Genomic DNA, 72,089 nt, shown 5'->3' with positions numbered 1-72,089 from the left:
AGAAGGAATCCACCCCACGGAGAGCAAAGTGCGAGCCATCAGGAAGGCTCCGGCTCCCAAAAATAAGGCTGAGTTACAGGCATTTTTGGGGCTTGTGAATTTTTACGCGGTCTTCTTGCGAAATAAGGCAACAGTAGCAGAGCCGCTGCACAAGCTATTAGCAAAAAAGACTGTTTGGTCGTGGGGCAAGGCTGAGGCTAGGGCATTCGAGGGTGTTAAGAACCTATTGTCCAGTGATAGCCTGCTAATCCAATACAATGGGACATTGCCACTAGTGCTAGTCTGCGACGCGTCACCCTACGGGGTAGGGGCTGTCCTCAGCCATAGGTTACCGAACGGATCGGAAGCCCCCGTTGCATATTTTTCCCGTACAATGTCAGCAGCAGAAAGAAACTACAGTCAGTTAGTTAGAGAGGCCCTAGCCATAGTTTCGGGAGTTAAAAAATTCCATGAATACTTATTTGGGCGACAATTCAAAATAGTGACAGACCACAGACCACTATTGGGACTTGTGGCAGGGGACCGTCCAACTCCGGTTGCATTATCACCCAGAATGACACGTTGGACTATCTTCCTGGCAGCGTACTCATACAAATTGTCCCATCGTCCAGGAAAGGACTTAGAACACGCAGACGCTTTGAGTAGATGCCCCTTGCCAGAGACGATCGAAGACCCGACCCCAGGGATGCCCGTCTTACTAATTGACTCTCTAGATTCTGGCCCGGTCACATCTACAGAAGTGACTAGGGCATCTTACAGAGACGTTGTCATAAGGACTGTAATCGGTTGGGTGCAGAGGGCATGGCCAAATACACCGGAGATCGCTTCAAGGACTTTACAAAAACGTTCGGAACTGTCGGTTCAAAGGGGTTGTCTGTTATGGGGGGATAGAGTGGTCATTCCAGAGAAACTGCGAAAAATGTGTTGGAACTGTTACATGAGGGGCACCCGGGAATTGTCAGGATGAAAAGCCTGGCAAGGAGTTATGTGTGGTGGCCACAAATGGATAAAGATATTAGCGATAGGGTAGGAAAATGCCAGGCCTGCCAAGAGTCAAGACCACTACCCCCAACAGCCCCCATAAGAGAGTGGGAGAAACCCCAGGGTCCTTGGTCCAGGATCCATATAGATTTTGCCAGGCCATTCCATGGGCAAACCTTTTTAATCGTGGTAGACGCATTTTCAAAGTGGTTAGAAATTATGCTCATGAAATCCACAACAGCCGAAGCTGTAATTACAACGTTGCGGCACCTTTTTGTAACACACGGGTTGCCGGACACTCTGGTGTCCGACAACGGCCCGCAATTCACGGCTACCCAATTCGAAGGGTACTTAGCAGAAGAGGGCATCCGACATGTCCTCTCGGCGCCTTTCCACCCGGCGACGAACGGACTTGCAGAAAGATTCGTTCGGAGTGCCAAGGAAGCGCTATCTAGAATCACCCCCGGTGATTGGCAAGCCAAAATCGACACCTTTCTAGCGGTACAACACAGGACCCCCTGTGTAGCCACAGGGCGCAGCCCATCCGAACTATTAATGGGTCGGAAACTAAGGTGTCCCTTAGATCGATTGAACCCTACATATTCCCCTGACAAGTACCAAGGCATCCACGAAAAAACCAGGGAAATGACAATGGGTGATTTGGTGTGGGCACATAACTATAGTGAAGGCCCAGCATGGCTTAAAGGAACAATCACTGGAGTAACAGGCCCAAAATCATATATAGTGGACCTGGGGGATGGCAGAGTATGGAGGCGCCACATAGATCAATTACGTAGAAGGGTACAAAACAAACCAGAAACCGCAACCAGACTCTGACTACCCAATATTTGAACCAACAGCTAACTTAAACCCGCGGCGATCGGAGGACTTATCTGAATTTGAAGAAGTCCAGCGACGCCAACCGGCTCCTCCTGAAGACTGCAGGGACGACTCTGCAAGTAATCCGGGGCCGGAGGGCCCAGAGGAGGAGCTGGGAGGAACAAACAGTCCCTCCGACCAGCTCGACTCACTCCCAGGGAATGAATTGCGCAGGTCAGAAAGAGTTAGGAGACGCCCTGTCTACCTGCGTGACTACGTGGAAAAATAACATGCAAATTCCATGCAAAGAAGTGGCTCAATGCATTCTGGGAGGGGAAGAGTGTTATGTATATAAACTTTAGGAGGGAAGTTTGGAACAAGACGTTGCTGATTGGCTGATGCCTCAGCCAAAATAGTATTTAAAGAGGGGTTTTCGCTGTTGGTCTTTTGCTGGGTCACAATAAACTAAAGAGCTGTTGTCACTTGTGTGGTCTCCTGCCTCGTTATTGCCCAAACTTAACACTTACTATGTAGTCCTTTCCATCCCCTGTCTCAGCTCTGTACAACTACAGCTTTGCAGTTCAGTCCCTGCCTAGGAGCACATGTAGATTTGGGCAAGTTTGCCTAGGAAGTATCTTAAGAGGCCATCATATGTATTTTGTGTGAATGTTTTTAGGGAAAGTAAAGCTAAAACCTAATCAATACAGGTTTGCTGAGATGGGAACTGTCGAACCTGCTTATGGTTAAGCCAGCACAGCCATGCGAAAAATCCAACTTGAGCTCTCAAAGTAGCAATATCTTTCTGGATGCCAATAAAGCTGCACACAACCATGGAAACAGATTACAGAATCTTGTACAATTGTTATTTCATTGTCTTGCATATAATGTTTTACAATTATCTGATAATAAAGCAGAAAATAAATACCTCACCCCAGCATTTATTGCAATAGTGCAAAAAATATCTGCTGCATATTTGCTCTTGAGGCAGGTCAAGGCCTGGGATGCCCCATTTTCTGCCACTTGGAAAATCCTTTGAAGTCCCAATCCAGTGAGCATCCCCAATCAAACAACAACTGGCAAGGAGAGCAAGTGGGAAAGAGTAGCCCCCTCCTCTTACCTTGGAGTTAATTGGGGCTGTTGCACTTAATCAACACAACACAGGTCTAAATCCAGGGCCGGAGGGCCCAGGGGAGGAGCTGGGAGGAACAAACAGTCCCTCCGACCAGCTCGACTTACTCCCAGGGAATGAATTGCGCAGGTCAGAAAGAGTTAGGAGACGCCCTGTCTACCTGCGTGACTACGTGGAAAAATAACATGCAAATTCCATGCAAAGAAGTGGCTCAATGCGTTCTGGGAGGGGAAGAGTGTTATGTATTTAAACTTTAGGAGGGAAGTTTGGGCGGGAACAAGCACGTTGCTGATTGGCTGATGCCTCAGCCAAAATAGTATTTAAAGAGGGGTTTTCGCTGTTGGTCTTTTGCTGGGTCACAATAAACTAAAGAGCTGTTGTCACTTGTGTGGTCTCCTGCCTCGTTATTGCCCAAACTTAACACTTACTATGTAGTCCTTTCCATCTCCTGTCTCAGCTCTGTACAACTACAGCTTTGCAGTTCAGTCCCTGCCTAGGAGCACATGTAGATTTGGGCAAGTTTGCCTAGGAAATATCTTAAGAGGCCATCATATGTATTTTGTGTGAATGTTTTTAGGGAAAGTGAAGCTAAAACCTAATCAATACAGGTTTGCTGAGACGGGAACTGTCGAACCTGCTTATGGTTAAGCCAGCACAGCCATGCGAAAAATCCAACTTGAGCTCTCAAAGTAGCAATATCTTTCTGGATGCCAATAAAGCTGCACACAACCATGGAAACAGATTACAGAATCTTGTACAATTGTTATTTCATTGTCTTGCATATAATGTTTTACAATCATCTGATAATAAAGCAGAAAATAAATACCTCACCCCAGCATTTATTGCAATAGTGCAAAAAATATCTGCTGCATATTTGCTCTTGAGGCAGGTCAAGGCCTGGGATGCCCCATTTTCTGCCACTTGGAAAATCCTTTGAAGTCCCAATCCAGTGAGCATCCCCAATCAAACAACAACTGGCAAGGAGGGCAAGTGGGAAAGAGTAGCCCCCTCCTCTTACCTTGGAGTTAATTGGGGCTGTTGCACTTTAATCAACACAACACAGGTCTAAATCCAGGGGCCAAACTGAGAGAGAAACTGAACGAATTCCTCTATGCATGAATCGATGTATGTAACATGCAAGAATTAATTACTCCAATTTTATTTAATATGAGCCACATATGAGCCACATTTTATAGAATGCGCAAAGACACGTTCTGAACAAACTAAGGGTTGGGTCCAGAGGTGGGTTTCAACAGGTTCTGACCAGTTCAGGAGAAACAGTAGCGGAAATTTTGAGTAGTTCGGAGAACCGGCAGTAAAAATTCTGACTGGCCCCACCCCCATCTATTCTCTGCATCCCAAATCTGAGCTGATCGGGAGGAAATGGGGATTTTACAGTAACCTTCCCCCAGTGTGGGGTAGGAATGGAGATTTTACAGTATCTTTCCTCTGCCACGCCCACCTAGCCACGCCCACCAAGCCATGCCCACAGAACTGGTAGTAAAAAAATTTGAAACCCACCACTGGTCGGGTCCATCATGAACCAGGCAATTTGGAGGGCAATTTCTATCCAGTTTGCACAGATTCCCTCCAGACCTCTATCTATGCCAACGCTTTCTTGCAGTAAGAACATAGTGGAGAGAATAAAACATATACAAAACTGAGTCATGGTGCCTGGATTTAGTTTTATATTTAGTGTCTGGATTTAGTTCATTTTTAAAACATTATTTAAGAGTGAAATTAGGCCATTTTTAATTTTTGATTTTAATTAATTTTCATATTGTTTTGCTATACTGTGTTTTGCTAGGACTAGAGAAAAGTTGTCAAACTCGCAACATTACATTTTTGTCATGTGATGTATCACCTTTCCCCTTTCGCGAAAATCTCGGCTGTGGGCCGAGAGTTTGACACCCCTGGGCTAGAGGGATCACTTGTAAATAGGTCCTGCATCTCTTTCAGACCCTGTGTGACCACTTAAGCTTACAGGAACTAGGAGAAGATTGTGCTGATATGTGTAGTGTACTTTAGTTTAAAAATTATATAAATGGCACTCTATAACAGCAATCCAATATGCCCTCGCTTGTTGGCTCTCTTATTTCAAAAATTATGATATAAGAAGTCTACCTCCGCATTTAAATTGTGGAACTATAGAAACTACTGTAATTTCTATGAACTAATTTCTATTTGACTTGGTTGTAGTCTTTCTTACTTTTATTTAGAAACTGTTTTGATCAGATTTACTGATTTCTGCTTTCTTGTGTTGTTTTGTGTTGTTAAATCATTCCTAATTAGGTAGAGGGGGGAAAAAGAGTAAGCAGAAAAAGTTAGCAGAGATTCAAAGATATTGTCTGCCTCTTTCATCCCAATGTAGATCACAACATTAATTATTTAGAAGAAACCAGTAGTCTTTTGCCCAGTAACAAATGTAATGTATTAACAAAATCAATACTGTGTATCTCTAATCAGTCTGGTATTCTTGAGGCAATAGGATACAAACAATATTAACCTTGCATTTGTATGGATTCTTCTTTCAAAAACTGCTGGAAAAGAAAAAATACAAAAAGAATGAGCAATTTGTGTACTTCTGGGGAGAGAAATAAAGGTTTGGTATTCTTTTCAGTATTTTTCTGCATCAACAAAATACTCTTATACTGTAGAACACAGCAAAAATGGTAGCCAAGTCAAATGCTCATACTATAAAAATTATACTTTTCTTTGAGAATTTGACAAAACACTGTTAATCCTTATTTGAAACTGGTATACACCCATATAATGAATTTTGTCTTACAGCATCTAAGATTTTTGTCAAATGCGATAGTAGCATTTACTCACTTCCTTCTTATTCATCCATAATTATGCAAGGATATATGGTGCTAGGGATGGTAAATTCCAAGTCTAATCTGGACCTGGACAATTTTCTTGGGGTATATCTGGAAACTCAAACAAAAATGAGAAAACTCTCAGCTCATTACAAACCAGCTATTATATGATCTGGACATTGGAGAAGTGGCCCTGAAGTAGGTCAGCTTTTTCCGCAAGGGGCAATTCAAGCTGGTGATGTTGAGGAAGAGACTTTGGTTTGATGGCCACTAAGATATGGAGTGCCACTGGGTTCAATTCTTTTCCCTCTGTTGTTCAATATTTCCATGAAGCTGCTGAGGGAAATCATCTGTTGATTTGGATACAATATAACCAATACTATATGCTGATGACATCTAAATGTACATCATCTCCTTAGCTGGTCCAGTGAGGCTGTCAAAATCTTGTCTTAGTAACTGCAAGCTGTGAGAGTCTGGATGGGACAAAACCAGTTCTAGCAAGACACAATTACAGCTATTTTTGGCCTGCCTGAAGTCATCTTTTGAGTGGGAGGTCCAGAGATTAGATTAGATTAGATTAGATTAGATTAGATTAGATTAGATTAGATTAGATTAGATTAGATTAGATTAGAGTAGATTAGATTAGATTAGATTAGATTTCTTTATTGGCCAAATAAAGGACACACAAGGAATTTGTCTTTGGTGTATATGCTCTCAGTGTACATAAAAAGAAAAGATACATTCGTTAAGAATCATAAAGTACAACACTTAATGATAGTCATAGGGTACAAATAAGCAATCAAATCATACTACGAAACAATCAATATAAATCATAAGGATACAGCAACAAGTTACAGTCATACAGTCATTAAGTGGGAGGAGATGGGTGATAGAAATGATAAGATTAATAATAATAGTAATAATAATAATAGATGTTCTTCTGGATTCACACCTACTGCTCAATGGGCAGGTAGAGGTTGCAACCAGAAAGGAATTCATATAGATGTTCTTGAGACACAACTTGTGGTCCTACCTTAGGCATGAGGAACAACTGTGCACTGTATTTTGGGCTGTTTTTGAAGATTATGCAACAGTACAGTTAGTTCAGAATTCAGGCAGTGTTAGCTACAGAAACAGATTTCTGGGTGCCATTGAAAACGCTGCTTTTGACCCTCTTAACACCTAGGTTCTTAGAGAAGTTTCTGGAATTGACATATCTAATATGCTGCTAACTTATTTCTGCAAAATGAAGAAAGCCAAGGCCAGGAGGTATTATTTCTCTGTTGTGTCCTTGGGCTTGTGGAACAGCTTACCCTCAGAAATCTTTCCTTCATGGTATTCCCAAAAATGGCTATGATGCAACTTATCCAGAAGGCATTTAATGAATAACCATCATTATTCTTTGATTTTGATTATTTATTTAAATTATTATTTTTATTAAGATGGCATTGGATTAGTGTATTTTAAACACAAACTGTTGAATTAAAGCTGATATTTATTTTTCTTAAATAAAGAATTTTTTAAAACTATTGTAAGCCATTGGGAGTCCATGATGGGTTATAAATGTGATGATAAATGATAGCATGACCAGGTAATATCACCTAATGATTTTAGCTAACCCAGAGCCATCTATCCACTTTTGGCACTTGAAGCCAACAATGAGTGAATGGCCAGATTAAAACATGCACAATGTAATTAATACCACCAAGCATTCTCTTTTCTTTCTCTTTTCTTTCCATTCCTTCTCTCTTCCTGCCTCCTTCCCCTCCCTTACTCCGTCCCACCCTTCTCTATCCAAGAATTCAGACACCAATTTGAATAGCATTCTTTCAAGGTTTTTTTTTTTTAATCCAGGAAAATCTCTCTTGAGTAGATTATCCTGAAAGAGAATCACCAGCCCCTAAAATCACCTTGGTAGTTCCATGCTGAGGGTACATTTGAACCTGGGCTCTCCACAATTCTATCCCATTTACTAAACAGCTATACAATTCATGAAATTTAACCAAATCTACAAACAATCCTAGCATTTGTTTAAGAATTCATATAGTAGGTCCTGTTTTTGTCTTCAAAATTATCCAGTCATTGGTCAGCATTACCCTTATTTTCTATTTCAAATCCAAGATGAGTACAAAAGTGGACTAATACCAACTTTTTCTACTTCAGGCAGCAGGATGTGGATCACTACTGGCTCCAGGGCTTAATGACAACACTCCTAGTGGGATATGGGTCTCACTCTGAGATGGTGTCATGATTAACGTACTAGTGCCATTAGAGATGGTAATAATATTTCTAAGCAAATACAGGCAAACAACAGACCTCCTTTCCCATATACAGGTTTTTTTAATTTATGTGATCTTGTCTTTATTTTAGTCATTAAAGACAATGGAATCATTCTTGACTAAAAAACTTCCATATTTAAAAAAATAATTGTAGGAAATATTCAGATAATAATATCAACCACATTAAAAACCACTTCTGGCTTTTGGATATTCTACTGATGATAGGAAGACATTAGGATGAGTTTTACTTAAATTTAAATAAGAGAGCAATGAAGCCAAATTGTCATCTCACACCACATTTCTATCTCAAGGCGGAGTCCACTGCAGTAATGGGGACACCAAATTCTGAAGCAAATTGCACGTAAACATTGTGTGCCTTTTGAGGAACTCACAAGGGATGCAACACATTCTGGCAGAATGCCATTCCATCAGATTAGAAGGAACAATGTTTTCCTGGTTGTACAGACTTTTACCCCCGCCTTCCCCAAATACCTGAAAGCTTTTATAGAGGAAAACCACCTCATTGACACTTTCAGACAAGCCAAGCTTATTCTGCCAGTTGTTCTGGACAAAAAGAATAAAATAGCTCTACTCCTGCAATTGGAATTCCAGGCTGGAAAAGACAGGAAGTGCATCTATACATGCCTCTTTGCAGTCAGGGATTATGATTCCTAAGCCACAATTCATTGCTGATTGCTTTGTCTAGCTTGTGTGAGTTAGTGTAGTTCACAAACCAAGACAACTCTTATCTTGGGGGGGGGGGTTTAGTTTTATCTGCTAACCTAAAATGTCAACTTCTTCTAATTATTCAAAGTTGTATGTCTTGCCATCCAAGATCTATGACTAGATTTTTACCAAGAATTAAACAATTTTCAACCACTGAAGCTAGGAATACCACTGAAAGTAGGAACAAAACTGAAGGTACAACACACACCCAGTGTGATCTTCATCTGTAAAAGAGACCAGTTGCTTGCTATTATTGGTGGCTTTAGGAAGTTGGAATCTCCCCATTTAACAAATTCATTCCTTTTGTAGAAGATTAATTTATCAGCTACCATCCTAACAGTCTCATAATTTGCTGAGGGAGGATTCGTTGTAGAAGATTAAAAAATCCATTCCAGAGGTGGTATTCAGCAGGTCCTGACCAGTTCTGGAGAACCGGTAGCAGAAATTTTGAGCAGTTCGGAGAACCGGCAAATACCACCTCTGACTGGCCCCACCCCCATCTATTCTCTGCCTCCCAAGTCCCAGCTGATCAGGAGGAAATGGGGATTTTTCAGTAACCTTCTCCTGGAGTCAACTTGTGCCAATTTTTTGGAGATATCTATAACAATTTTTGGAAAAATACATTTATTCACATACTTATCAGCTCTCACCTCATGTAAATTAGGGAGTGACCCTAACGGTTTGAGATCATGTATTTTCATAACAGGGATGTTATTATTCACGATTAATGTCAGTATTATTTTTAATTTATTATATGTCCTGGTTGATGACCGTAATAAAGATTCGATTCGATTCGATTCGATTTTATTCTTCCCCTGGAGTGGGGAGGGAATGGAGATTTTACAGTATCCTTCCCCTGCCACGCCCACCAAGCCACGCCCACAGAACCAGTAGTAAAAAAAATTGAATCCCACCACTGCATAACTAGAATGCTATTTTTGAGAGGAGACTGCTGTATGCCCCATTTCACAATCAGCCAATGGGAACACCAGAGCCAAACCAACTGAGATTGTAACCGCAGCTTAACAATGATGTCCCTTGCTCTTTCCATTCTTTAAGTGAGAAGACATTAAGACTCAGTGAATGCTCAAAGCTAAAGTTTTGTGTTTCAGTAAAAGAGTTAAGGGAGAAAAAAATTCTGAGGTGCCGTCCCCTTCCCTTGGTGATGCTTACTTGGATTTAATGGCTCACCAGGGATGGGGGAGAGAGAACCATCTTATTTTTCACCTCAGGCATAATTTGGCCTAGACCTTTCAAAAGCTTGATGGGAGCAGGGTAGGGAATGGCGGCATCCCTGCATTCTTATCAAAGGGAGAAGGAAATCTCTGCCAAGGAGAAGCCAATGGGACACTGATGAGAAGGGAAACAGTCAAAGGGAAGAAAATAAATATGGAAATACCAAAACATTCCAGGAATAGAACCAAAAAACACCAGTTTTTGAACAAGCTGGTTGGAAACTAAACCCTTTGTTAACAACTGGACAATTGAGATGGGTGGACAGGTCTTGAATGGCCTTGGTTTCTTTTTTTGTTTTCCAAAGTAGACCAACAATGGGTTGATGATGTAAATAACCACAGAGTTGATGAGGTTCAGAGGCAGTTAATAGGCATAAAAGCCAAGTATAGAGGAAATAACAGGCTCTATTCCACAGTGTTAGGTAGTAAAGTACTTCTGATTTTTGCAATGTTTCCTCAGTTACATAAATGCTCCACTTCAGCATATGATTTAGCATCCCTCTGGAATAAAGTGGTTGCTCTGCAGTGTGTGTTTCCAATTGCCCGCTGAGCTGCTTTATTTTTTTCATTCGAAGAAATGGCTGCAATAGAGAACCTGAACTGGTTTGTCCCAAACCTCCTTCAAATAAATAAAGACAAAGTACTGGCCATATTAGTGATATGTCTACTTTGAATCATTGGCCCGTCCCACGTGATCCTCCCAAACCTTAAGAGACTCTCTGTGCTAATATCTATTCACTGAGTTCATGGGGCTTATTCCCAATTTTGTCCTGCTTTCAGGGTCAGTATTCCTGTGGCTTTAAAAATTACTTTAGGTGGTTTGTGTCTAGTCCTAATGATTCAAACTGGATAATAGTATCTAATATCTGGAGTTCCTTCTGACCTACTAAGGTTACCCCCCACCTAACCTCTAATTTTAATGGTGTCAGAGCACAAAACTACTTCATTGAAAACTTAGCCGGGTGCCCAAACTGAACTTTATAGAATTCTGAAAATGTGTGTGGGGGAGGGGGTTGAAATTCCAATCAAAGTCTTGTAGGAGCAGCTCAGCAATTTGCGGCAGATCCTAACAAGCCTGGGTGCAGAGGGGATGCTTAATTGCATCATGGCTCCAGCAGCCGCCGGACACTAACTCAACACAAAGCGCAACTGCTCTGTGTCCTTTTGAGAGCAGTGTCCCTTATCTGGCCATCACAGAAAGCAAACTGCTTGTTTTGCATTTTTTTTTTCATAACTTAAAAGCCTGAGAAGTAGAACCAAGCTGAAATCAGGAAAGCTGCTGCAAACCCTTCCCTTTGTTCCTATTTGTGAGAATAAAGAGGCAACGGAAAGCAAACAACTCAGGGGATTTTCTGTTTCTCTAGTCAAACATAGTATGAGCGGTTCAAAAAAGGCTAATTAAATTCCAAAATCCCTGAGCAAATTCATTAATAGCGATTTTCGAATAAGCAGCTACCTAAAGAAGCTTTCAAGGTGGGGAGTGATTGATATGGGGAAAAAAGAGTGTGGGGAAAGTGGGCATAAGGGAAGGAAATGGTTCCTTAATATGTGGGACAAGCTATTGTTATAAGACACCACAATGTAGGCCAAATTGTAGCTACGGTGTTTCTGGGTCCATTTTTAAGACCATTTTTAAGAACACACCATTAGCTCATCTATTTCCAAGCTTTTACAGTGCATGTTGAAACAAATTTGGGGTCCCTCTGAATTCTCTTCATCTTTTTTTAGATCTAGGCCAGTGATGGTGAACCTTTTCGGCACCAAGTGCCCAAACCAGAATGTGTGTGCGCTCGTGCACCAGAGCCCCAGAAGCTCGAAGACCAGCTGACCAGTGTATGTATGCGCAACTGGTTTCCAGCACCAGCTGGTCTTGGCACCCGCCGTAGCCCTGGAAACCAGCTGGCAAGTGTGCATGCACGCGCTGGTCTTCCATTCCCCTAATCTTCGAGTTTCCGGGGCTCTGGCACGTGCGAAGATCAGCTGGCTGGCACACATGCACGCGCTGGAAACCTGAAGGGCAGCTGGTAACACACACATAGAGGGCTCTGCATGCCATCATGCAGAGGGTTCGCCATCCCGGATCTAGGCTGATAGTCACAAGACTATGATCATGGGTAAGAGAATTTTTTTCCAAGATTGCAGAAATATCAACCAAAGTATCTGCCTCGGTTTGTATCATATATTAATTAATTAGGAAAATGATATAAATATAAAACAAACAGATGTTATATTCATCTAAATATATGTGTCTATTGATTTTCCCTTTCTGATAGATTGTAATATGATGGGTGAGCAGTGATCGAAAATTGATCCAGCAATTTTTGACATAAACCCATGTATAAAATTTCTAAACATTGTAGTTCCATAATTATAGCGAAGTGGGCACCAAGTGAACCAGTTGTTACATCGGTTGAATCCCACCGCTGTTCATATTTATGATGGTTGAGTGTTCTGGGGTCATGTGACAAGTCAATGGGGAAGCCACATTCATTTAACAACTCTGTTGCTAATTTAACAATTGCAGTGATTCACTTAACAAAAATGGCAAGAAAAGTCATAAAATGGGACAAAACTCACTTAACAAATTTCTCACTTAGCAACATAAATTCTGGATTCAGTTGTGGTTGTAAGTCGAGGACTACCTGGATAGCAATATAGCAATACACTGGTCTGCATGCAGATACCCATTTGAGTAGCTGCAATTATGGCTGTATGATAGCATGGTGACAAATCTGAATTCATAAACTCTTTGAGATGGCTGCAAATTGGGGCCTATTAGATCTGGACTACAAATATTTACATAACCACTAGGGGGGCAACAAATATATTTTTCCTTGTGATAGTGGCGAATATCTGTAACCTGAGTGTAGGATGAGAGTGGAGGTTTGTTCTCCGAGCTTGTGAGTTGGTTTCTGAATGGTTCATTACCAAGCTAGGTAAATTCCGTAATTTACGGAATGTCAGTGTTGGTTCCGTTTATGTGGTGAGGCTTGGTGTGGTCAGTAGGTCTTGTGATAGGAGGGTCACATCAGATGAAGATTTTGTGATGGGTTTAGTGATGGACATTATGATGGGTCAGGTGTAAGTCCCATCAGATGAGAGTCTCATGATGGGTCTTGTGAAGGATCAAGTGTGTTCAGAAAATTAATCCAAATTTTGTGTACTCTGACTGGCAACAGCTCTTAAGGAAAGGTTATATCTATCTATCTATCTGTCTGTCTGTCTGTCTGTCTGTCTGTCTATCTACCCCTCTATCTATCATCTATCTATCTATCTGTCTGTCTGTCTGTCTGTCTGTCTGTCTATCTATCATCTATATCTATCATCTGTCTATATTACATTTATATGGCTGTCCATATCGCAAGAAGTGACTCTAGGTGGCATATAACAATCAGTTGTCCAGAAACCACACTATTGGAGATTGCTATCCTCCCTGCCACCTCTTTTCCTACAGGATCTGTTACCACCCTAGTTAATGTCCATCTTTGTCTGAGCAATCATTGGGTTTCAGCCAGCCTTGACTTTTATTTTCCGAGAGTACTTATATGGGATCCAAAAGCATTTTCATAAATGATGATGCTGGTAGGGTCTGGTGTTCATTATGTAACATACCAGCTTCCCTTTTCTCTTTTCTTAATTTGTGAAAAAATATATATTTTAAAAAGCAGTTAGGCAAACCAGTGAAATCCATGGAGATGTCTATACTGTCATTGGCCTTTGAGGGCTACACATTGCCAGTCCACCCAATGGAACTTGTAAGCAGAAAGAATAGAACCTTGTCTATAGTTGAGCTTTAGCATGATACTGCCGCAGTTCTGTTTTAAAAGGCAGAAGTGATATATCCCTGCTCCTTACACGCAATGACAGAAGATAATAATTTGTCCTGGATGCATATACATTTACAATGAATCTTGGATGCACAATGCTAAACAAGAACAATCGGAGTCCAGGTTTCCTTATAAAATATTTTCAGAGCTTGATTTTTCATCCCTAACAAGACATTAAATTTTAGGATTGAGAAGTTAAATATCTAGCAAGAGAAGGTGGGGAAAGGGGTCATGATTGGGTATGACTAGTTGCAATTAAAAATGTAATTTATTACTCTAGACTACGTGTATAATTTGAATGCAGAGAATTAAGGTTTTCTTTTGAGATGGAAATAAAGATTAATTTTTAATTTCCTTTCTCGATGCACATTTAAGAGCAACAGACTGCGCAGAAAACTATAGGTCAGAATAGCTTTATGGAAGGATGACAATGTTCACTTTGCAGATAATTTAATGCTTCTGCTGTCTTGGTAATATTGGACTGCAGCTCCCTCATGTGAGACAAAAGCAGCGGATGATGTGGGTACAAAATGGTTTGTACAACCTGGCTTGGATCTGAGAGAAAAATAGGACAGTCTCTCATGGTAGAATATTTTTTTTTAATATATATTTATATCCCGCCCTTCTCCGAAGACTCAGGGCGGCTTACAGTGTATAAGGCAATAGTCTCATTCTATTTGTATATTTACAAAGTCAACTTATTGCCCCCCCAACAATTTGGGTCCTCATTTTACCTACCTTATAAAGGATGGAAGGCTGAGTCAACCTTGGGCCGGGCTTGAACCTGCAGTAATTGCAGGCTACTGTATTCTAATAACAGGCTCCTTACAGCCTGAGCTATTCCGGCCCATGTATTTCCCATGTAAGAGAGCCCAGTGCAAGGAAGTTAGCCACTCAGTGCCCGGATTCTTCCTCAGCAATATTTACTTTTCCGGATAGCTCACTGGTTTTATGTGCAGGTAGTCCTTGACTTATGACCACAACTGACCCCAGAATTTCTGTTGTTAAGCAAGACAGCTGTTAGGTGAGCTTTGCCCCATTTTATATCTTTCCTTGCACAGTTCTTAAATGAATCACTGCAATTCTTAAGTTAGTAACACAGTTGTTAAGTGAATCTGGCTTCCCCATTGACTTTGCTTGTCAGAAAGGTGATCACATGACCCTGGTATACTACAATCATCATAAATATGAGCCAGTTGCCAAGCATCTGAATTTTGATCATGTGACCATGGGGAAGCTGCAAGGGTCATAAGCAGTGGTGGAATTCAATTTTTTTTACTGATGGTTCTGTGGGCGTGGCTTAGTGGGCATGGCAAGGGAAGGATGCTTCAAAATCCCCATTCCCTCCCCACTCCTGGGGGAAGGATATTGCAAAATCTCCATCCCACCCTCCACTCCGGGACCAGCCAGAGATGGTATTTGCCGGTTCTCTGAACTACTCAAAATTTCTTCTACCAGTTTCCCAGAACCTGTCAGAACCTGCTGAATAGCACCGCTGATCATAAGTGTGACCGTATTTTTCAGAGTATAAGATGCACCTCTTTCCCCCAAAAAAGAGGGTGAAAATCTTATACTCTGAATCTAGCCCTGCCCAGCTTCTCAAATGGAGGTTTCAGAGGCTGAAAAAAGCATCAGAAACTAAGCTTCAGAAAAGAAGCTCCCAACACAGCTTCAGAAAAAAAGCCCCAAACAGAGCTTCAGAGGCCTTTTTTCTGAAGCTGTTTCGGAGGCTTTCAGAGGCAGAAAAATGTTTTTTTCTGAAATGAAGTTTCAGAAATTTCAGAGACAGAAAAAAAAGCAAGGCACAGAGCTCACAACCAAGGAACCTGTTGCTAAAATTCACCTCTGGGAATAGCTGAGTGAGGGTATTCCGGGAGGCCAGTCCACCTGCCAATCAGCTTTTTTATTATTTTCCTCCCCAAAAACTAAGGTGCGTCTTATACTCCAGTGTGTCTTAAAGTCTGAAAAAATATGGTACTTCTTATGAGCTGCTTGTGAAGACTTTTTTATCATCCATTATTGCCCAATGCAGATGTAATGTCTGATCCATTTCAAAAACAGAGAAGAAAAAATGGATGTGGATATGGAAACTCTGCATCACAATCCATATGAGCTTATGAGTGTAATTATACTAATGCCCCACATCTGCTATTTAGTCTCAGCAGTTGCTCTGACAATTAAGACAATTTATTTTGGGGGGGGGTTGTCTTTATTATTTCAATTTATATGGCCACCCACCTCAAAACTCATGATACTGTCCACTCCAATTCTTGGCTAGGAAAAATTGCTACATTACCTGCCCTACCTGAGGTTAAGTTTGAAAGATTATTTAATTGGCTTGCGGCAAAACAATGCACCAATCCTTGGCCTTATCTTTATATGCAAGAATTCCTCTGGAACCAATACAGGCCCCATAGGCATTATGAGTAAAAACTAAATATCAGTGAATTAAGTTAATAATGAGCATTTGCAGTGTGAGAATAAACAATCCACATTTAATTATTGAAACAGATGAAAATTAAATAAGGGGTTGAAGGGATTTCTGGAAGAGTTAACAGGAAGTGGAGATTATATGTTTGTTAATATTTATTGAAGAGAAAGTCAGAAATCATTATGTTTCTTAACTTTAGGGGCTTTTTCCTCACTTTTTCTTGCAACTCTTTCTTCTTTTTTCTTTCTTTTCTTTTTTCTTTAGATTTATCTTTTACTTTATGTATAGAATCCTCAATAAATATAAATAAAAAACAAAAATAATCAGCCCATGGATAGCAGCCATTTTGTGATAGCATTAAGTCACAAAATTTCACCAACACTTAACTGTTGCCCAAACCTACTTTTGCCATCACAGTGACTTATACAATTCAGTTTCATTTGATACAGTACTAAGCTATTCGTGATATTGAACTTTTTCTGTTCATCAGATGGTGAAGTAATTGGGTGCAGGAGCTATTAGAATGTGTTCTTCAGAATGGAAAGAAATGGAATGTAACATCTTTAAGGAATAAATTCTGTTTTGGGTCCCCAGGATATGCCCATTAGACTTTAATAGACGAAGTAGAAAGATTCCTGGGCCTTGGAAATTATTGATTGGATTGCATTGAATACTTTATTTGACCAAATGTGATTAGACACATAAGGAATTTATCTCAGGCGCTGAAGCTCTTAGTCTACATGCAAAGCAACAGAAGAATAATCATAATAATAATACCAATAAACGGAGGGATAAAGAAGATAATAAGAATAATAAGAATAAATAAGAATACTACAGCCATAATAGATGAGTAAATACATACAGACATTAGAAGCACTGTGAGAATTATGTACTCAGCAGAGTGATGACATGAGGGGAAAAACTGTCCCTGTGTCCACTTGTTTTGGTCTGCAATGTCCTATAGCAGAGGTCTTCAAACTTGGCAGCTTTGACTTGTGGACTTCAACTCCCAGAATTCTCCAGCCAGCATAGCTGGTTGGAGAATTCTGGGAGTTGAAGTCCACAAATCTTAAAGCTGCCAAGTTTGAAGACCTCTGCCCTATAGCATCACCCGAGGGGAAGAGTTGAAACAGTTTATGCCCAGGATGTGTGGGGTCTGTAGCTATTTTCTCAGCCCTCCTTCTGACCTCTGCAATATACTTTTTAAGATTAGGTCCTGGAAAAACATTGTACATCCCTAGATGTTCCAATCATCAGGGTGTAGGAAAAACTGATACATGATTTGGGGACAGGAAATATAATGAACACAATTTAGCTGGCAGTATTTGCTTCTAATCCTCCTATTCCCAAATCAGGATTTCTGGAACAAAGCAATATAGTGTCCTGAATTCAAAAAAGGTTGCTGTGCAGTCATTTTTGATAGTTTTTAAGATCAGTGACTTTAGCTTCCGGTAATCAACTGCGAGACTCTAGCAGCATCAGAGCTCAACGGGTGGACTGGATCTCCGGAAATGGCATTTAGATGTTTGTCTTATCTAAACGAGCTCCAAGCTGAGTAAACTGTTCCAAAGAGAGAGAGAATAACCCTGACAACCCTCCTCCCTAAAGTTTTATAACAGCCTCCAAAAGAACTGAATTGAATCAAGCATCGGAGACTTATCTTCTAGATGATGTTCAAAAACTCCAGCTAAGCCTGTCATACTGATTAGCTCTCAAATCATTATTTCCAAGACACACACACACACATCTTGCTTCTGAGTGCATAGTAGAGGCCAGCCACTTCCTGAGCACTTTAGTGCAACATTATTTTGTCTATAGTATCATTTGATTCCCCAAAATCTCTGGCTATTAACATTAGTTGCAACAATTGTAATGAAACGGTTATTCTGGAACATTTACACCATGACTGCCTTAGTCTAATTATAGCAATAGAGCAATACACTAGCCTGCATGCAGATGCCCACAATTATGGCTGTATGATGGCATGGTGACAAATCTGAATTCATACAGTCTTTCAGATGACTACAAATTGGAGCTATTAAATTTGGACCTGCAAACATTTACATAACCACTAGGGGGCAACAAATAGATTTTTCTTTATCCATTTGCCATCACCTAGTGGTCACCTGAGGTTTTGCAGTTTAGTTTTGATAGCCCTGCTGCAAACTTTGGGAGTGCAGAAACAGAAATTGTAAATAATGCATGCTCAAATGCCAGGGCATTATCTATGGAGATTACCAGGGCATTGGAAATGCTAGCAACCAAATGCTAAGCCCTAACAGAATGGGTGGGAGAAGACCGATTTCAGATGCTGTATCTGCCTTGGTTTATACTGTAATGAAATCAGATGGTTATTCATTATGGGCTTTTTCTGTGCCAGTGACCCATTCTGGAACATTTACACCAAACTTACCTTAGTCTATTCTGGTGATGGAGATTGCAGATGCCATCCGATTCATCACCTGCTCTTCTTTCTAAATCGCTTTTGCCCACATGCAATATACTCGGATGCACTGCAAATCACCTTGAGGTATATACATTTCAAACATTTCACACATGAGGCCTCTCCCCTCTCATTTATGTTAGTATTATTTAACTGGACAGATGCAAGAGAAGAGGACAGTCATTTGTAATATAAACAATCAGCATTCTGCAACATAGTCATTGCAAAGCTAAGGTTCAATATGCTAAGCTGTTAATTATAATTAGACAACCTTGTGGCCCATTGGGTCAACCTGTGAGAAAAAGGTAACTGAGTCTGATGTGACCAGAATGAGCATTAAGTTTTAGGTTAGCTGTATATTTTTAGCCCGATGCTGGCCAGTCCTGTAATCAAGAACAGTATATATCATAAATTGAATAATAATTCTAAAGGCAAAAATACTTCAATCATAGATCAATATTTACTCACCTAAACAGATAAACAAAATGACTATTTGTGGGCAAAAAAAGCACTAGGCGCAGAAGTGACTTGCAAATTCCTGCAGGCTTCCCCATTGATTTTGCTTGTGAGAAACTGGCAGGGAGTATTAGAAATCACCATCACGTGATTATGGGGACACTGCAATAGTCACAACTTTGCTAATAAAACTGGTCTGAAAATTGTGGAAAATTCAATTCCACAGGAGAACGAGTCCTGGATTTTTATGCATTCTTTAAATTAATAATAATAATAACCTTTATTGTCACTGCACAACATATGTACAATGAGATTGGTGATGGATTTTAGATACCGTGATTCAAAAAAGGTTGCAGTATGATGCACCATTTGGCTAATCAGGATACAGAGAGATAAATATAATGAGAGTTTTAGTACATAAATTCCAAACCAGATGGGCTACATTCACACAAATATAATATGCAAAAGTCAGACAAACCAAGTATTGGTTTTATATAGTTTTTATCTATTTAATATTGTAAGCTCTCCAGAATTACCTGTGGTAATGAGCTGCCAATAAATTTTAAAAATAAATAAAATAAATAAACCATATGATGGTTCATCACATTATATGAACCAAGTATAAATTTGATATTTGACTATACCCTTTGGTATGTTGAGAAACTTCAGAACTTGGCTTTTGATTTTATGAAGATGCGGTTCAACATCCTTCAAGCAATTCCAGGACTGAAGATCAATACTCAAAGAAATATGTTTATTGTATCTCCCAAACCTTAGCATTCTCTTAACCTGCACTTAAAGAACACTGAAAAGAACTCCAGACCAAAAATCCACGTAATATCCACTCATTTGTCTCTCTCTTTAGCAGTCACCCAAATTAATAATTATGATCACACTCTGTGGAGGTAAATTACTTAAATTAATTTGGATGGGAAAAGACATACATTCTTGTTTGTTCCCTTCTGTTTCATTTCATGGCAGGAACCTAAACAAAAAACTAACTTTTTTATCATGAAGACTGGATAAACCTAGCTAAACTCTCCAAAATAAAATTAATAGATAAGGCTAGTCAAGCTTCAGGAAGATTCAGAAGAAATTCTCCAGACTATACATGAATCTGAGCCTGTCTATTGTTCAAAAAAGCACATATGTCTTTTGTCAGATCTCTGTGAATGCATGTAAAAATATGCAGCTGCTTTAATAGCTCAGATCATTAAAACAGTATATCTTTAAGGGGGTCTTAAAGCAGAAACACTGTTTTCACTCTCAAGCCTGAAAGATAGATACATGTTTAATTAATAGCAGAGAAGTTCTGGGTTTGCACTCAGGTGAGGTCTGAGATACATCTTCCAAATAATTTTCAAAGCATGCCTGGCCTGCAGATTGCTGTAGCCTCAGCAGAATTGGCACTTGCCTCATTTCATTTGGATTAAGAGGATAAATGCTTTTCCTAATTATGGGGTACCAAAGTTATGCATAAGCCATTGAATAGAAATAAGTTCTCTCGTATCCTGGAGAATTCGCAGTCCAAAAAATCTGACATATCTTGAAAACAGATATTAAAAGAATGGCAGAAGATGAAAATAGCCACGTGCACCCACATCCAATTCTTCATATTTCCAATATCTCAAAGGGACTTAATTTGTCATTGTTAGGAATTTTACTCCTAGGGACCTAACCCTGAAGGAATGACAGCTCGAGTCTAATCACCCATAGAATCAAATGGGTGATTTGTAATTTTTTACTACGCCTGAGCTGCTTGTGGCAGTTGCTTTCACCTTTGACTTGCAACTGCTGATCTCTCTGTCCTTACAGTATCTATCATTGGAGGAGAAACCACTCCTTCTTTAAACCCCATATCACAGTAGGGTGATTTATAGCATTTCCCATTGGTATATCACATTCTTGCTCAGCCCATTTTTGGGAAACCTAAGAGGGGGATTTGCTCCCAGTGTTAAATTAAATGTCATTTGACAAGGTTATAACATCCAAGTAGTTTAATTTAACAAGATAAAGAGAAGGCATTTCAATCAATGGTGAGGTAAATGTCCCAACAATAACCTTTTCACCACTACATCAATAATTTTTAGAACTTAAATGCTCACTCATTTCTTTTAGGCCACCAAGGGCTAATAATGCTCCTATTGATATAATTTTCCAAGATATTCTTCAAATTCTGATTCACATCAATAACCAATTCACATAGCCCTAAGGAAGCAACCTTGAGAAGAAGCATATTTGAATATATAAATACACCTGTTTTTTAAAAATAAAAGTAGACAGAGTTAAATGCGGTGCCTGTTTTTCACCTGAAAATGTTGGCAGCCCTTAGAGTTTGGTTAGAATCACAAATTGTTATGAGTTTTTCCTAATAATATAGGTTTACAAAAGCCTTAAGGACACGTTACCGGCCTTCCTGATACCAGCCTGAAGCGACTATATTCAAATCTGGATGATATCTAGATGACAACAAACAGATACAGAACGTTTACACTTTTTGATCATCTACTGATTGGAAACATGGCATAGGAATCATGTATTAGCAAGGCGCCTTTGAACCCTGTCAGAAGAATGCCTTTCAACTCTGCTACATTACTTTTTGTTGCCCATCATTGTGCTATTGTGCCTTACGTTTCCCTCATCATTTCAGTCTCTTTCCAACCTCACAGATGCAGAGATGTTCTAGAGAAAAAGTCAATAAATAGAAATAAATTTGTTTTAGGTCTGGAACATGGAAGCAGGTATTTTGTTTTAGATCTGAGGCATAAGATCACCTGTATTTCCATCACCAGATTGCAGTGGGTGCCATAGGAGGACAGTTAACATGATGGTTTTTTTCTGTGTGTGATGGTTGAATACATTCTACCATGGGTGGGGGGTGTCTCATAAGTGCAGTTCTCCCATCAGAAGGGATTTAGATAAATAGCAAAATTGGGATGCAGATGATGGGTTTTGAATAGAAAACAAAAAATGCTGCTATGAGAACAAGGGCCTGCATGGAATGAAGCTCGCATAGGGTGAAAGGACAAGGTGGATGACCCTTGTGTTCGCCCTTCTCTGAAAAACAGCCCATATGCATCACATAAGCCATTGTCCAGTTCAGTATTTTTTGCATCTCGGTCTTTGGGCTAGTAACATGTATACATTTCATGCCAAAATGCATTGAGCCAACTGTTGCACTAAGGGAGGGCTGCTACTAACCCTGCCATGTGTTGGAAGGGACCTTGGAGGTCTTCTATTCCAACCCCCTGCCTAGGCAGGAAACCTTACACCACTTCAGACAAATGGTTATCCAACATCTTCTTAAAAACTTCCAGTGCTGGAGCATTCGCAACTTCTGGAGGCAAGTTGTTCCACTGATCGATTGTTCTTTCAGGAAATTTCTCCTTGGTTCTAGGTTGCTTCTCTCCTTGAGTAGTTTCCAGCCATATATCCCATCGCCGATAACCCTATCCCTGAGGACAAGAAGTATGTGTGCTTGTAAATATTTTTCAAGTAAAGAAAAAATGTGAGAAACCCCAATTCAGATATAAAAGATTTTCTCAAGAACAACAACAGACACCCTTGATGGGGAAATAAAACTGAAATCTGATTAAAGCTAATGAATCAGCAGTGCCGACACTATCTCTAAACCCAACACCCTTTCCTTTCCCCGACTGCACCCTGTTCTTTTTTTTTTCTTTTTCTTTTTTTTTTTGCAAAACCCTTTTCCCGCAGCCTCTCCCCATTCTCATGCCCAAGCTGAGGTTAAGGCTGATAAGAGGAATGCTCATATTTGAGTTTGCAGGATCATTCCCTTGTTCATTTGATTAGAAAACAATTGCTTCATCACTTCCTGCAAGAGCATCTCAAGCTCCCCCTTTCCGGCCTTGGGTTTCCTCACTTGTGCAGTTCTGGGGATGTTCTTCATGCATGTGTTTCTGAGGATTTCTCGGTCCTTCTGGTAAAAAACAACAACTAAATTCCATCACTAGTAAAAGGGACTGTTGAAGTTTTTTCATGACCACGGGGAAGAAAAGATTTTTTTTTAATAGGCCAGGTTAAATTAACTACTGAGTCTCTAGAATATTTATTTAAATTTCATATTACTAAACTGCCTATCTCCCTTAGAGAGGGGCACTTTATTTTTCCACTGGCTTTCCACCTCCGATAGTTGCCTCCACTCAGTTGAACTGAAAGTTTATTCTTCCTATATTAAAACTTATCTTATCTAAGCTACCCACTTAGGGGCATTTAAACAATGAATTAGTTGAATCTAGGAACATCAGAAATCAATACAAATATTGCAATCTCAGAAAATAATGCACATTTTATTTCCAATTAAGCCCCCCCCCCCTCATATTTCAGCCAAACTAAAGTGAATTCAGCCAGTCAATACTGCTGGCTTTAAAAAAGCAGACAGATATGACAAAACAATCTGTTCAACTACACATTAAAACAGTGATTTGAAATGCATCAACCCCTATAGCAACAAACATTCTTAAAAATAAAACATTAATTTGCTGTATTTGGAAAAACTGAACAATTCAACTTCTGCATTGTACTTGTAATAATCCCTGTATAAAGGGATTCTCCCTAAATGAGAATGATTGAATACACTTTCCTCTATAAAAATTATGGGATTTTCTCTTCATTTTGGGAAACACTGTAAATTACAACAATTAGAGGAGGGGCTATACAGAAAAAATATTTCCTAAGGTTGTCTCTGACATTTTCAATGTACCCTGAATGCCATCTGAATCTTCCAACTTCATAATTGCCAGAACAATTGCTTCCTTTTCAGGTTCCATTTATGTATTTCAAAGATGCTAATGAAAATTTTAATCATACATTTTCCCCTTGAACTCTGTAGTGTATATTTTATTAATATTACAGTTTTATCCTACTGTAGCACATCCTACCGGGCTTTTCATCATTCTTGAATTGTCCTTACCTGTATTAACTCATTCTGTTCTTCCTGGCAATGTAAAAGAATATGTCATTGAAAGTCTCATATCACATCTTGTAGGGAGTAAGACAGTGACCATTAAAATCAAATAGTCTGCTAGCAATCATCTTTCTTCATCAATTTGCAAATAATGGGGTGTACTTCTGAAAATTTTATCTAAGCAATACTAGTTTTAAAAGGACTTATCCTGGAGGAGTTTGCGTTTTAAATTCCTGCCTCTGTGAAAAGATGCAGGATAATTTGCATTGAAAATTATGTACAAAATATAACTTTCATTAATATCTTCGTATATTAGAGGGAGTTGTATACAGGTTCTCTGTATTAAGAGATTCTGCAAACATAAACAATTATGAATGTTTCTACAGATTTAACAATTCCCTTTAAAATACGGGATCTGAATATTCAGTTGTAAATGTGAATGAAGAAGCTGAGTAGATTTTTACTGATCCACACATTTGTATTTTTTGTACTTTTTAATCTCTAATTATCTTCTGCATGTACAGACTTGTTTTTATCTGTCTTCTGATCTATTGTTTAGATTTTGATCAAAGAAGATTCACATTTCATTTCTTGCATTTTCTTCTTATGGCTACTTTTATCTCTCTTTTTCAATCCTGTGAGTAATTGATAACACTGAAGTATTTCAGAATAGGGTATATTACCCTATTCATTTCTCATCTGTTCATAATATATCAACAAAACTATTTTTAACAAATGAAAATAATCTTTTACTTTTAAAGTGTATTCCTTCATTTTCACCATTGGCTCTCCACTCACCCATTTCGCTGTAAGAGCCAATCATGTTCATTCCAATGTTTCACATAGTCTGAAAACACTGGGGACAACAAAAGACTCCTGAGAAGTAGTTCATGAATGGTAAAAATCTAGGAAAGTATTGCAGGAGGAAATAAATGCCCTGATTATACAGAAAACGTTGCCTCTGCTTCAATTCAGTACAATTAAGACAACTTTCCTGCTTTCGTTTTTCTTGGCCTTAACATAAAAATATTCTGTGCATATAAAGGACTTGGATGGGATGTTAAACTAAAAGCTGGTCAAAAGGGGACATACACAAATCTCTGGAAAATAACTTGGACGATCTCAAAATTGCCTGCCAAGTCTAACTTGAGCCGCATGCTTGAAGCTTAAGGCCTTCTTTCTACTGGCTTCAGGCCATCCCAAAGTAACTTTATAATATGCACATTATCTAGTCCAGATGTTGGTATTTGTCTATACTTTGGGCAGGCAGTATTTGTGAACCAGTTCATTTGCACAACAGAATCACAACAGTAGAGAAGTTTCATGTTAAGATTTTGATAGAAGAATTTTGAAAGGAGGAGAAGGAGGAATATGAGCTTAATTCAAATAAAACCAAATAGAAATATAAAGTTTGGATAAGAATAAAAAATGGAGCCAGTTTAGAGTGTTGATTAGGACGAGGTTACAAAACCAGGAGACCATGACTTCTAGTCCTGCCTTAAGATGAAGCAATCTGGGTAACTTTGGGTCAGTCATTCTCGTTCAGCCTAGGAAGAAAGCAATAGCAAACCACTTCTGAAATTTGCCCAGAAAACTGCAGGGAATAATCGAAGCCAAGCAGTCAGAGAAATCAACATTGACACAAACAGAAACAAACAAATAAATGGAGCAAAACTCCCATTGTGAAAGTTTATTATAGGCTACCTGGTGAGACCGAAGATACCGATGAATTTTTTCTCCATCAAATGATCAGTAACAATTATAATGTGGGATTTCAATTATCTTGGCATCTACTGAGAATCTAATTCTGCCATAGTCATAGGCCCAACAGTTTCTTTCCCTTTCTTGATGATAACTTTATTTGTTAAAAGATAAAAGAAAGGAAGAGAGTCAATTTGGTGTGGCGGTTAAGACATCAGGCTAGAAACCATAAGATTGTGAGTTGTGTTCTAATCCCACTGGGGATTAGAACTAGGCACAAAGCCAGCTGGGTGATCTTGATGTAGTCACTTTCTCTCAGCCCTAGAAAGGAGCCAAAGGCAAACCACTTTTGAAAAAACTTATCAAAAAAATCTGCAGACATAGATCCAGACAGTTTCCAAGAATCAGAAGAAGAAAAAGAAAGAAGAAAGGTTCTGATATCCTGAACCTATCCTAAACAAAGATTAACCAATTAACAAAGTTGGAAGGACCTTGTAGGTCATCTAGTCCTGCTCAAGCAGGAGATCCTATACCATTTCTGACAAATAGCTATCCAGGCTCTTCTTGAAAGTTTCCATTGATGAAGATCCCACAACTTCTGAAGGCAAGCTGTTCCATTGGCTGATTGCTCTCACTGTCAGAAAGTTCCTCCTTATTTCTAGGTTGAATCTCTCCTTGATCAGTTTCCATCATTTCTTGTCTGGCCATTGGGTGCTTTGGAAACTAGGTTACACCCCCCTCCCCCGTGGCAATCCGTCAAATATTAGAACACTGGTATCATGTCTCTCCTGGTCCTTCTCTTCACGAAACTAGCCATACTTGCCAAGAATCATTTGAAGAAGTGAAGGTGATTGACAGCTTTGGAGAAAGTAGTCATTTACTCTCAATTCAGACATCCATACTGGACTTCTGAAGAATGAATATTGGTCACTCTAAGGAAAACTAGTTCTGATCCAATTTAATTGAAATCCTGAAAGGAAGAATGGGAAATTTTTACAAAAAGAGATATTGCAAGCAAAACCTCTAGCAATCCCCACATAAAGCAATACATGGGAGATATCTCAGAGTGTCCATAGTGGTGGAGCTGAAGAGAACAAAAATGGAAATGTAGGAGGGGAATATAACCAAAAGAAGAATACAAGCTAATGTCTAGAAACTGTAAGAATCATGTCAGTTTAGATGAAAATTTAGAATGAATTGAGGATTGTGAGAAATATCAAAAGCACCAAGAAGGATCCTTGGATATGTTAGAAATTAAGAGCCTAAAAGAATATAGGCCCGTTGCATGATGAAGGTGATGAAGTAGTAATGAGTGATGCTTCTTTATGTCACTGGAAGAAAGAAGAGAATTACTGCTTAGGACATGGAAAGGATAAGAGAAAACTCAACTAATTTAAATTAATTACTCTTCTGGGTAAGATGAATTACATCCCAGCATATTGAAGAACTAGCTGAGGTGCTTGTAGAATCACTCAGAAATTCTTGAGAACTTCTAGAGCAGTGTTTTTTCCAATCTCAGCAACTTTGAGTTGTGTGGACTTTAACTCCCAGAATTTTGGAGTTGGAATCCACACATCTTAAAGTTGCCAAGATTGCCTTAGGGAACTTGTGAGATCCAGAAGACATGGAGAGGGAAATTATTCAAAAAAAGTGGGGGAAGAAGGAGGATCAAAAAACTACAGACTCATCAGGTTGTCATTTATACTTGGCAAAGTTCTTGAATAGATTGTCAAGCACCATGTTTATGTAAAAAATGACAGTGATGCAAGGGTTACTGCTTAAACAAGGATTAAACAAGCCATTTCATAAAAACTTCATAAGAACTCTGACCCAACAGGTAAAATGCCAATTAGTCCAGAATTCTGTATCATGCAGTAATTAACCAGATAGATTTGCAAACTTTACAATGAAAGAAAAAGCTTTAACTATAAGAACTTCTAAAATCCATCTGGTTTTTTTTTAAAGCAAAATCAAGGTCATAACACTTTCATTAACTTTCAGCCGGTTTAATAAAAACCTTGCTTTTTTATCAAAACGGTTAAACACTTAAATATGCATTTTGGAAGAAACAGAATTTTTCAAAATATTTAAAAATTTATTTAGATTGTATGGGTTGAATCTAGTCAAAGCTGAATCAAGTTAGTTCTGATGCTGAAATCTATATCTCTAGTTATAACAGGACCTGAATTTTCATTTATTTCAAAAGAAACCAGATTCACTTAATTAAACGGAATATTTTCTGTATTTACATTCACTAGGACAATGATCCTGAAACAAAATATAAGAGAGAAAACTAAGGAGAATGCTATAGGAAAAACATCTGTAGACTTTCTTTCTCCTAGGACCGTGATGGCAAACCTACGGCACGTGTGCCTACGGAGCCGTATCTGTGGGCCCGTGAGCATTGCCCTAGCTAAATTCCAGCGCACATGCATGCACTGGCCAGCTGATTTTCGGGCCTTCTGGGCACACTGGAAGTCAGGAAACGGGCTGTTTCCTACCTCCGGAGGGCTTCTGGGGGGATGGGGAAGGCCGTTTCCACCCTCCCCAGGCTCCTAGAAAGCCTCTGGAGCCTGGGGAGAGCAAAAAACGGGCCTATTGGGCCCACCGTGCCATCACATGCCAAAAGCGGGGGGAGCACAGGGGGCCGTGCGCATATGCATGGGGGGAGGTGGGGCACATTTAATTATGGGTGTGGGCACATGAGCGTGACCCCCCTGCACTCCCCCCCCTTTTGGCACGCGATGGCAGAAAGGTTAGTCATCACTGTCCTAGGACTTTTCCAGAAAGTGCACAATCGCTTCCAAGAAGATGGGCATCAACAGAGAGGCGAGGAATCTTCTCAACAAATTTCCCTCTCCCTTGCCAGCTCCTCTGCTATCCATGTTTGTCCTGGGAGGCTGGTCGCATGGGAGAGAGAAAATCATCTCTTTAATGACTTTTCTCAACAAAAGCATATTTGAATGAAGTCAAATGGATATATTCCAATTATCTATAGTCTGGCACAGGACAGCTCCAGTTTTCTAATCCAGGTGCCCTTTAAAACAATTTCTAATTTGCCTATTAGGCAGATATCGGAATTATCTTTTAAAAAAGGAGTGATCTGAAGAGATTTGTCAGATTTTTCCATTTCTAGCCTTCAGGCAGACCCTTAAGTAGGAAAGAAACCAGTCACATACGTTTGATCCAGCAATCAAGTCTAATATCCATAACCTGATGCCCTCAGGGTGTGTTGGATTACAAATCTTACCATCTCCCTATAAATCAGTAATCAATTTGTCTGTCTGTATTTACTTACTTACTTACTTGTTAAATTTATTAGCTGTCCATTTTACCACAGGGTAGTATGTTTATGACCAAAGAAAAGGATGGTCAGGAGCAAAACAGTCAGGTCAAACCTCCAACTTCTCTTTGAATTTTAAACAGAATTCCTTTTCCTGTAGTCCTGTAATCAAAAGATCTTTTTAAACTGCAGAACTGAAACTAGGACTTATCTTTATAGATTATTTTTAATGTAGTCATGCTTCATCTTTTTTTTAAGATGCTCAAATGAATTAATAGCATCAAATTGCCCAATACACTTACAATGAAAACAGAACGATTCAGATACAATTCATAGGGATCATATCATAAATCATAGTAATCCAATGTTAACATCTATGTTTAAGTTTACCCCCTTTGGTGCCACTTTTCATGCATTTTTACAGAAAAGTTGAAGATGAAGGTATCTTTTCTTTTACGTAAACTGAGAGCATATGCACCAAGACAAATTCCTTGTGTGTCCAATCACACTTGGCCAATAAAAAAATTCTATTCTATTCTATTCTATTCTATTCTATTCTATTCTATTCTATTCTATTCTATTCTATTCTATTCCATTCCATTCCATTCTTTGTTTGGGAAGATGGCATGAGCAGAGGATCGTGAGTGGAAAGATAGGGTGAAGGAGAATCACGTTCAGAGTTGGCTATTCTCACACTGACATTCCCGTGGCAGTCATCTTGTAACTGCACATGTGACCCACTGTCAAAAATCCACACTTTTTGTGCTACCCACAAGCACAAAATGGCTTCTTATATTTAGCATAAAGTCCCCATTCCGCTTAATAACGTTTTCATTCATTTAAGAAGATATAGTCCCATATTTCAGCTTAGTAGCAGATTGTATTACTGCAACAGTTCTTCCATGCGTACAATATTAAGAAATATTTGTCAATTAATTCTTTTTTATAAAGTAAGTCCTGGGCTGCCAGGTTAAGTGAGCCAGCATTTCTATGCTACTGCTGTCCCTTGTTTGCCTCTCTATTTTGCCACCATTGTGAGACCTGCTGAAAGGAGCTGTTGAGTTTGCAAAGGACTCTCTAGTTCCTAATCCATTTTGAAACCTACCAGAAATCCATTTATATATATAAAAAACAATGTGGCAGAAATCACACTGTATTTAAAAGAAATGCAGGGAAACAGTTTTTGTATCAGAGAGTGCCTCCAGCAAGTGTTACACCCCACGTCTATTAAAAGAAGTTTAAAAGAAAGTTATTCTTCAGTTTCAAACACATATCCACTGACTGACTAGGAGGAAAATGGTAAAAATTCTTAGAGCAGATTCATGGACACCCATCAGGTTTGTGCACCTGCTTAGTGGTGAATAACTTTGCCAGACATTTCTGTGGTGGAAAAAGAAACCTGAGGTTTTTTACCTGACAGCTTCACACAATTCAGCCAGTGTTAGGAAGGCTGCAGCCTTCCACTGTTTCCAACACACATATATCCACACACACACACACCACACACACCATACACACTCCTTGGTTCTTAGATCCTGGCAATATGTGCCAGAAACCTGTCAACTTGTTAAAAGTACATTAATGCAAATACCAAAGCTTTCAGTTATGTTTATGCTAATAGAGCGCCTTTCGCTCTATGACAGGTCTGAGTGAACATTCAGTAACAGGAAAATTAATTCCAGCTGTTGAAACTGATTTTTTTTTTTTAAAAAAGAACATAGGGTAATAAATAAATATGTGTCACCCATATACACAACACACAGGCAAATAGCTCCCAAAATAAAAATTAGAAATGGTAAAATACAGGAAAAGAATAAAAGAAAAACATAAGTGTAGAAAAACTGAATAACTTTCCCTTTGGGGGAAAAAAACCACTCTTCATAATTTTGAAATATAGTTTATTTTATTTATTAAATTTATATGCCACCCTAGAACTTCACAAGTCTGGGAAGCAAATAGTACAAGACAAGTTCAAACAATACATTTTCAAACAATACCAAAACAAATGTCTGGGGGAAAAAATAACACACTAATTGACAAACTGATTTTTTTCTCCATGGGGTCTGGGCCTATGCTAGCTCAAGGCCTGGAGAACAGACAGGTTTTATGAGCTCATTTAAATAAGGGGAAGATGTGGGAGGGTTCATAGGAATCTCTGGGGAGTTATTATTTTAGGGAGACACTGGGCCAGAGAAGGCCTGTTTCTGGGGTTTCATTAGATGACAGGGTGTAATTGATGGGACCCAGAGACTATTGACTCTATCCAATCACGTGGGACAGGTAGAAAACATAGAATGCAAGCACTCCTTCAGGTAACTCTATGCCTTGAAGGTCTTCAGAGGCAATAATCAACTTCTTGAATTACAGAGAAAGCTTCAGATAACCAGTGCAGCTCACAAAGCAGAGGAATTACAAGATTAATTTGGGACATGTCCTAACTGCCTGTCACTTCATTCTGGACCAACTGCAGTTTCCAAGTGGTCTTCAAGAATAGATTCATGTAAATAGTCCTAATGTTTGCAATCAAGGTTCCAGAATTACAGAATAACAGAGTTGGAAGGGCCTTTGGAGGCCTTGTAGTCCACCCCTGGCTTAATCAGGAGATCCTATACCATTCCGGACAAATACCTTCATATCAGTACTGAGGAAAGAAATGGCAAGTGATTGATTGATTGATTGATTGGGTTTCTTTTCTTTTAATCCTTTTGCATCTGAACTTTGGCAAGATTCCAAATGCAGCTGCTTTGTGACAGCCCAATTTATTTAAAGATGGATAATATTGATATGTTCTATGCTTCTGGAAGATTTCCTCACCTTTTTCATATACCTAAGGCAGCAATTAAATAGTCGGGTTCCTTATTCCAGTTATGTCCTTCTGATCAGTGTCTGGATGAAATTAAATCTTCTAAGTTTGATATATTTTATCTGAGCTAGCCTGCAATTACTTCTAGACATCCATCATAACACAATGCAATACAGTAAGATCCAGGAAAATCCATTGAGACTTACCTGGGAAGAGGCATCAAAACAGGGGAACACAGCACAAGAACAATTAGGAATTGTTGGATATTCACTGCTGTTTTCATTGCTGGATAGACCTGGTTTTGCCAACATGCTTGAGTGAGATGGAGCCTATCATATGGTTTATTTGATTGTTGTCACCGGGAGGGAGGGGGGAGATTATTCCTTTTTTATTGTTTTTCTATTGAGCTTTCATATTTGTAAAGTGCCCAGAGTCACCGAGAGTGTGTTGGACAACCATATAAAATTTCTTAAATAAATAAACATTTATTGCTTTACATACACAGGTGAAGGTTATAGTACTGAAAGAGCTGAGGTGACATAAATAGCTTTAAATAGCCAAATGCAGGAAATAATTCTTATCCTCAAATATGTTGGCCCCCTTTTATTAGATTGAAAGGACCTGGCCGCATATGTAAATAAAAAAGAATTCAAAGGGTTTACCTGGGTTTCAAAAGGTATCCCACAGATTTCTATAAATTCTAATATATTGTGAAGCTCATCCTGCTTACTCTGTTACTGCTTACTCTGTTACTCTTAATTACCATAAGAAGCATTACAATCTGCCTCTGGTATATATGCTTGCTTCTTATATCCATTAATATATGCAGTAGCTATAGCACTACATAGGGAAGTGGCATTTTATTTATTTCTGGCATTTTCCATTCAAAGATTTGGATAGCAGATGATGAAAAGGCCTCTGATTAAGATCAAGGGATCAGTCAGAGTGACTGATCCCAAGGTAGATAGATTATATACTGTAGTGTGGTGTAGGGTTTCCTGCCTAGGCAGGGAGTTGGACTAGAAGACCTCCAAGGTCCCTTCCAACTCTGTTATTCTGAATAAGCTACCTTATGTCTCTATTTGGAGAATTAAAATCTTCTTCTTGGAATATGAATGACATGGATTTTCTTGTATGAAACGACATCTCAGAATAACAGCCATATTTATTACAGTAATGGACTTCCAGAGCCCCCATTGTACTAGCCTCTCTATTTCCAGAACTACTCACATTTTCAAAGATGAATTGCACAACAACATGTCTTCTTTGAATCCAAAGGATTATCTTTTATTATTATTATCTCTTTTATTCATTAAACAAGAAACTCAGTCAACTGATCATTTAAAAATGTGTCACAAATACCATTGGCTGGTGCTAATGGTTAATACGGGTTGCTGCCAGCGTCCTAGGTATCAGCCAAGTACCTTCTTAAGATGTACGATGTTCCAAGTAGTGCAGTTTTTTTCAGTTCTGTTGGTGTTATTACAGGAAGCTGCAATTTCTTGATGTGTTTTGTAAAATTCTTGGACATGGTACCAAGTGCCCCTATGACAATGGGTATCACTGTTACATGTTTCATCCATATTATATACACAAAATGTGAAATCACAGCTGCCAGTTTTTTAGCTGGTGTTGGCCTTCTTATATACATGCATCCAGTTCTTTTCAAGGACCTAGGATATTGTTAACAGATCAGCACAGTATATGTGTGGATTCAAGCACTGTGGCTTTTTGTAACTGACAAATGAAAATGTTGCCAATGCACAGATTTTTTTTAAGCACCATTCAAGATTTTTGAGTACAGCATCCATAGGGCTGACAACTACTGAGACCATCTTAGCCAGGTTATGCCACAAACTTTCCATTTCAATTTTTAGATCTTGATACTTTGTGATCATCTCCAGTTCCTTGTCTTCTGTTCTTTTATCCCCTGGTATTATCACATCAATAATCCACATTTTCATCTTTTCAACCGCAGTTAAATTTGATGTGTTATGCAATGCCTTTATCAATTTGCATTTAGAAATCCCACAATGCTTTATTTTAACCTACTCATTTTGACTACTTTTTCAACTATATATTTACACTAATTATTCATGACTAGCACATAATAATTTATACAGATATTTCAGTGAATAATTTTGTCATTTGTAATCAGTTCATGCAATCTTCTTGAACAAACTGAGTATACGAACTACTGTTTCTTCTGCTTCTTTGCACACTCGATAGTTTGAATCATTTGATGATTTTTCAATAGTGGCTTTGATTACATTAGTTTATTATTATGGGTTCTAAGTGAATGTAATATTCCAACTGATTTTTGCATTATGTTTTGTGTTGTTATCTGCCACCCAGTGTTCCATTGGTAGATGGGTGGTCATATAAATTTGTTAAACAAACAAACAGTTTCTCTGAGCTTCAGTCAGGTCATTTCAAGGGGTGCTGTTTACCCCATCGTTATTAAAGCAGGATAGTAGTTGTAAATGGGGTTTTAAAAAAGCCAGCATGACTAATGTGTTAAAGGAAGACCACAAAAACTGAGATTCAAATTTCCACTCAGCCATAATGCTCTCATTGAGCAAATAGTCTACCCATTAAAAGCTTTTCTGCCCTCCAGCCTTAAGCTGCTTGACTCCTGCTCACAAACCAGCCAGAAATGAAAATAGCTTAAGAAATCCTTTTTCTGATTTAACTTTACATTTACCACAGTCTCTGATTGGTGGCTTCCTTTACTTGTTTACCTTTCCCATTTGAGTTGGGAAAGCTAGCATCAATCGCTTTCCTTTCATGTGTGAATCTTTTAGGACATGTAGTTCCATGTATGTAGTTCAAAAACATCTTTATGAGAGGCCAATATATTTTTTCTTGCCCTATATAACATGATACATGGGAGTAAATTCCATCTAATGAGCAACAGAATTTAAAAATGACTTTTTATAACACAACACACATTGAATTGTAGATATATCAACATCATTTGATATAGTGGCTGTTTCAGAAAGTCAAGATGAAGAAAAGAATCATAGCCTAAAGTCTCTTTTCCTTTGAATCTGTTCCTTATAATGCTCAGATTGACTAGTCTAATGCAGATTTTGATAGAATGAAGTCACCCGAACAGTGATTCAGATCCAGAAAAGCTTTCTTCCTGTATCATGGCTGTGATGCATGAGGATTGGGAATGCCCACAGAAGATGGTCAAAAAAGTCAAGATGGCCCCAGCAGCGCAACTGAAGCCCCACCCACTTTTGTGCATCATTTTGCATCCTGGCCGCACTGCCTTCTCAAAACATTGGTCCAGGTCTTACTTCCTTTTTTCCTGTCTCTGCATAGCTTATTTTTCCCAAGTTCTTAATGATCTGTTCCTACTACTTGTCACCTACCTTCTTTCTCATCTACTGCCTTTTCTGTTTAGGTTTCCCTCCAAACCAGTTAATGGGTGGCATGGCTTTTTGCATTACAGTTGTTCAATTGAATCTAAGCCTGGCCACTTGATTGGGCTTTAAATACACGAAGAGATCAGTGCAAATGTTCAGTCCTTTGTACATAACAGCAGATGCATTTTCTCAAGTGACTGACATTTAAATCAAACATTATAATAATTGAGCTAACACTGCCTTTCCAGAGATCTTAGCAGAAAAAAATTATTGTATTAAGATTAACTCTACAAATGTCAAACAAAACAAAAAAGTATCCTCTTCATTGTACTATGATCAGTTCTTCTTGATTCTTATGTTTCTAGTAATTGAACTTTGATCGTTGTGTTCTAACACATTTCAAAGACATGTGCAGAAGTTAGAATCCTAAATAATCTTGGAAATAACCTGTATCTGTAAAGGTAATGGTTGGAAGGTGTTAGGTTCTATTGATCAGTTTTCAAGAGAGGCATTTATTGTAATGGAGTACATTCAGTAGGTGAAATAGTACTGACCAAGGAGCTGTTTTCTAATAGTCGTAGTTTAACCACAGCATTTAAGAGGAACCAGAACCGCAGCCATTCTAGACTGATCCGGATGGTACTGAGCTAGTGGTACTGGACAGCTGCTAATCCATTTATTTCAAACCAAACATCCCACTACTTAAAAGGGGGAGGAGGAGATATTAACAAAAAACATTTGGAACAGAAAAGCAAATTATTCTAATGCAGGAGAACATTAGTTTTATGGGAAAATGAAAAAGACGAATAAATTCAAATGATTTATTAGTCTACTGGTCTAGGGCTTATTTACAAAAGACAGGCAGAATAATTACTATCTGGAGAAAAGTTTATCTAGCGATCCTTTGTAGCTGTGTAATTGTGAGGATGGCAGTGTGCGGGGCAAATACAGTAGAGCATCTGCCAAGCTACCTCCACTGCTCATCTTGCACTGCTTGGCACTATTCCTGCTCCTCTTCTGCCTGTTTTTCTGTTTTCTTCAAGCATATAAGCCATAGCAACAGAAAGAGAAAGAGCAGACTCTTACTTTCCATGCCATCACCACTGGACAGTAGATGGATAATGCCCCTAGAAGAGCAGTAACAGCATTGTTCCAAAGGGCAACTCATTAGTGGGAGGGGTCATCTTAATTATGGCCTCCATAAATCTGGAATCAACAGAATGCATCTCAATAAAAAAATTTAGAGCAGGGGAGAATTGGCATCTGTTTGCCTCATTTCATAGCAGGATGCTACCATTGTACAGCTCTCCACACTACCAAGTGATGAATTGATAAGCAGCCACCCTGTCTCACACAGCCATCTGGATCCAAGCAGAGCAAGGAAATGCCACATCACTAATAATTTGCATGCTGAGGGAAAGGCTTCCTATTGTGTAGCCCACTGCCCAGAATCTGGAACCTCAAAAATTTAAAAATGAAAAGAAATCATCTGGGAGATTGCACATAAAAGATCAGAGGTTGCAAACATAAAAGAGGAACTACCCCTGCAATGACCCTTGTGGCAAAGAAAACTCTGGAGTGAATTAAGGAAAGCTACAGACTCTTTCCTCTAAGGATAGTCTAAATTTTCATTGCTCTTTGCCACATAACAAATGCATGAAAATGACCCTCTGGAGGAGGGAGTTGGGCTTCTACGGCCAGCTTCATGCCAAACTTCCCTTTAACTTGAAGATCAAAACGGATTTTTAAGTCTATAGGACACAAACTGTTCATCTTGCCTGTGGGTTTGCCCCCACCAGCATGCCCAAATTCTGGCTGGCACTGCATGATTTTATTTATCTGTAGCCTAGAATTATTCAAGTGGGTGGCATGCAAATATTTGCAACCAAATGAATGAATGAATAAAAACTCAGTCTATATATGCTTTTGCTTTTTAAAAAAAAAAATTATTTGCATTTATATCCCACCCTTCTCCGAAGACTCAGGGCGGCTTACACTATGTCAAGCAATAGTCTTCATCCGTTTGTATATTATATACAAAGTCAACTTTTATTGCCCCCAACAATCTGGGTCCTCATTTTACCTACCTTATAAAGGACGGAAGGCTGAGTCAACCTTGGGCCTGGTGGGACTGAACCTGCAATAATTGCAAGCAGCTGATGTTAATAACAGACTGTCTTAGCAGTCTGAGCCACTCAAGGACCCTTGTTTCACAATGAGGCATAATATGCTTGACTGGGCTAAATTGGCTTTGGACATGCCAGGAGTTCAACCTGAGCATAATTTTAACTCCTCTTGTTATGCCAAGATATATTTTTTATTTTATTTTTTAAAAAAACTCTTTAAATGTGCTGGGCTACAGCTTCCAGAGTTCTTAGGTAGAATGGCTAAAATGTTAACCAGGAATTCTGGAAATTGTGATCTCTAGCTAAGCTTCTCCATGGCAAACCAAAATTCTCTTTAACAATTCATAGGTCATTTTAGGCTGCCCCAAGCCAGCCCACTGACATCTCCATAACTGCCCTGTCCAAGGAGCTTCAGACAGCCCCTTGAAACTTCAAGAAGTCTGCCAGAGAAGAAGCCAGCCCCTGTGATGTGACCAACCATTTCCCCCTCTTAGGGGGAGTTCATATTGTACACCGGGAGTGCATCCTGAGAGGAAGGAAAGGAAAACCCTGTCTTCTGAAAAGCTTTGATCTCTAAATGATTTTTGCTGTGTTGGAGAAATATTAAGTGAAGTTCATTTTCAACTGCAGGCATCAGTAAGTTACAGCACACACTTTTGCACAGATGTGCCAAATCCCAATAAACCTTAGGAAAAAGCCCTGGCTTTACTTCTTTCAGCAGCAGGCATAGGTTCAGTGCCTTGAATGCTCAGGAGATGGATTATAAAAATGGGGTGGCTTCCACATTCCAGGCTCCCAATTTTAAAGCCTGAAACTTTTACACTGGAGTTGTGAAGATATGAGAGTCACGTGTGTGCATGTTTTTCTGAACCTCTCTCCTGGAGTGATTTTTAAAAGGAAATATTCCTAGCCTTCAATGGCCACTTGCCATTTCTTGAACTTTGAATACGATTGGCTGTGTCTTTCTTGCTTTTTCATTTGAGATCTGTATCTGTGACTTCATCTTCTCCCAGCTAAGGGTCAAGACCCCTTTCCTGTAGAATCTTGCAGGAAACAATGGGGGGAGCAGTTCCTTGTCTCCTCCACCTCAACATTAAGCACTGAGATTGCAATGGAGTGGCAAATATAGGGAAAGGAATAGGCTTGTGTTGGGCATTCATATGGAGGTGCTATTTTTAAAAGGATGTCATTTTAGAAGTAAAATAGGAAGCAAGCACAGGGTCCCATAAAGCAGGCCAGGAAGCATATAATTCCAAGCTGCCACAGATGATTGACGATCATACCAGAATTTATGGAATCCTTTGTATTCTTACCTTTCCCCAGAATAAGATGGAGAGCAGTTTTGGACGACAAGCACTGATATAAATAGAGAAAACAACAAACTAAGACAAGCTTTCTGAGAGGGACTTCCTGGTTATCTGCTCCAGTACTAACACCCTCAAATACCTAGAGAAAGTGCTGAGAAGAGAAGAGAAGAGAAGAGAATTTTTTATTGGCCAAGTGTGATTGGACACACAAGATATTTGTCTTGGTGCAAATGCTCAGTCAATTGCCTTGTGTGTCCAATCACACTTGGCCAATAAGCCTGATTATTGTTTATTACACATGATTCTTGGCTACCTTAGTGGTGGTGTGCCCCTCTCCTAGTATTGGATAGGAAAGCAGGTCAAAAGCCAATGAAGAGAAGTCTGTAACTAGACAAGAGGGGATGTGCCTATTGCAGCCAAAAGCAGCCAACATGAGATGGGCAGATCTCAAGCTTTACTGAGGTTTCTGCCAAATTGTGCAGGCAGCAAAACCACAGTTGAGAGAAGGTATAAAATGCATCCAGCCAGAAAAGCCTGAAGTCACATGCCTCTGAAATTGGGGGCGGGAGGGTGAGAGGAAGGCTGTGCCGTACAGAGGTGTTCTACTCAGTATTCCCAATCGGGATGGACAAATATGCCCTAAATTTCATAACTTCCTATAGAGGTTTAAAGGACATCTCTGTGTTTCCTTCAACAAAACATTCCCAGCTCTCAAAGTGGAATTCTAATCTTGACCCTGCCACTTAGCAAAATTGCTGAGAAAGTTGGGTGTTGTTATTCAAAATATCTGATGTTCCAGACTGGGGAATGTTGATCCTGGGAATTATGGGACTTGTTACCCAACCTAAGATATATGAACAGGTAAAATGAAAATCAGAGAATACACATTTGTGCCCATTACTCCCCAGGGGGAACAGTGGGTGGGGATAGTTTTGGAATATATCCCACAATCTGCAGGGTGGTTTTTTTTTCATAGAGGGAGAAATGGTTATTTTTTCCAATAGCTCCAGATATCGTTCCTTCCAATGTATGCTGCGTCCGGTCAAAGTAAAATATTTTGTCTTATTTTACACCGAGGTATATATTTGTTTTATAAAATTTGTATTTGTATAGACTTGTTTTATAGATAGCAGAATAAATATATTTCTTTGTCTTTAAAATACATATTTGTATTTTATTTTAGCTGTGACTGGGTCATGCTGGCCTTCACACATGTATCAGGTATAACTAAGCAGAGTTTTGTTTTAGATCTGTGTCCACTTTTATTTCATTTTAAAATCATTATGGCAACTTGTTTTGCAGGAGACTTGCAAAAATTTTGAAATGTAAGAGGAGTGTTAACTGCTCACCCATGTGTCTGATGGTCTATTTCCATGTTCTAGATGGATGTTTGGTCTGATCCAGGTTTGTGTGTGGGCTTTCTCTTCTTACACCACCTAAGAGAATGGTGTTTGCAACAGTGCAGGCATTCCTGCACTGTTACCCATTTGCAAATCTGGATCTTGCAGATACATTCTGCAACACTAAGAGCTATCTCGTAAATCCTAAACCAATACATTAATTGCTTTCAATTTATCAGTCTCAAATCACTCGGTCTAATTACCATTCATCTGGAGTTTGTGTTTTTAATGGTTTATGGGTATTGTTGGTAATCTTTTAATTTCTCATTAAAAACAGTATCTTGTATGCACTATGTGTGAAAAGCCCTAATCCGATAAATCAAGCAAGAGTAACACGGTTAAAAGAAAATCAGTGAAACAATATTTGGGGTTTATATATTTCTGCCAGTCAATTTGTAATTAAAAGTTGCTACTTACGAAAAAAAACACACACAGTTGTTGCTATGAAAGCCATTATCAGTCAGCATTTTCATATGAATACTGCCTTAATTAATTAGCAAGAAGTAAATACATTATATATCAAAAAACGCTTTTTCCACTGAACCCATGTGTTCCAGAACAAAAGCCTTAATAAACTACACAAAAGAGGGACAAATTAGCTGATCCCACCTTCCAAGCTTTGCTTTTAGCTTTCAAGTCTTTTAAAGTTCTCCAAGGGGTTTTCCACCATCCTTGCTTTTTTTTTCTTGCTGTAGTTTTTTAATGCATTGTTTATTTCACTTTGGATAGGGTGGAGGGATGGTAGACAAACAGTACATTCACACACACACACACACACACACACACACACACACACACACACACACTAACCATTCAAATTAAATTCATTTTGAAATCAGTTTGCAGGATCGTGGAAAACAAGAGTGTTTATGGTTATTAAAATTGAATATAATTATGATCACATGCATGATCCCTCTGGAACAACTTATTTGCTGAAGACTAAAATGCTGGGAAAGATTGAGGGCAAAAGAAGGGGACGACAGAAAATGAGGTGGCTGGATAGAGTCACTGAAGCAGTCGATGTGAGTTTAAATGGACTCCAGAGGATAGTAGAGACAGGAAGGCCTGGAGGAACGTTGTCCATGGGGTTGCGATGGGTCGGACACGACTTCGCAACTAACAACAAAAGGACTATGTTCACAAAACAGGAAGGGGAGGAATGGTTCTTCAAATGTTTTAGTTGCTTTGGTACAATTTCTATACAGTGAAAGAAAAGACCTTTCTCCTTTAACAATGAAAGAAGGGGGGCAGGTCGCGAAGCCCATCATTTCCCTGAAGGCTGAAATGACTTGAAGTCTAGAGCCCCTTTTCAAACTATCCCTGCCAATCCAGTGACTAGAGACTTTATTTTAATTCATCCCCTGGAAAACTAACTTAGTGGCAGCTGGCCTTTCCATGGAAGGGTGTATTCAAGGGACAGCTACAGACCTAAAAGGTGCAATATTGACAGCGTTGTTTAAGGTGCCTTCTGCTTTCCCACAGAAGGCTCCTAGTATAGCTATGCCCTTGGTGGGCCCCTAAAACATGGTTTAACTGAGGAAGTAATCATGGCCTTAGAGAGGTGGGCAGGTGACACAGCTCAGCCCATCTACCTCTCATTTCCTTAGCCTGAGAAAGAACCCTCAGGTGGGACAGGTGCAACTGCTATCTCGATCTCCATGGTGCTTCAAATACCGATGAGGAAAGCTGGAAGCAAAAAAATGTTTTAGGGCAGCTTCTTCACAGCTGATGCCCTCCAGATTGTGCTCAGAATTCTCACCTACCAGCCAGAGGTTTTATTGTCCTAAACCAAACCTGTGGGTTATATCAGTGGGACTGTGTGAGAGCAACGTTTGTTATGACCCATCAAGTTGAGGATAGACTGTATGGTGGAACCCCTGCCAGACATTCAACATGTCTTCATTCTACTAGGAAGGAGATATATGAATCTTTTATAAGTCTACTATAGGGCTGTCAAACTTGCGGCCCGCAAGCTGGATGCATCACATGGTGACCACGCCCATACCCAATTTAGCAAAGTGGTGGGGGAGTTCCAATACGTCACGTGACGACGCAGGTTTGACACCCCTGGTCTACTACATTTGGACATCTGCCCTCATTTTGCTAGCCATGAAGATTGGAAAATGACTGCCTCTTTTCCCTTCAAACCAAGGGTGTATTAGGATATCATTACATGATGACTCCCCCCTATTCAATAATTAGCAGCATCGCAGTGTCCATTTTGATAAGTCATTAACTTAATGTGGTCAGCTATGCAGTTTAACAATTTTTATAGGGACCTCTCCATCTTAGTGTTTTTACTTGGCATGTGCTTATATTTAAGCATAATGCAGGATTTATTTATTTCATCATCATACTCACCCTTTGAGGTAGGTTGGCTGCTAAATGGTGCCTGACCTAAAGTCCCTCAGGGAACTGCCATGGTTGATGGCGGGCGAGAACCAGTGCCTTAAAAACTGACTCTTTTATACAGTTATCCTACTGCACCTGGAATTCTCCTGTTTCCTCCTGGATTTCTACTTCCAAGTGATCATACCCCAGGATCATTGGGAGCTGTGAATAATCTGCCCTGTTTTTTCTCATTCTCCCAGTCCTGTACAAGCAGCAGTATGAAGCTATTCATAGCCATCCTAATAGTTGATCTGGCAGCCTTTCTCTGTATGTGCCTGCTGCAGTCCCTCACTGCAGACATTTTCCTCTCTTCACATGAGTGCCTTGATGTTTATCATTGCTATATTTGATTCCACCACCCATCTGGAAAGATCTTTCCTCCCTCTGGCCCTCATAAATAACACAGTCCAGCTCCAACCAAAACTGGTTGATGGAATCAAGACCTGTTGGCCTTTGGCAATCCTTCCAGGAATTTTTAGGGCTTTCACCAGTCAGGAAGAAAAGCTTTGATGCTTTGGAGTTTGGATTTTATGAAGACCATGTTATAGGGTTCAGCCAACTCATGAAGTGTCAAGTGCAGGGCATTCTTTCATCTTGTCTCTTGAGTAGGAAATCAAGAATGCTCCCACTTATTGCAACCAAAGACTAAGGCGCAGGAAGCATCCTCAAAATGAAAGCTCCTTTCATTTTCTGTGTGTCTCACTTAGCATACTGCCAACTCCCACATTCCCTTCAAACTAACTCCTAGAGACCTGTCTGTCTGCTCTGGAGACTATATCAGATAAGGGGGAGCTGGGAAGCTGCATGCTTCTTTACCCTTTGAGTTTGAAGCTCTATTTTAGGGGCCTCAAGACATCTCTCTCCCACTTCCTGGATGCCTGTTATGAGGACAAGAAAACATGTATTGCACTTTCAAGTTATTGGGATGCCCACATGAAAGCTGTAATCTCAGAAATTCTAGCCATGGCATGCAAAATCAAGCTAATTGGTGGGGGGGGGATCCCATGTTCCTTCACCCTTACAGAAAAGAGGAAGGGGTATCAGTGGGGTTTACTACTGCACACAGCAGAAAAAATTAGTATCCCTATGTAACTAGTAATATAGTTACTAGTTACATGGGGATAGTTATATCTATGATATAAGCTATATGAGCTATAGTTATATAGCTCATCATGTAACTAGTAAAATAACCCACCATCAACTGAATAGTGAGTCATTATGGTATGATGGTTAAAGTGTTGCCCTGGAACCTGGAAAACACAGTTTCATGTGACACTCAACCATCTACACTGGGTGAGTCATTCTCCCTCAGCTCAATCTACCACCTAGAGGTATCTTGTGAGGAAAATTAACTGGAAGAAAATTATGTCCATATCTTTGCACTCCTGGATGAAAAGTGGATACACACACAGAACATATAAATAACTGGCCATTATGATTCGGCAATTTTTTTTTGAAGCTCTCTGACATTTTCACTTTTTTTTTTTCATTTAAGCCTAATTCATACTAATTCATAGAAGACCACTAGTTCACTTTCTTATGCAAGAAAGTGACAATGTTTTGGGGTATCTATTCCTTTCACGTTCAAGCAAACAATGCAGAAAAAGAATGCACTTTTAAGAATCAATGGCCCAGAAAGATTCTATTGCCTCTTTGATGTTCAAATTAGAGTCCTTTGCCTGCTTTCCATATGACTGGGTAAGAGATTTAATGGCCAGCTACAACTCTGTGAGTCTACAACTCTATGTAATATGTAAGCCGTGTCACTATTTGCAACTAACCACAGCTCAAACATACCCCTCTCCTGTCCTCACAAGGTTGTTTTCTTGTTCTCAGTCAGTCAATGAGATAGATCAGTGAGCTGTCCTAAATGGAATCAATGTACTGAAGTACTATTTTACCAGTTATTCAACCCAGATAAATGCCCAGAACACATAAAATCTGTTCAGACATGGCATATTGTATGCTAGCATATGTTTTTTGTCAACTTAAGGAAAGTTAGACAACTCCAAGGTGTCCATGGGAGAATTTTTTAAAAAGTTAAGATGGCTGCCTTGAATGCATGATAAAGCAGGTAAAAAGGGCTGGGGTTTCAACTACACAGTCCTGGCCACCATCTTTACTTTTTCAACACCCCCACTCTTACCCCCCATGAACACCCTTGAAACATATTCAATGGCACTTCATTTGCCTCTGCAAGCAAACACCATTTCAGATGTTAAGCTTGTAAGATGAGATCCTGAGATCACTGTTAGCGGCTAGCCACAACTTCCTTGATCTTAGCAGACAGGCCTTTCACAGAAATTATTGCAGCTAATATTAGTGCTCTCCCTGTAGTTCATTAGCCCATGTTTTTAGAGATAATCCCAAGACAGTGAATCTTCTTGGAAAGAAGTCAAATAAGCAACTTACCCAGAGAAAGAGAACATGTAACCTTTGTACCTAACCTGGCTTAATAAAATTGAATAGTTGTAGCTGGTGGTCCAACTCCTTGGTGCTCTCTGAGCTTGATTGTTTTCTTGCCACTTGTATATAAACAGAAAGCAACTCCTACTACCTTCTACCATTGATGATCTTACCTAGTTTGGGTAATGAAATGTCTCAAAAAAACAACCAAGCTAAGAGAGCACCAAGAATCCTACTAGCTGAAAATCAAAGCAAAACCTTTCTCCTGGCTGCATCTTGGGTGACCAAAATCAGTCCTTCTAGGTACCCACAATCACCAGATATGCTTCAGTGACACTTTCAAAGAATTTTCAGGCTGTTCCACACAGTCTTTCCCAGTCTTTCCTAGAAATGCCATGGTTTGAATCAAAGATCTTCAACTTCCAGCCTTCCAATTCTTCATCCCTGAAATATTCCAATACTTCAAGGCATATGTTTAAGAAGCAGTTCCAGATCAGCACATTTTAAAAGAGACTTAACATCATATAAAAATCATATGCTGATGTACTATCTATGACTAGATAAATAAAAATAAGAGAAATAAAGTCATGTATTGCTTTAGAGTGTTGAACAACATGCCACATATTTATTACCTCTGCAACAACAATTCTGTATATAGTGTAGTCACATTGTTATTCAATGTGCGATAGATATAATGAAACTGTTCCCTTCTGTGGGAGCAGCTCTTAATACAAGTGCATCTTTGTGGCTTCGAAGCTCTACCTAACAAGGTAAGAACAGGAGGAAGAGATTTCTAACTGTTTAAAGAGCTTGAATAAAAGACAGCTTGAGTCCTTATGGCTGTATTTTCTCTTTAATTAGTTTGTGCAGAAGTATATTTGCATGGGAAGATTTAGAGCATGTGCACAGACTTAATTAAGAAAACAATGCATTCCCTCTTAAGATAATGAATTGGGGATTATGGAAATTATTATTCTAGATCCTTCCATGGGTTAGCTGAGGTTGAATATCCGATAAACTTTTAAAATACATTAAGGTCAGCAGCTTGGAGGCTGTCAGTAAAGTCACTTGATACCACTCAGCCTAAAATGAATGATTACAAGGGATGTCTGCAGCTGGCCTTTACCTTACACAAGATATTGGAGAATGACAAGGAGCAGTGACACAGAAGGAGGTACAATTCTCCTAGCTGGGATGAACCTTTTTGAGTTTGAGTATAAGCCAGCCAAAATTGGTTGCAGAGAAGACCTCTTGAAATCAGTCTTACATAGATCTTTAGGATTCTGTTTTGTTCTCCATGCCAATATTTACATTAACCCATTGTGAGGGTATGGAATTGGACATCATCAATATACAGACGGTTCTCACATAAAGCATTCTTTTGTTCAGCAGAACTTCCGCTACAATGATATATGGGTTAGAGGAGAATATTTGTAGCTCAGGGTTAAGTTGAGGGGAACCTTGATGCTCTCTGAACTTGGCTATTTTCTTGCAGACATTTCATTACCCAAACTAGGTAACATCAACAATGCTAACAGGGTGTCGGATTTGCTCTCATTTTATATTCTAGTGGCTTATCCTACCAGTGTTGGTGGGAATGATCTTGGTGGTTCTTTGGTTCGGCTGTTTTCTATTAGCTTTTTTGGTTTCTTGATTGGGGTATTGTTTGTTTCTTGATTGTTAGTCCAGTGTTGCTTTTGGTATTGATTTTTGCTCATCTGGTGAGGAGGTGTTTTGATATTTTTTTGTTCCTTTTTTGGCTTGTTAATTGTCTCCTTTGAATAGTATGTGGATATTGTTTATGTCTGTGTGCCTGTTGATGGCTGATTTATCAGAGTGCCAGGCTTCCAAAAATTCTCTAGCATTTTTGGACTTGGCTTGGACTAGGATGGTCAATTTCCCAGTTAAAACTATGGTTAAGTATATCCATGAGTTGTGAAATTAAGCAGGTTTTCATCATGTCTTCTGACCGCTAGTTGGTGTTCATTGATGCATTCTGCAAGTCATCTGTCTATACCCCATATACTACAACTTACTCTGTATGTTGTATATGACTCCTGTTTTTTCTTCAGGGACTGCTGGATTTTTTGGTTTACTTAGAATATTTTGGAGGGCTTTGGTTGGTTTGTGTGATGCGGATGCCATGTGGCTGTAATAGTCTGTTGGTGGTCTCTCAGATTTTTTTATGCATGATGGTGTTATCATTTCACAGCTTGGATTGGTTGTGCTATATTGGGTTGAATGGCTAGGCACTTTTGATGTGGTTGCAACCATTTTGTTGGAAGATGTACAAATGATCTATTTCATTCTTCTGATGTTCAGGATTGCTTGGGCTCTTCCAAACAGTGGTCTTACACAACTTCTCTTGTGGGAGGTTATATTGTTGCTTTGATAGTGGAAAGCTTGGTTGGTGTGGGTGGTTTTTCAATATATTTGTGTCTCTAGTTGCTATCACTGTCTCTACTGATGAAGATATCCAGGAAGGGTTGTGTGTTGCTGTTTTCCTTTTCGTTTGTGAATTTGATTCCTTTGAAGATGATGTTGATAGTTTTGTATTTGTTCTCTAGTTGGTCCTTTTTTATTATGATAAAGGTGTCATCTATATACCAGATCCATACTTTGGATTGTATGCATGGGAGTGCTATTGATTCCAGGTGTTGCATGTATAGATTTTATGGAACCGATTCTTAAGTTGGCAAGTTTGATTAATCTTCTGACATAATTTAAACTAATGATTGTTTTGTATAAATGGTTTGGGACCCAGGTGAAAAGCCAACCTCTTCATGCTTCTACTCGGATTCATAATCAATCTTGCTTTGCTTGATTTCTCTGCTGCCATCTTTGATTATTCTTTTAATGGGGAACCACAAGAATATTTCTTTTCTGTAACAGCACCCAAATTATGGAACTCTCTAATTCAAATTCTATTTGGAAAGTGAGTACTAGATTCTGTTTTAACCAGTGGTGGGTTTCAAATTTTTTTACTACTGGTTCTATGGGTGTGGCTTGATGGGTGTGGCTTGGTGGGCGTGGCGTGGCTTGGTGGGCGTGGCTTGGTGGATGTGGCAGGGGAAGGATACTGTAAAATCTCCATTCTCTCCCCACTCCAGGGGAAGGATGCTGTAAAATCTCCATTCCCACCCCACTCCAGGGGAAGGTTACTCCAAAATTCACCATTTCCTCCTGATCAGCTAGGAATTGGGAGGCAGAGAATAGATGGGGGCGGGGCCAGTCAGAATTTTTACTACTGGTTCTCTGAACTACTCAAAATTTCCGCTATCGGTTCTCCAGAACTGGTCAGAACCTGCTGAAACCCACCTCTGGTTTTAACCCAACTACCCAACTAACAGGTCCACAGTTATTACTAATCTTAAGAATTAGACAGAAACCAAGCTCAACAATAGTCATTGAGTGATCAGAGTCACGTGAGTTTAAGGAATGCAACATTTGCACAAAAATTACGCATGCCTAAAGAACAAATTTTCTTGGCAGTAGAACGCTATTTGTGAAGATGAATTTTTTGTGAAAACTTTAGTGGCTGGCAATTAGGACAGGGGTTAATCCCTTCCCAAGATATTTAACCTTATAAATTCTCAATTCTGCACAGCAAGTCCCTAAAACAAAATTCTAGTACCTGTCTTGGACTGTGTTGAGTTACCTTATTGTTCTTTGAGCAGACCTTAGAGTCTATCTTAATTTGGTGCCTCACTGTGTCTGAATCTCAAAAATCTTGGCCTGGCTTTCTGCATTACAGGACTGATTGTATTATTGATTGGGTAACTGCCTTAGCATCCCAATGCCTGAGACAGAATAGTTTCTATATTCACTGGAGGAGAATTAGCATCTCTTCCAGGTGTTAAGGCCAGGCTCACAGTGAAGAAAGTTAGGTAACTAATCCAAGTACTTCATTCTAGAAATATTTATTTCTTGAATACAGAAATTGAGTTTGTAAATATATACAAAAACATGACTGTAAGCTAGCATAATACTAAAGTCATCTTAGCTTGCAGCTGTCACCACATCTTAGGGTACCTTGGTTCTAAGTACAGTATTTTTCAAACAAACTGATGCTCTCCAGAGGTCCCTGGCTGGAGTTGATAGGTAAATCAACTTATCTGATGGACTTCAGACTCCAAAAGGCTGAGTAGACCCTTACTGTGAAATGAAAGCTGATGATCCAAACAAGCAAAATAAAATCTCAGTAGCTTTAAATGGCACCTGCTTTGCAAATATGGTAATTACAGTCTGTTATTTGCCACTTCCCACTTGCCCTGGAATGCTAAGCACATACTCTATTCAAATCCAATAAGTGAGAGAATTAAGTAAGGTGGTTCAGTCAACAAGGCTCAGAGAAATCATTACACATGATATTACTACTAAAATAAAGACTGTTTTTGGAAGGGGGTGGTTCAGCATATACCTTTCATTTTAAAAAAAGCCTTTGGCTCAAGGCAATCATTTGTCTAACATGCACAAAAATCTGTCTTTAACATGCAATGGGGGAGGGGGAGTACACTTCAAAGGCATATTTTCTGATTTGGGGCATTACAGTTTGAGAACTGCAGGCCCCTTTCCAAACAAGGGGAAGAAAACTATCCCACACCAAATGAACTCCTGAGAAACAGGCAATGTATGTGCAGAATTTGGAAGGCTCCCAATTGCAAGAAGGGGTGTTTGCCACATGAAGGTCAAGGGCTGTGCTGTTATACCCAACTTTGGTAGCTTCAAGATGTTTGGACTTCAGCTCTCAGAATTCCCCAAGCAATATGCTGTGAAAACTGCAATCACAACTCCAACAGCAGTGTGATACTTTAGAGTACTTCCTCATCTTTAAGACAAAAGAATTCAAGGTACACTCCCCATTCCCATAACCTTCAGGAGGCTGAACTATAATGGTTATCCCACCATGGTCTATTAATGAACTTGAGTAAATTATTTTGGGTTTGACCAGTAGATTTACACACACACACACCAACAATCTGTTGTTCCATTTTTCTTCACAGAATTACCTGCATTTATGGTTTTGTACCAGCAATAGCACTTACTTATATATTGCTTTATAGTGCTTTACTATTTTTTTTTAAATTTGCATTTATATCCCGCCCTTCTCCGAAGACTCAGGGCGGCTTACGCTATGTTAGCAATAGTCTTCATTCTATTTGTATATTTATATACAAAGTCAATTTATTGCCCCCAACAATCTGGGTCCTCATTTTACCTACCTTATAAAGGATGGAAGGCTGAGACAACCTTGGGCCTGGTGGGACTAGAACCTGCAGTAATTGCAGGCAGCTGTTGTTAATAACAGACTGCATTAACAGTCTGAGCCACAGAGGCCCCTATAGCCCTCTCTAAGTGGTTTACAGTCAAAATACTGTCCCCAACAATCTGAGTCCTCATTTTACTGACCTCGGAAGGATGGAAGGCTGAGTCAACCTTGAAACTGTGAGATTTGAACTGCTGAACTGCTGGCAATCAGCAGTCAGCAGAATTAGCCTGCAATAATGCATTCTAACCACTGCGCCACCATGGCTCTAAGTTACCATTTGAAGAGCAATACAAATTTAGATATTGTAATCATTCTAACAATGAGAACAAATAGTAATGTGCTTGGAAAAGAGAGAAAAGGAGGATTAATGTCCATTATATCTCACAATTTGCTATTTTCTTTTATTGTATTTCAGTTGGCAGTCTCTACGTTTAGATTGAGCACTTTGCCCATAAGGGAATGTAGATCTAGGTGGATATCCTAGATGAAAAGAACTATTTACACACGTTTGCCAGCAGCAAAAGAGAACATCTGCAGTAGAGCAAAAGTAACTTACAGTATAGAAGAAGAATTTCATTAGTGGAAGTAGCGATTGATTAGAGAGCAGCCCCTGAGGTTTTCTTGCATAATTTGCATAGCAGATTCCCCTCACATCAGGGGTAGTCCACAGGGTATAGTTTAAAAAGTCAAAATGGCAGCCATGATGATATAACATAATGTCTACCTGGTTCTTACTGCAATGTTTTTATCTGTATAATGCTTTTCTGCTTCTGTGAAATGCATATAAGAACCAGACAAACTTCAATCACACTGTAGCTGTCACTATTTTGATTTTTAAAAAACATATTCTGAAGACAACACCTAGCAAACACAGAATTTTATAGGGCAGAAGAGCTGTTTCTGGTAACAATAAGCACAGTGAGAAAAATGAAGTTTTAATATAAGGCAGCAGCCAGAATGGGAATGTGAGTGGGTTTATAAAGTATAGTTTATCCTTACTTCTCATTTCAATACTGCATGGGTACATCATGTTCCTTGTGCTGCTTCTCACCATACAATTTAGGCATCAGAAAGGAACCAAATAAAGGTAAGAAAGAAAGTTTGATGTTTCTAATTTAAATATCACAGAATATTCCAGGAACAAATTTGGGGGACAATAGAAGGAAAAGATTAAGCTGAACTTAAGAAATAAGGATTTTTTTTTGAAATTGGTGAACATCCATTATTATTGGTACTATTTTGCAAAGCAAAACATCTATGAAGTTACTTTCGAAGGGAAAATTTCAGGAGTAATTTTGATAGGAACAAATAACTGAGGGATTGGCAGTTGGCTTAACATCCAAAGCCTTACCATGTTTTATGTTTTCAAAAAAAAAATTGGCTGATGGGGATACTGAATGAAAACTTAAGAACCACATCACTTGTCCCAAGCCATGTTGCAATAGTCTAAGTCAGGGGTGTCAAACTCGTGTCATCACGGCGGCATCATGTGATGTATCGAGTCTTCCCCCCCTTTTGCTAAACCGGGTGTGGGCGTGGCCAGCACGTGACGCATCCAGCCCGCAGGCCACAAGTTTGACAGTCCTGGTCTAGGTCCATGTGGTCTTGTGAGGATTATGCCCCTTGAAAAGTTCACAAACCAAACATAAGGATTTGTTTTTCCCCAAAGGGAAAGGGCTTCTTGGATGAGAAGCAAAATGTCTTCAAAGAAAAACCAGAAAGTCCAGTTGCCTCTTGAAGAAGCACCTTTGGGACTTTTAAGAAAGATTTAAAAGGATGGTGTAGCTGTCATTTAAGCATTTGTGCTCTAGGCCAGTGCCTACCTGGCTTAAGCTTAAAGCTGGACCTGCCCACACCTAAGAGAAAGGTCATAAAAATTTGGCACTGCATTATTTTATTCTTAAAATGAAGTCAGAGAAAAACTAAAATGTCGGAAAGTACAATTTACCATTTGAAGAAATGAATGAAGTGCTATCAAAATGGCAACGTAGGGACTGATGAACAATCACAAGGCATAAGCAGCTGCCAATCAAATAATGTGCAGTTCCCAGCCCGATTTCAGAATTGTTTTATTTGCCTGCTCTTTTCTGAAAATTCATGTCAGCCCTTTGAGGTAGTCCAGATAGCAACCAAAACATGAGTATTAATATCAGACCACTATATAGATTGCAGCTTTTCCTCCAGTCTCCCAACGTTATTCTCATGACCCATTACATTATCAGAGTGATCTCTGCTAGTTTAGATGTACCATAAGAAATCTCCAATTTACTGCACGTTGACTTGAATCACTGGAAATGCTCCCTTGGTCTTTAGTGTTGAATGAGGCATTTATACCAGTCTTTTGGTAAGGAGATTTGAGTTCTATCCAGTTCATGCCTTTGATTGTTGCATAGAAGCCACCCCTTCAACTTCTGTAGTCTTCTGGGGGTGATCACTGAATTTTTTGAACACAAAAATTACAAGATCCCTTTCACCTAATGGCTTAACCAGATTCAAGTGCTGTTTTGAATATTCTTTGCTTGAGATGAGGCCTTTGGTGCAGTCTATGAGACTCTGGATAAAGTTCAGAAGTGGTTTGTGGATTGAGCACACTGCCAAACTCATGTGCTGAAACTTTGGTATGTGCTGACAGGTTGCTGCCTCGAAAGGCATTCCCATTAAGAGCACCAGAAGGTGTATAATTATGGTGCAGTAAGACAGAGCAGACAGTTCCCAACCGGTTGGAATATAGTAAAAGGGGAGAATTAGATTTCTGAGATTCTGCTATTCTAGCCAATTTCATGAAAACTACTTTTACCCTTCCTTTGGTGTTGATTCCCTGGTCTGGACTGGATAATAAGGCTGACAGAAATGTATCTGGTTTATGATTTGTGTTTTTGTGAACACATTTGCCAACCTGGGACATTTTAAAACCAGCAAGGTAAGGAACTGAGCTGATGTCTGTGTTGATTAGTTTGGAACACTTATTGGCACTAACCAGCACTATACAAAACAATGATGCAGTATGGTCTAGTGGTTAAAGCTAGAAAGCAGGAGACTGTGGGTTCTAGTCCTGCCTTAGCCATAAAAAGCCAGCTAGGTGACTTTGAGCTGGTCCTCTCTCTCAGTCCAACTCACTTTACAGGGTTGTTGTGGGGAAAATAATAGGAGAAAGGTGTGTTGGATATGTTTGCTGCCTTGTGTTATTTGTAAAAATAACCAGGCAGGATACAAATAGGTAAATCTATCCATTCTGAGCAAAACTGTGTTGAAATACTGAACACCACTGACTTCAGTTCTTAGACGAGACCCAGGCATTTTACAGTCCCCTTTGGCTGTCCCTGTCCAGCCCACATGAGATCAATCAGAAATCAAATGTAAATAAATATACACTGTGCACGCAAAACAACTGCATTGCTTTTATTTTGAAGGCAACTGCTTTTTTTTTTCAATGTACATATGTGCGTGTTTGCCTACACACTTTCACAGCCCTATTGACTCAGCCTGCCACAATAGTTCCAGTTTCTCATGTGGCCCATTGGGGAAATTAATTGCCCACCCGTCTTATAGCTTAAAGAATGTGAAGCTAAGTCTAGCTCAGCTCCTGGTGCTGACAGCAGTATAGAAATGATTTGCCAAGAAGGGTTTTCTAACTTTCTTAGTTCCCTAATTGAACTTCTGAGTCCTTCCATCAAAGTCCTAATTAGACCCTGAACCATTCTTAGCTTCTGAATCCAGCCAGGTGCTGCCACCTATTGAAGGTGTCCCAGACTCCTAAATAATTTTAAAAAAATAACATAAATAAAACTAAGTTACATTCCCCCCTCACTACTTTATCTTCTTTTGCCCATCGAGTCACAGACCAGGGACAGTCAGGCCATCTTCCTCCACCTCCACACTGTCTCTCCAACTTCCTGCCTTCATTACAGCAATTGTAGCTGAGTGCTCCCCTATAATTCTGATCAGCCACGTCTTTAATACATTGGCTATGGGGTCTCATACAATCCTGCTCTAATTTTGCTGGAGGCCTTTGTATCAAACGCTTGAGCTGTGTGAAAGGTGATTTAGCAGAGATGGAGCCAGTGATTATGCTCAAAGGAACTGCTGCAGCCCCACCACGAGGGACCCTGCAGCTCTGAGATACGGGGCCCTTATCATATTTTCTATTTCCAGATAAGATTATGTTTCCTTTTTCACCCACCTTCCTGAAATCTTCCTGATAACAACTGGGGGGCAGTTTAATAACGAAGACTGAAATAACGGATGGGTCAAGGCATAACAGTTGGGGCAAACCCAATTGGGAGAGGATGAGGGGGTTGGCAGGGAGAGCCTACCTACTGGTCTAAACCACAAAGCAAGAACAACAAGGGAAATTACAGACCGCCATTGCAGCGTTAGGGCAACAAGAACAGCAGCTGAACATGTGTAGCCAACAAGCCTGTGGTTTGTCATCAAAAAGTACAACGATGGTTTGTATGCCTAGGCTGTGATCAAACAGGGAAAACATGACCCACCTAGCATGAAGTGCCAGCTCAAAACTAAAGGTTAGCTTCTCAAAGAGTTTTGTAATTCTCCCACATACAAATGCTGACACAAACTGCAGCCCTTTGAAGGAAACTGAAGATGTAAAATATTGGAAAGGGGGGAATATCTCAGTTTGAGCAAAACGTCTGAAAGACTTGCTGCCTTGCAGCGGAACTGAGCAAATGTACTTATCTGTGAATTTCCACAGATAAAAAGGAAGCCTGCAGAATTCACATTTTAAGCCCTTGAAAATCAATGGTGATAAGGTACATGTTGCTTTTGTTCCAAAGAGCAAATGAGTTGATACATGGACAAGTTTTCAGCCTCGAAATCAATAGTGTGGTGAATTAGTAGAGTTGGAGGATTCATGGCTGTGCTGTGCAGAGAATCTCTTTGCTACCCTGGGTCCAGCTACAATTCTACTCACTACAATAATTTGCTTCCTAAAACCCATCCGCATTTGGCCCTCCAAAGGAGCAACCATTGTAAATAATGCTCTCTACTATAATTGGCAAACATAATTCCTGCCGGTAGTTGCTCAGAGTTTCCAGCAATAAGTACATGAAGCAGGTCTCTATAGAATTCAACATACTATTCAAAAGCACCTTCCTACTTGGTCCTTTCAAACGGAGGCCATACTTATACAAGGATACTGTGGAGAGATACTCACTTATCTGAGATGAGAGTTTATATTGACCAAAAATATGTATAGAGACCTTCCCAAACATTTATAATTCTGGGCCATAGGCTGTGCTAGCAGTTCTTGATGGGGAGGTAACTCCAAACTTCCAAAGGCCACCAAGCTGCATCTTTCTGCCCTTAATTTAGCTCCCTTAACACATTCCTTGCCCTTCAGCTGGCTGCTAATCAAATACTTAATTATTTTAGGCATCTTTTGCTGTGGATAAACTGGTGAAGATTACAGGTGTTTTATAATCCAGCAGGTCAGTGTTCTAAATCAAACTGTATTCCAGATTACTATTCAAAATTGGCATCCAGAGAGTTAAGCAAAATCTTCCAACAGGAGTTAGTTCATAGGAACCAGCCACATCCAATTTGATAAAGCAAGCAGATGGCAGCTTAACGTCAAGCTTTTGGTAATAAAGTCTATTTGAAGACTCTCAGTGAAAAGTGTGTTCCTAATAAAGGGTAACATTTCATGGTCATTATGTGATACACTTAACTTTAAAAGGAACAAAAATGCTGAGAAAGTCATTTTCTGAAAAAGGATTCTCAGATTTCATTACTATGGGTCAAGAGCCTGGGGAGAAGAATTAAAGAAAAATACGAACTTGTGCACAAATTAATTAAAGATATTTCCCTTAATAAATTGTCCCTGTATCCCAAGGCAGGGCCTTTACTCTAGAAAATGTGGTAATATTCAAGTTGTGGTTTTTTCCACAGGGCAAACAGATCAACAGTGCTTAAAATCAAATGGATGGAGCAATGATTTGGGAGATTTTTTCCCCCCTTCTTCGAGACTATAGAAAATACGCAGAATTTTAACATCTGGGGGAAGGGAAAGAATGCCCCAATATTTCCTCAGAAAAACCCACCATGGTGACCTTTCCAATATTTTTTTTTATTTTTCCAAACAAGCTTTTGTTCTCTAACTCCCAATCAGAAATGCCAAAGATTATGTTCCCTTTTGATGGAAGGCTGCTACCAAAGGTTGTAATCGGAGTCAGTTGCAACATGAAGGGGAGCATGAAAAGAAAATAATAGAAACAATGATTAAAAGCACCATTGATAGTTCTGGGTCTAATATATTAGGTTATATTGTTGGAAGAAATATACATCTGGTTCAGTTCCAAGCCAGGAGAAAGACACTGGAAACATGGTGGCTGATTAGAAAGAAGTTTTAATGATGAAGCAGAACCGGGATGGATTCTGGACAGCTAACCACATGGAGTTGAGGGGGGGGGTGTTATACCTTCTCTTGGGTTTTGCACTTGAGCTTCCTGTTCCTGTGTAAGAACATGTATTCTATTAGCTGTTGTCAGGGGTTATGTAGGGGTCATAGCTGGCTCTATAAGTTGTCTGAGTTCCCAGGTTTGGTTGATGTTTGGACTACTGTGATGTGCAATGAAGAGGCTTGTCTTCTGAAAGGGTGTTGGGCAACTCTTTTTATGGCTTAATGGCTTTGCCCTGTGCTGGATTTTGGGTGAGGATATTTGCTTATGAGAAGAGCTATCTATCTCTTTATCTCTTAAGTGCTGACATCTTAAGAAAGGTGGGGGCTGCTTTCTCCCTCTAAAAAACATATTCCTCCATTTCTCATCCAGGGAAATAGGCCTCTTGCCTTTTTAATATTTCTCAAAATATTTCATTCTTCTAGGAGAGGGATGGATGCTAACTTTCTACAATGTTAAAGATCTCTCATCAGCGAAATGGAAGGAACCTTTAGACAAAAACGTTCCAAAACAGCTAGTCAGTGGAAATCTGAATGAGAACTTTGCCCCCTAATTAACTTTCAGTATGACCTGAAATAAGTCCAGCTACCACCTTTCCCATTTTTCAAAGGAATAAATCAAAAGGAAGACTTAGCTATGCTGCTCAGCCCAAGAATGCCAGAATCTTTCTTGCAGGTCATAATACTTATTAATCTCTTTCTTCACCAAGTTGATGTTTTTAGGCAGCAAAGTGATTTGCAGGTACCCTCCTGTACCATATCCATGCATGGGAGGGAAACCTTGGTTGAAAGGAAGGGTTGAGGTCACAATCTGACCTACATCTACCAGGGAGTAAATCCCATCAAATGCAGTAGGACTTCTTTCCTACTTGCAAGTTGCACATTTGCCTAGGAAACTTGCAGTGACTTGAAGTTATATCTGTCTGGCCGATTTATCAAGCCCTTGAGATAACTCTTATGAAAGATGACTAATGCACTTATTATTAGGTATTAAATAATATATTATCAATAAAATAAAATATTACCAATCTGTCTTATAGGCAGAAATGCCAGTAAAGGTAAGTAACAGGAAATAACTACAAGCCCAAAGGATAGAAGACAAAACACAACTAAATTATAATCAATAATTTGATCATAACTATTTGCTAAGTCTTAGCATGCCATCATATTTTTAACTGATGTGATCCCTTCAGGAAGGCTATTCTATGACTGAACACATAATGCTAGATGTTGTTTTGTTTTTCAGTTAAAGCTTCTCACTTCTCTCAATGGGGCAAAGCTGTCGAAGGGCTGGTGAAATATCTTAATACCTTAAACTTAATACCTTAAAAATCTTAAACTTTAGATCAGTGCTTCTCAATTATTTTCTGTCATGCCCCCCTAGGAAGAAGAAAAAATTTTTCGCGCCCCCCCGCGCGACTTTCTTTCAGGCGTTTTTCTCCTTGAAAGGGAGGAGCATGCGCAGTCACATGTACTGGCAGTCCCACACTAAAGATGGCTCCGACAGGCTCGTGTCACAAGGGTTTTGGACAGCCAATCAGATGCTCCCGTTGTTCTCTGATTGGATACAGAGACATAAACACGGGCTTAGCTTGTTTGCCGAGGTCAAACGCGCCCCCCTTTATGGAGCCTCGCGCCCCCCCTGGGGCGCGCGCCCCACTATTTGAGAAACGCTGCTTTAGATAGAGCTTTAGATATCATCACTAAGATCTCTGGGTTTGGAACTGGAAGTATATAGAAAGTTACTGATTTTACATTCTTGTAAACTGATACAAGCATTTATGTATGGTAGACTACACTTGTATGTATGCTTTGAAAGTAACATTGGCTACCAATTTGTGTCCAGGTTCAATTCAAGGTATTTTTGACTTTTAAAACCCTTCGTGGCATGGGACTGAATTATTTGAGGGACCGTCTCTCTCTCTCATTTCATCTGCCCGTCCCACCAGATCTAGCAGAAAGGGTATATTACAGATTCCATTAACTACATTTGACAGGGTCTAAGCAGTGGTCCTTTTCTACTGTGGCACTCACCCTATAGAATCTTCTCCCCAATGAGCTGAAGTTGGCCTCATCTTTTCTAAGCTTCCAAAGGTTCCTTAAGACTCGGTTATACCAGCAAATCTTAGGCCCTCAGGGGATAGATGAATTAGAGAGGTTTTTAACATCCCTTTGTCTATTATTCTTTGTTTTAGTTTAGCTGTCTATACTTTTTAATGCATTCATGAATTCTTTTTAGTTCTTTTGAATGCTGCCAGAGTCACTTGTTTGTGCAACGGGCAGCTGTATAATTTGGTTAAAAATAAATAAATGAACAAACAAACAAACAAACACATTCTGAGCTTTTCTTAGGCAGAACACAACTTCATTCAAAACAGGTTGTTTGCTCAAGTTCCAATTTGGGAACTGCTAGTCTACAGAAACCATGCATCTAGCCCTAACCCCTATACTGTGATCCTTCAAGACTACATTTTTTTAAAAAAAAGCCATTTCTAACTATAGAAAGGACGCCTATCTTCAATTTAGAGTCTAAACTTGAGAAATCTTCTTTCTTCCAAAAACATCTAAAGCTGGAATTCTATCAAGTTCCTTTGTCCCAAAAGGGTGATGTTAGCAAATGAGATATTAGCAAAAGGAGCCCTATTTCAGAACACAGAGGCTACCAGCACCTGTATTCACCATCCCAGGATAACTACAATTAAGCACTGTCCTTCCCCTTTCCCCACTCTTCTCCCCCATCCCTAGCCCTGCAGACACACACATCTCCAGTTAAATCTTATTAGTCATGGAAGCCTACATGCGGTGAGAAGGACTAATTCAAGCATCTTGTCTGCTTCCTTAGGCTGCAACAACTAAAAGTGATACCCCAAACTCTGACTTTGGCAGTGCTTCAGACAGTATCTCTGATGCTTACATAATTGCCGCATGCAAAGTTGTAGGATGATAAACAAGTTTCTTTTTAAAGCACTTAACCAATTGATCCAGACATTAACTGAGAATTCAATTCCTGAGCCAGATCTCCTGCTTGCCAAACTATTCTTCTGGATAACATCTTGAAGAAGCAACAGAAAAAAGAAATAAGGGCTTTTTTAAAAAAACATTCTTACTTCCAAGAGAATACAAACAATGTGCTCGCCAATGAGTTTTGTCAAACTTGCTCCTTAAGTTGTACCACCGAGATTTGGCTCTTGCCAACCTTACTTCATTTCACATAGATCTGATAACCAGGAAGCATCAAAAAGATTCATAAGTCTAGAGTGGATGCTTGGAAACTGGTGTGAATGATACTTTCCATCTCCATGTTCCCCAGTGAGGTCAAAGCCCCCCCCCCCCAAATTACTAGCACTGTCATTTAGAAAAACCAATGAGCATTCTGAGGTCTCTTCTATTCTCCAATTCCAGGGGTTTGGAATGAGGTCCTGGATACATCAAGCTGGTTTATCAGAAAATTGCCCTTCAAAGTGCTTCAAGTGGGACAGGTATGGCCCCTTCTTGTCTATTGGGACAGGGAAAGCACAGAGGAAGCATGAGGAGACCTTTGAAGCAAGAATTCCTCTATGACCCAGCTTAGCTGTCATCTTTCCTGATGGGAAATGTTAAACAATGCTCAGACGAGGGGAACAGATACAGAGGACTTTAGGAAGGGGGGACTCACTTTAGGCTTTATGGGTTAAATGGAGAGGCCTGTCCCTCCAGTGGACATTGGACGTGTGCTCAACAGCACCTTCATTCAAGCTTGTGCACCGTAGCATGTCAGAAGAAAGCAGAAGAGGTCTGTCATCTCCTTCCCTAGGATACTTTTCTATTTTCTGAGTATTATTTTCTTTAGGGTTTTTTCCTTCTTCTTCCTTCCTGTGTGTTGCCTCCCTCCAGCCTTACAGGACATGCTTCCCTTCCCTTGCTAAAAAAGAATAATAATCAAAAGCACCAAACAGAGGTAAAATTCTCCCCTGCGGCCAATCTATTGTTTGTTCCTCCACTACATTGATTAGAATATACTGGCTCCAAGTAGGATAGATGGAACAGATGGTCTTTGACCAGGCTTGGGCCATAAACATCATTTGGCTGCTAGCAGGGACCAGGGGAGAAATTCAAACCCTTGATTCAAAAAAGTTATATTTGAACAAAATTCTGGGACACTTGAATGGCTGTTTGATTGGCAAAAGATTTAGTACTACAAAAGACTCACAACTCCTCCCCCAAGAATGATCTTCCTAAACCATGCTAAGCTCTATAATTTATTTTCAAGCCCATCAACCAGAAAGTCACCAATGAAGTGCAACCCATGAATAGAATAGAATAAAACAGAACAGAACAGAACAGAACAGAATAGAATTTTTATTGGCCAAGTGTGATTGGACACACAAGGAATTTGTCTTGGTGCATATGAAAGAAACTTACTTCATGAAGCAAATCAAGGGTCCTGCTTCTGAAAATGGCTAGATAAATGCTTCAAATACTTGTCTATGGAGATTCTCAGTCATCCAAGTCAAGGTTGACCCAAAAGTGCTTTCTCAAAAGGCAACTGGAGAAGAGGAATTGAAGAAGCTTCTTGGATGAGAAGCAAAACGTCTTCAAGGAATAACAAAGACAGTCCAGTTGCCTTTTGTAAAAGCACCATTGGGGCTCCAAATACTTGAAATTACCCTGCTATTTGGCCCCCATCTTCTGATAAGGTACACTTCTGCTAAACATGGGCACTCCATTTACCTAACATGACAAATAGGTGGATCTGGTCCATTTAAAATCAACTGTTTCTCCTCAACATCTGGTGTTCAAAGACCTAAAGTCAAGAACAAGAGTCGTCCTCACTTGAAATGCATCAACTTGGTTTCAACTGGCCCTCCCTGCTTCTCACACTAACGAGAGCTGAAACGGAAGGAAACTACTTTAAGTCTTGCTTTTCTTTCTCCCCCCCCACACCCACCCACCCATGCCTCCTCCTTTACTTCCCAGCCCCCCAACTTAAATTTCACAGGCACCTGAATCTGATCACTGCTTCCTCCGTCCAGTGTAAAGTTTAGTCTGAGACAGAGCGCATACCACAACGAGTTGGGATAATATTAATGTATAGTATTCAAAGCCCCAGGGCCTGTATGTTTCATTAATTTCCTCCCCATTAAAGTAAAACGAGGATATCCTGTAGAGAATTGCAGTGAACCGTTTGGACTGCAAAACTCGTCTTGACCTTGCTAAGAAAAACACACAGACGTGGGGGGGGGGAGAGAGAGAGAGGGAGAGAGAGAAAATGCAGCTGATGGCAAACGTGAAGCCGCCGAAATGAAATACACTCAAGCCTTGCTCTCCCCCATTTACCATAGTACTACTGTGCAAATATTTAGCTTAACGGGATAGGAAGAGCTGGGCAGCAGGCATGAAAAAATACCTACAGATTTATTTGTTTAAATCGTGAAACATTTCCCGTCAATTCTTCCCAGTGCATTCATCTCAAGCACAGTGCCTACTCTGAGAACCAAGCAGGTCAGGGACAAAGGTTATAAATGTCTACTAAAAACTATTCTTTAAAATGCAGTTTATGATGGAATTTATTTTATCATCCATCCATCTATCGACCATTAAGGAAGAACCAGCCACTGCCAGACAGCTCAGGTACATCAAGCTCCAAGGCTGAGTAAACTGCCATTTTCAAGTCAAGTTTGGCAATCAAGTTTGCCAAGATGCTGTAGCTGTAGCAGTTTCCTCCTCGACGCTCCCCCCCCCTCCGCCCGCCACCCCTAGCTTGGAGGTGTAATGGAGGCCTGCCAACTCAAAAATCTGTTTCCTTCTCTGGCTGGAGAGACCCGGAGGGCTTTGCAGGGTAAGGCTGGGGCCTCTGTCAGATTTCCTTTGCATCTCAATGGTTTGTCCACAACCTGACCTCCCACTAAGATTAAGGAAAGTACCTTGTCCATTGAAAGCCCCAACTTTTCAGATCCAAATGCTTCGGCTGCCAAAAATTATATTTTGAGATACTCAGGAAATCAAGGTATTTTATTTTGGTTGTACTGATCCAGACAACACGCCACTGTCACCAACAAACTTGTTTCTAACTAGTTCAGCATTTATTGGCATTTCTCATAACCTACAGAAAAGAAAGCAGGCAACACCGAGCAAATGAAGCAATGGCAGTGTTCTGAAACTGGGTGCTTTTTAAAATAGGCCCCTGTTCATTGGGTTTACGCAATAGGTCAAATAATACACTATAGTTTTCATGCCACAGTGACTGAGTTCGTAGAACATTTAAGCTGAATTTAACAAACCATATTAAGACTACATGTATGTCTTCAGCCAATGATCCAGTTCACGTAACTCACCAAGTTCTAAATGTTTAATAAATCGTCACCAAATCACCAGGTTCACACAACATCCATACAACTCACTAGTACTTTCTATTAGCATTTGTACATCTTAAAGTCCCATCATATATTTTATATTTTATATATATATATATATACTGTTGTGACAAAATAAAATAAATAAAAAAATAAAATATTATTAGTAAACTTTCCACAAAGGTAGCCTTGTTCATCTACTGTTCTATGTTTCCCACTGTGTATTATAACTTCCTATTGTTCATTCCATTTTCCTGTCAAACAGAAAATCAAAACTTTGATTTTTAAAATACATTTATTTTCAATTCAGTCTACCTAACATTTGCTGCAAATCATTCAGGTTCTCAGTCAAAAGTACCACAACCAGCACGGCTAACAAATGAAATCTGGGTATTGAAGTCCATAAACCTGAAAATTATCGAAGTTGAGAAACACTGGCCTGATTGGAGGCACACCAGTATTCTTAAGAATACTTATTTTGCAACATCTTCCAATAAAGCACAGAAAAAAATGCACCTTAAGATGTATTTCTTAACTTCCATTTGCAAGGTAGTATTGAGAGAGTTGTAAAGATGACACATGCCCTACTAAAATTTCTTCCCTGCTATAATGAACAGCAAGCAGCAGGTGATGCCACCCAGATAGAATTTGTAATAACTGTATCAGGGGTGGTATTCACTTACCTTCGCTACCGGTTTGCAAATGTGAACACACACGTCACCTACACGCATGTGCAAAGCGTTTCACACATGCGCAGAGGATAAAAAATGACATCAGGGCAGGTGGGAGGAGCCTCCCGCAGCCGCCACTACCGGTTGGCCCGATCCAGATAGAACCGGCTGAATTGCACCACTGAATAGTGAATATAAATATATATTTCTCCCTTCCAATAGAATAGAATTTTTTATTGGCCAAGTGTGATTGGACACACAAGGAATTTGTCTTGGTGCATATGCTCTCAGTGTACATAAAAGAAAAGATACGTTCATCAAGGTACAACATTTACAACACAATTGATGATCAATATATCAATATAAATCATAAGGATTGCCAGCAACAAGTTATAGTCATAGTCATAAGTGGAAAGAGATTGGTGATGGGAACTATGAAACGATTAATAGTAGTGCAGATTCAGTAAATAGTCTGACAGTGTTGAGGGAATTATTTGTTTAGCAGAGTGATGGCCTTCGGGAAAAAACTGTTCTTGTGTCTAGTTGTTCTGGTGTGCAGTGCTCTATAGCGTCGTTTTGAGGGTAGGAGTTGAAACAGTTTATGTCCAGGATGCGAGGGATCTGCAAATATTTTCACGGCCTAGTGAGGCCTTATCTGGAATCTTCTTCTGAACCTCATCTACCTTCTTCTCCCCTTTATGTTGATGTTGCTCCTCTGATCACTCTTTATTGAGACTGTGTGTATGAATTGCATTCAGATGGCTCCTAATATTCTTGCCATGTGCTTGCTGAGACACGCAAGGAAGGATGGACAACAAAAGAATAAAGGAACTACCAAGAAGTAGTTTTCCAAAGTAACCATGGAACCCAGAGAAACTGTGCTGCTGTCACTCCTACTCATCCTCTCCCCTTTTCTCCTCCTGACCTGAACTTGTGTCATGAATACTTGAGAGACTGCACGTTGCGCAGCAGGACAGACTTGGATCTGGTTTCAATTATGGCTGTTGTTTTTTTAGTTGCAGCCAGCCATTACAAGCCAATCCAAGAGGACTCTTTGCAAAGTCTTTCCAACCGGAGTTCCCACTCTCAAGTTCACCCACGAACTGCTCTTAGAAGCAAGCCTCAAAATGTGAATTGTGCCTTCCCAAGAGACCCATTTATGATCATGCATACACATTTCGGAAATAATTTTATTATGCAAATTATGATTACGCTAATTAACAAAATTAAAGTGGAAATAGATACAACAATATAGATCAACCATATTGATGAAATACTACCCTGTTTTCCCCAAAATAAGACATCCCCTGATAATAAGCTCAATTGGGCTTTTGAGTGCATGGCAATAAGGCCAAGTGCTTATTTTAGGGTTCAAAAAATATAAGACAAGGTCTTATTTTGCAGGAAACACGGTATTAATTTAAAATTTCATCATCATTATCATTTTAAAAGGGGAAAAAACTGGGGGGGTGGGTTTGAAATAAGATATTAACAGAACACACCCTTCCAACTTTTGATCAGATTATTTGAAAGTTTTATTTTCCTTGTCTATTCACCCGTAATTCAAATGTGCCATTCTAAGGTAATAGCAGAACAGGAAATAGGGCATGACAAAGAAATATTTCATATTTTGAAGTCCTTTCCTAATATTATGGTATCCCTAAAGCATCAGCCAAAGCATTTTCTAGAATTTCAATCGCCATTTAAGATAAGAAATAGATTGGCGGTACTTACGGGACCGCCTGCTGTTACCTTATGCCTCCCACTGACCCGTACACTCACACAGAGAAGGTCTTCTTAGGGTGCCGTCCACCAAGCAATGTCGGCTGGCGGCTCTCAGGGGAAGGGCCTTCTCTGTTAGAGCACCTACCCTCTGGAACAAACTTCCCCCTGGTTTGCATCAATTACCTGACCTTCGGACCTTTCGCCGTGAATTGAAAACGTACCTGTTTATCCAAGCGGGACTGGCTTAATTTTTTTAATTTTTTAAATTTTTCGAATTTTAACTGGGGTATTTTACTTATGGGTCAAATTTGACGGTTTTAATTTTTGGCCATTTATAGAATAGGTTTTTTAACTGTGGTTTTAATTTGTATATTGTACTGTTTTAATCTGGCCGTACACCACCCTGAGTCCTTTGGGAGAAGGGCAGTATAAAAATCTAAATAATAAATAAATAAATAATAAATAAATTGGCATATTAGGACCAATTATGATGGCAACTTCATATTACTACCCAATCTCTTTTTTTCAAGGTCAAGGTACATGGTGCATTATATCTGCACTGTGCAACCGGCTCAGTTATTTTAAAGAGCTTTACAGAAGGAGCAAAGTTCCAGTCCAAATCCCAAACCTTCTACAGCACACTTCATTTTGGAAATCCCCGTTCCGCAAGCAAATTAAATGTCACAAAGAATTTTTTAAAAATCCACTGGTGATGTCTATCTACGTCACAACACAGTTGTTCTAGATCACTACATCTCAAGGTCTCTATGTCTCTATATTACTGATACCATATTTTAGGTGCTGCATTCTATCTAATTTTTATTTTATTCATTACAAATAGTTCTATGGCACTTCAATTGTGCAACTCTAAGCAGCTTACAGTTACGCCTATGCCTATCAAAATTATCAGGTACTACCAGCACAAATATAACGTAAGTGCAATATTAAAAACCGTAACATTGTATAGCATCAAGGAGTCAGATTCATCCCAATTCAAATATCTTTGGCCTTTGCCTAGCTCCCCAAGCACACATTTTTTAAAAAAGCCTCTTTAGGAATGAGGCCTCAGATCTCATGTTTGATGAGAAGACATCCCACATGAGGGGAGCTCCTGTGGAGAAGGCTCACTTCAGAGTCCCTCATGTTGTACCTCTTGTGAGGAAACGACACTCAGCAAGCCATTTGCCACTGCCTTAGTGAGCAAATTCTACCTGGAGTAGGTGGCCCTGGAGATAGATAGCTCCTAGGACCCACACTAAATAAGACTTTGAAGTATCTTGAAGTGCACCCAAAAATATGCCGGCAGACAATGCAGCTTGAAAGCTGATGCCCAATCTTATTGATCTTATAAGGACAGAGCACACACAGAGATATTAGAGTGCAGAAAACAAAGTTATCCTTGTATTCTCCCAGTAAATTTGTTACTGCTGCCCTAAATTAATATGGCCTGATCATGTTGTGTCTGTCTTCACTTCAACCGCTAAGCAGGGGCAGGTTTCAAAACCCGTTGCAGAAGCGTCCGGGTGGGTGGGTGGAGCCTCCCGAATCGGGCAAACTGGTAGCAACCCACCACTGCCGCTAATATTATATTTTCAGAAGACAAAGTAAACCCATAACCTGTTCATAACTCCTTCTGTAACCAACTAACCTCTGTATACTATCTATATGCAACTATGATTCAGACCAATTTTTTTTGTTCTCCCAGCTGTTGAATCAGTTATTCAGTGGTTCCATCTGGGTTGGAGGGTGGGGATTATATCCATTTTATTCATTTTGACCCCTTTTCAGTTATTACATACCTTTGACGCGGTCTCAATTTGGGCTAAAAAAAGCATTACCTGATGCAACTATCCCTACTTATATGACAACAAAAATAGCAAGCCAGTGTTCATGACTGCAAAGAGGGACAAAAATAGGTCTCCCTGTGAGTGTGTGTCTCTCTGTGTGTGTGTGCATGCACACCAGTGCGCGTGCATGAGGAAAATTATCTTAATTAAAATTCTCCCTTTCATCCTAGTAATTACATTCAAACAGGCAACAGCAGCAACATCGCTGCTTCTTACCATGCCAAATTTTTTTTTCTTCATTTGATCACCAGGACATCGCACAAAATAAAATTAAATTAAATGAAAAAGGGGGAGAAAACCGCTAGGGTTAAAAAAAAAAAGGAAAAGAGAAGAGAATGAGAAGGAAAGAAATATAGAAGAAAAGCAATTACTTCAGGCGGGCTGCCGGTGGAAAGAGAGGGCGAGGAAGAGAAAAGCGCCTCAAAATAGCGAGGAAGAGGAGGCAAGAGGAAATAGGGGGGCCGATAACGTGGCAGGAATGATGGAAACACCTGTAAGGCAGAGGAGAGATCGAGCAGCTATCAGCTCTGGCTGCTTTCCATATCCATTAGCTCTCGCAGCCTGCCTGGGCTTCGGGAAAGTAGGGTGTTAAGCTCTGACAACCACTGCAAGCTAATGAAAATGTACCAACGGGGCAGTCGCCGAGCTGCGATTTGATAACGAGGAAAGGGGGAACTGCGGCACGAGGCAAGGCGAAGAGAGGGAGGGAAGAAGGAGCCGAGAGTAAATCAGTCTAATTAATGCCTTTGCTCATTTATCGAGGGCAAATGCTAATGATGCTTTTTTTTTTTTTTTTGGTAATCGCGTTCTGCCGCAGTTGCTGGTTCGCGCTCGCTTTTTTCCCCCCTCTCCTTTCTTTCTCCCCCGCCCGGATATACCTTCCTGCGCGGGGCCGGCGGGGAGGCAATCAGGATCTGCAGCAGCGCGCAGAAGATAAAGGGCTCCGCTGGGCTCGCGCAGCCACCGGGCATATCGGCGGGAAGGGGAGACTGGGGGGCCTCTCCTTGATCTTCCTGCTCTCGGGCTGCCTGCCGAGGCAAGGGACTGCCGAGGAGCCCTCATGCCTGCCTCCACCGCCAAACGGCGCCTTCCCCTCTCGCCCTGCTTCTGTTCTCGGCCTATACCGAAAGCCACCCCTCTTTCCCCCTCCCCCGCCCCTCTCCGAGCACAGGCGAGCAAGGCAACTGCCGAATAGCTGAGGAAACTTTCCCGCTTTGGCCCATCGCTTAGGTGCACCTTTTAAACAACCATCCAGGAACTCCCTGGGAAAGTGGTATAACTGGCCCAGAGTGCTTCGGGGCTGCTGCTGCTGCTAGTGGCCTTTGCAATGTTTGTCCAGCGCGAGTGGAAATGGTCCCGAGCACTTTCTCCTTTACAGCCGCCACATTGCCTGATTTGGCCACCACAAGCACCGGGGAAAGCCCATTCAGTAGAAACAGGACTGCAGCTCTGCGCAATCTGTGATCCTGATGGGGCTAATTAAAGCTTCCAGCCTCTCTCTTGACTTGCCCGGCCGGCTGGCGAGGCTGAGCAGGATAGTTCAGCAGTCTGCCTCATTATCCAGTGATTGAACCTGGTGATATATTTCCATGCAATTGTTTGAAATTAAGCTTAGCGATCACTGTCATGGTGGTATGTAAGAGCAAAAACAATCTTCCAATCCATACACGAATGAATGTGCTCTCTGGATATTGGAGGCCTCCAAAGGACAGAAAATCAATTGAAGAGGATAGAATTGGAGCTGCTGATTTTTTATGTTGTGTTTTCGCGAGAAAATTATGTAAAAAAAAAATCCACCCTTGAATTCTGTTGATGCAGAAGGCTGCTCTTCATAGGGACACCTTTTGTCATCTGCTGCACAACTGAAATCTGTTTTCCATTTTCCTGGATACTCTTCAATACGTGTGCAAGGAAGCTACAAGAAAATATGTGCAGGGACATTTATTTGAAATACCAGAAAGGTCATACGTGAGCATGAGATATAGAAATGGTGACAAAGAATGCTGAGATTTGCAAGGCACTATATGATCAAATGTAGAGAGAGAGAGAGAGATGGAATTTGCTTATGATCAAACTAAAACCTGGGTCACAGATGTTTTTATATTTCTTGATTAATTCACCGTGAAAGGTGTGAATGGATTCCACCAGAAGGCAGTGCTTTTGGGGAGTATAATAGTGTGATAACTGGTAATAACTTATTCTTACTTGCAAATCAACATTTAATGCCAATGGATTGCTATCCTATGTAAACTGAACCCAAATAAACCTTGGCCTATAATCTAGAGAAACAAACAGAAGGAATTTAGTTTAATAGGCAGCAATAGCACATAAAAATCAGACATGGGGATAGCATAATATTTGTTATAATTAATAGACAGTATTAGTCTTTTTATTCATAAAAAAACTATGCAAAAGCAAAACATTTGTAAGATCTTACTACAACCAGTAAATATAATCATATGATTCTGAAGATAATAAATCACCATGGCTTGGTTTATGCATCTTGCTAAGCTGTGGTTAGTTTAACCATAATTTATTGAATAAACCACAAATAGGGAGTTCGCTCATTGTGCTGAGCCATAACGTATGCTAAACCATACCTCCTGGTTTGCAAAGCACAATAATAAATGACAAGAAAGCCATTACATCTGGTCCAATCTGTGCCCCACAAACGTTTTATTTTAGTCACCAAGCCCTGATCAGTTTGCTTGTCACTAACAACTGATATAACTGATATGAAAGTTTCACATGATCCATATCTATAGATCATTTCTTAAGAGGAAAGATGACCATGTTGTACTTCTCACACATTCTTTAAAGATAAAAAAAAAAGCACAGGGCCACTGAAGGCAGCTGACAGCAAAGGGTGATATGGCAGAACCACATAACACAGAAGGACACTTTGGTCATTTTAACTATTGTAAACTTCCTATTTCTAGGTGATTGTTTATGCGTTGCCACTATGAAAAAGTTAAATAAACCATTAACATTTTTTTAAAAAAGGCTGATAGAGTCGAGGCATCTAAATGTTTTTGGCTCTGGGAAAAAAGCAGATGAGAACAGATTTCAGTAACTTGAGAAAGAGTAAGGTTGATGTCAAACTGCAACAACATGCCACCGTTAAACCAAGAAGCAAAAAAATTAACTTTTGCTGTCTCCAGAGCCCACCAAAGCAGACAGTGGCCTTGTGTGTGCGGAGAATTTTAGGAGCAAAATGGTTAATCATGCCTGCTAAGATTAAAAAAGATGAATTCATACATGTTTTTTGTGGTCTACATATGTTTTTTGGCCACCTTTCCAGAAGCAAGCTAATCAAAATGGAATTTTAATATCTTCCTTGCTTGGCTCAGTGTTTTGACTGAGAAGATTATGGATTTGAGAGTTTCTCAAGCAAAAATCTTAGCTCAGAGCACATTCACATTTTTAATTTCCCCTGAAACTTTATAATTCCTATTAAATAGGAGCCAATCAATCTAATTTCTCTCATAAGTCCTACTATGCGCTATTGATCCAAGGAGATAAATCTCAGAGATACTTTACTCCTCCCCCTATAAGCTGAATAATTCCAATTCATTCTGAATGTCAGAATGCAATATGCAAGAAAATAGACTGATAACCCTACACTCTCACCACAAGGGTCACCGACGAGTAGTCTTGTCAATAAAATTGATTTTAATTCTTAATTCTATTTTCGGAATAGAATCAGAATGAAAACATGAACATTTAAAAGTACCAACAACCATACTTTCATGAAATCAAATGTTCAAGCTATATTCCATATTTGCAGGACTACTTTTCTCCAATTGTTTCTACAATCTTATAAGATCAAACAGGGTTGATGTGTTCCAGGTGCCATCAACCAAATGGTGTCATCTTATGGGACCAAAAGCATCTGGAACAGTGTTCCTCATCTCTTTCCCTAAAGCCTATATAACCCTAATCTTACTATCGTTCAACTTTTAGAATCTGGTTCACCTGACAGACACTCAGCCAGGGTGATTTGTGAAGCAATGGTAATATCATGTGCTTGGAGTATCAGCCTTCCTCCATGTGGTTGTCTGCTTGATTATTTGTCATTATATGTTTTCACTCTGTTTATATATATCTTATATTAATTTGCAACTTGGCAGCCTAGAAATCAAATGAATGAAAAAATAAATGAATGATACTCTTGTTTAAAACTGCTATCATCCATCCATCCATCCATTATCTATCATCTATCTATCTATCTATCTATCTCATGTATCTACCAGTACTAATCCATCTATAAACTTGTATGAGACTTTACTAAACAAAGTAACTCTTGGTTAGGATTTAAAAATAGCAAAAGAAAGAAAACAAGAGCCAAGAAAATAATACACAGGAACATTTTGGGGAAAGTGTAAGTCAAAGTTGACCACAGAAAAAACAAGATTTATTATCAAGGAGTAATTACCTCACTCTATCCCAAGCTTGATAGAGTTGAACAAATATTTTCTAGACTGTTCTTTAGTGTGTTGGGTAGAAAACAGCTTTCTGCAACATTCTGTATTTCTGATAGATTTTTAGAGGCAACATGGTGAAGTTCTCAGTAGAGGTGTACATTCCACCATCAGTGATAAACATGCTTCACCAGCACAATGAGAGCAGAATAAGCAATGGAGTACCACAGCATTGGTTATGATAAAATCAGTTTTCCAGGAGCTGTACAAATTGGCAAATTTCAGAATGCAAGGGAGCCAGGATTAAGGATGAAATATCTGGCTTCAAGTTAGGAATGTAGCATATGTCTGTAGCTTTTATCACTGTCCTTTAAGAATTGCCTTCCTTCTGCTTCATAGTTCTGGTGGCAGCTTAAAACAGAGATGATAGCTGTACACTTTTATGCTGTCTTGTGACTGGTATATTAAACTGATTAAACAAAGGATTAAACAAACCAATAGAAAGTTGCCATTTTAAAGAGATGAGTTCCTCCCACCCTCACTCAG

Source organism: Ahaetulla prasina, chromosome 2 (assembly GCF_028640845.1).
Source record: "Ahaetulla prasina isolate Xishuangbanna chromosome 2, ASM2864084v1, whole genome shotgun sequence".
NCBI classification, from domain to species: domain Eukaryota; kingdom Metazoa; phylum Chordata; class Lepidosauria; order Squamata; family Colubridae; genus Ahaetulla; species Ahaetulla prasina.
The sequence above is the reverse complement of the archived record's forward strand: the minus strand, read 5'-3'. Positions refer to the sequence as shown.